This window comes from Arachis hypogaea, chromosome 7 (genome assembly GCF_003086295.3).
Source record: "Arachis hypogaea cultivar Tifrunner chromosome 7, arahy.Tifrunner.gnm2.J5K5, whole genome shotgun sequence".
Lineage (NCBI taxonomy): Eukaryota > Viridiplantae > Streptophyta > Magnoliopsida > Fabales > Fabaceae > Arachis > Arachis hypogaea.
In genome coordinates, this window is record NC_092042.1 from 75266894 (window position 1) to 75338982 (window position 72089).

General features: G+C 34.4%; 3 protein-coding genes across 8 annotated transcripts; all 3 read left to right on the forward strand.

The window, feature by feature from the left end:
• The first annotated feature begins 10055 nt into the window (after positions 1-10055).
• LOC112703479 (putative callose synthase 8) lies at positions 10056-25028 on the forward strand. 2 transcript variants are annotated; one of them, XM_025754940.3, is made up of 41 exons: positions 10056-10518; positions 12016-12116; positions 12396-12517; positions 12627-12714; positions 12865-12963; positions 13079-13198; positions 13348-13440; positions 13544-13635; positions 13783-13909; positions 14069-14206; positions 14290-14366; positions 14446-14590; positions 15131-15271; positions 15357-15474; positions 15761-16089; positions 16334-16386; positions 16490-16550; positions 16643-16724; positions 16802-16851; positions 17062-17148; positions 17234-17365; positions 17454-17545; positions 17632-17716; positions 17811-17971; positions 18137-18260; positions 18361-18452; positions 18538-18709; positions 18845-18996; positions 19126-19232; positions 19312-19419; positions 19502-19570; positions 19692-19860; positions 19948-20059; positions 20140-20259; positions 20361-20476; positions 20784-20867; positions 21155-21267; positions 21355-21584; positions 21862-22710; positions 23672-23857; positions 24439-25028. In XM_025754940.3, the coding sequence occupies exons 1-41, from the start codon at positions 10242-10244 to the stop codon at positions 24673-24675; spliced, it is 5910 nt and encodes a 1969-aa protein (XP_025610725.1). In that variant the 5' UTR covers positions 10056-10241; the 3' UTR covers positions 24676-25028. The 2 variants fall into 2 exon arrangements, with proteins under 2 accessions (XP_025610725.1, XP_029143882.1); XM_029288049.2 differs by having other exon boundaries at positions 10206-10518; positions 13548-13635.
• A 908-nt stretch (positions 25029-25936) lies between these two features.
• LOC112703480 (uncharacterized) lies at positions 25937-32679 on the forward strand. The gene is made up of 3 exons (XM_072199648.1): positions 25937-26444; positions 28886-31328; positions 32340-32679. Exon 2 carries the CDS (start codon positions 29212-29214, stop codon positions 30589-30591), a length of 1380 nt encoding a protein of 459 aa, XP_072055749.1. The 5' UTR covers positions 25937-26444; positions 28886-29211; the 3' UTR covers positions 30592-31328; positions 32340-32679.
• A 21756-nt stretch (positions 32680-54435) lies between these two features.
• On the forward strand, positions 54436-59942 carry LOC112703481 (persulfide dioxygenase ETHE1 homolog, mitochondrial). Of its 5 annotated transcripts, none has more exons than XR_011864151.1 (11): positions 54436-55074; positions 55324-55452; positions 55530-55637; positions 56503-56637; positions 56830-56871; positions 57007-57066; positions 57139-57352; positions 57470-57572; positions 57973-57997; positions 58214-58287; positions 58399-58600. XR_011864151.1 is itself a non-coding variant. In XM_025754944.3 (10 exons), the coding sequence occupies exons 1-10, from the start codon at positions 54820-54822 to the stop codon at positions 59831-59833; spliced, it is 900 nt and encodes a 299-aa protein (XP_025610729.1). In that variant the 5' UTR covers positions 54436-54819; the 3' UTR covers positions 59834-59942. The 5 variants fall into 5 exon arrangements, 3 of the variants coding, with proteins under 3 accessions (XP_025610729.1, XP_025610730.1, XP_025610728.1); XR_011864152.1 differs by having other exon boundaries at positions 58402-58600; XM_025754944.3 differs by lacking the exons at positions 57470-57572; positions 58399-58600 and adding an exon at positions 59816-59942 and having other exon boundaries at positions 57139-57192.
• Positions 59943-72089: the final 12147 nt, after the last annotated feature.

Sequence of the window (72089 nt, forward strand, 5' to 3'; positions counted from 1 at the left end):
ACTATCTAAGTGTGAGTTTTGGAAGAGTGAGGTGAAGTTTTTGGGCCATGTGGTGAGTAAGAAGGGAATAGCCGTAGATCCAACTAAGGTGGAGGCTGTGATGGATTGGAAGCAACCAACCACCGTAACAGAGATAAGGAGTTTTCTGGGTTTAGCTGGCTATTACCGAAGGTTTATCAAGGGCTTCTCACAGATAGCTTTGCCAATGACAAAGTTAACCCGCAAAGACACTCCGTTTGTTTGGACTCCTGAGTGCGAGGAGAGCTTTCAGACATTGAAGAAAAAGTTGACCACCGCACCTGTGTTAGTGTTACCTGAGCCGAACGAGCCATTTGAGGTGTATTGTGATGCCTCATTGAAGGGTTTAGGGTGCGTGCTGATGCAGCATCGTAATGTGGTGGCGTATGCCTCACGACAGTTGAGACCTCACGAAGTTAGTTACCCTACGCACGATTTGGAACTCGCTGCAGTTGTGTTTGCCTTGAAGGTGTGGAGGCATTACCTCTATGGGGTTAAGTTCCAAGTTTTCTCTGATCATAAGAGCTTGAAGTACCTCTTTGATCAGAAAGAGCTTAATATGAGGCAGAGAAGGTGGATGGAATTGTTGAAGGACTACGACTTCGAATTGCATTACCATCCGGGAAAGGCGAACGTAGTGGCGGATGCGTTAAGTCGAAAGTCGCTATATGCGGCTTGGATGATGCTTCAAGAGGAGAAGTTGCTCAAGGGATTTGAGAGTCTGAAAATTGGTGCTCGAGAAGTATCCGGAACCTTGTGTTTGAGCCGATTAGAGATCTCAAGTGATTTTAAGTCCGAACTCCTAAAGGCTCATCAAAATGATGAAGCGTTATGGAAGGTGTTACCGGCTATTGAGCAAGGAAAACAATGGAGAGTGTCGGAAGAAAAAGATGGGTTATGGAGATTCAAAGGTAGGATCATTGTGCCGGATGTTGGCACTTTGAGACAAGATATTTTAAAGGAGGCATACAAAAGCGGATTCTCCATTCACCCGGGAAGTACTAAGATGTACCATGATTTAAAGGCGATGTTTTGGTGGCCGGGTATGAAGAATGATGTGGTGGAATATGTTTCAAAGTGCTTAACTTGTCAAAAGGTAAAGATTGAACATCAAAGACCTTCCGGGATGTTGCAACCTTTAGAGATTCCACAATGGAAGTGGGAAAGTATTGCAATGGACTTTGTGTCTGGATTGCCAAGGACTAGGGCTGGTTTTGATGCTATTTGGGTGAGTGTGGACCGACTGACGAAGTCAGCTCACTTTTTGCCCATTCGGATGACTTACACCCTTGAGGAGCTAGCACGGTTATACATAAAGGAGATTGTGAGACTTCATGGTGTACCTGCTACTATAATCTCTGATAGAGATCCTCGTTTCACTTCAAGGTTTTGGGGTGCATTTCAGAAAGCTTTTGGAACCCGATTAAGCTTGAGCACGGCTTACCATCCTCAAACAGATGGTCAATCCGAGAGGACGATCCAAACACTAGAGGATATGTTGAGAGCGTGTGTTTTGGACCAACCGGCAAGTTGGGATCGGTATATGCCATTAGTGGAGTTTGCATACAATAATAGCTATCATGCGAGCATTGGAATGGCTCCGTATGAGGCCTTGTATGGGAGGAAATGTCAATCTCCACTATGTTGGTATGAAGCTGGAGAGAAAAGCTTGTTGGGGCCGGAAATGATAGCTGAGACTACTGAACAAGTCAAGAAAATCCGTGATAGGATGCTTACGGCGCAGAGTCGTCAAAAGAGTTACGCCGATCAGAGGCGAAAGCCCTTAGAATTTGAGGAAGGAGACCATGTTTTCCTTAAGGTTACCCCGACTACGGGAGTAGGTAGGGCAATTAAGGCAAAGAAGTTGAATCCTCGATACATTGGTCCATTTCAAATCCTGGAGAGGATTGGACCGGTGGCGTATCGGATGGCTCTACCACCTCATCTCTCGAACCTGCACGACGTGTTTCACGTGTCGCAGCTTCGGAAGTACACCCCTGATGCTAGCCATGTGTTAGAACCTGAGTCGGTTCAGTTAAGGGAAGATTTGACGCTTCCAGTGGCTCCAGTCAAAATTGATGATAATAGTATCAAACGGTTGCGTGGAAAAGAGGTTTCATTAGTCAAAGTGGCTTGGAGTCGAGGCGGTGTTGAGGAACACACTTGGGAACTTGAGTCGGAGATGCGAACGGATTACCCGCATTTATTCTCAAGTAATTGCATTTGAATTGTGTGGGCAAAATTCCCAATTAGGTGGGTAGAATGTAAAACCCGGTTAATTAACGGCTAATTAACCCATAAATGAGAATTTATTCTAGAAAGCCTAAAATGTGATTTTTATGGCTAAATGTGATAGAGGAGATTGAGACGAGAATTTCGGTACCAATTTTATAGAATTCGGACCAAGATTTGACCGAACGGGCCAAACCGGGCCAATTGGACCCAAAGTGGGCCCTTGGCCCAACATAACTTAACCAAAACCCTAGTTTTCAGCACTCTCTCTCCTCATTTGTTACACACACAAGCTGAAATTAGAGAGAAAGAGAGGAAGAACACTCTCTCAAGTTCTCTCCCTTGGTTGATCTTCAAACCACCATAACTTTTGATCTAGAGCTCCGATTGCCGCCCCGTTTGTGGCCACGCGTTCACCGCGGAGAGCTCTACAAAACCCATACAATTAATCTTGAGGTAAGCCACGTTTTGCTCTTCGAAATTCCAGCCTTGTTTTCGAGTTTTATGAGCAAAAATGTTGAGATTTTGGGTTCTTTGATGTTATAGGACCCAACTCTCTTGAAGGAGAAGGTTAATCTTGTCTCCTTGGACCTTGGGTGTGGTAAGATTCTCAACCCTAGTGTATTTTGTTGTTTTATGATGCTTGGGTTTTGAGATGTTGTGTATGGGTATGATGGTTGTGGCCTAGGTTGTGTATGTGTGGATATTGGAGCTTGATTGGTGATTTTGAAAAGCTTGGAAAGGGCTTGGTGGTGAAAAATCTGTTCTTGGAGGTATTGAGGCCTTGAGAGCTTGTGGATAAGTGGGTTGGAAGTGCTCCGGTGGAGCTTAGGAAAATCGGCTAAGGTATGGTTTCGGTTTCCCGTATCTAATATGTAATGTGGTAGGAAATACTTAGGCTAGAGGCCCTAAGATAGGCATTGAATGGTTGGTGTTATTGAATTGTTGATATATATGATGTGGTCATATATGTGATGATGATTAATGATGCCTTGATGGTTTGATGTATGAGAAATATGCATGTTGTGATATATGCTTGATGATTGGTTATGGTTGAATTGTGGGTTGGACCATGTTGATGGTGAGTATGATATTGATTGTGTACAATGATGATTTATTGGAATTGGTGTTGTTGAGAATTGGCATGAGTAAGAGCATATGATATGTCAATATATTTGAGTTTGAGCCACTTGGGTGAAGTGGGTTAGAATGATGAGATATTGATTTTGTATATTGTGGTAAAGTGTCAATGTGTGAGTTGAGGAGGCTTGATGTTGAAATTGATATATTTTGATTGATTTCAAAGAAAATGGATGAAAATGACAAGTTTTGATTGATTTTGAAAAGAGTTGAAAATGGCTTGTTTTGAAAATGGCATATTGTGGTTTTGTATGAAAATATGGTTTTTGGGCATACTTTAATTGGACATAACTTGGACTACGGATCTCTGTTTTGTGCCAAATCTGTTTAGAAATGAAATTGGATCCGGGATGTCCATGCCGTTCGAAGAACGGGTGAAAAACGATTTAAAATGAGAAAGTTATGTCCGTTGGAAGATTGGGGTTTAAATTGGTGAATTCTGCAGCTTTTAACTTAGAAAATTTTTAGCAGAATGACCCCTTGCGCGTGGGCGCACTTGGCGCGTGCGCGCCGTTCTTCCCGAAAATGCCATCCACGCGTGAGCGTGATGTGCGCGGGCGCGCCGATGGTGCTGCACCCAATGCCCAGCCATTTTCCAGAGAGTTATGCCAGAACTGTGCCAGTGTTGTGCCTGGGGCACGAGAACACCCACGCGTACGCGTGGTTGACGCTTGCGCGTCGATTGGCAAATGTTTAATCCACGCGTTAGCGTGCATGACGCTTGCGTGTCGATGAAGTTTTGAGGCCATTCACGCGTGCGCGTGGAGTGCGCGTACGCGTGGACCTGTTTTCATCCCAAAGTTGATTTTTGAGTTTTAAAAGCCAAATTTCATACTTCTAAGCCTCCGATCTCACCACTTATATCTTAAATCATTATGATATGTCTAGCTATGAGAGAAGGAGCTAGTGGATGTGGTAACTTGCGAGTGAAGCAAGGGAAATGAATAATCAATGAGGATCATTGATGATTATGTGAGATGTGGAGGATGGTGGTGGAAGTGCTTGTTATGCCATTGGCCGAAAGGCCGTAATTGTTTATGAATTGGCTGGTTCTGGATTGAACCGTGAGCCGGAATAGCTGTGTATGCTATGGATATTGGCTGGTTATGGATTTAACCGTGAGTCGGATGGCTGATATGGATGTTGATCCATGGATGAGAATTCATGCATGTTTATGCTAAATTATTGATAATTGTGATTTGCACTTCCACTATCGGAGATACGAGTTTCCCTGGGTAGTAGCAGTGGCTAGCCACCATGTGCTCCAGGTTGAGACTTGATACTCTTTTGACCCTATGTCATAAGTGTGGCCGGGCACTGTGAAAGACCCGGATGAGCTCGCCCCCGTAAATATTCACCAGTGAAGGTGATGGATATAGATCATGATTATGATCAAGTTTATGATGAGTATAACTCAAGTTGGGGATGCATGACAGAGGGACAGTCCAATGGTTAGCTACCAGGACTTGTCGGGTTGGCTCTATAACCGACAGATGATATCATCAGCCACTAGGGACAGGCATTCATCATATGCATATTATGTGAATTGTTTGAGATTGCCTATTTGACTGCATATTACTTGCTAATTGTCTAAATGCCTTACTTGTTCCTAATTGTATATCTCTTGCTTGATATAACTGTGTTTGCTACATTATACTCCTACTGGTGGTTGGGAGGTCTGAAGGAATTGGAAAGGGAAGTATTAGTTAGACTGAAGTATCTTTAGTCAGATGCCCTTTTATGGTTTAGCTTGTTTATAAGCTTGATATTATCTGGAGGAAGTTCTAGGATTGCCTTTGGCTTTCCTCCATTATTATGTATTATATATGTGGAAGCTGTTACCATGCTGGGGACCTCTGGTTCTCACCCATGCGGATTTTGTGGTTTTCAGATGCAGGACGTGATGTTTCCCGTTGAGGCATGCTGGAGACTTCTAGATTTGCGAAGATTCCTTGTTCTTGGGGTTTATGTTTTGGTTATATGTTTTTCTTAGATACTTTTATCTCCATTAAATAATACAAACTGTGATGACTCCTCTTATGGGAGATTTTGGAGAATAGGTTTTATGTATTTGTGTCCCTTTGGGTTTCCTTTGGGGTTTTCCTTATTTCTATCATATGTATATATTGTTATGCTCGGACCGGTTATCTTCGCAGCCGGATCTTGAGTCTTGATATTCCTGTTTTTGACACTCCTTTGTATATATATAATTCTCGCGTTGGTTATCCTTGCTCGTTACGTTATCGATCGGAGTGTTGCGCTTTCGAGTTGCGGTTTTTGTTTACCCCTTTTTCTACAAAGGCTCCTAGTTATAATCAATCATTCATACTACTATATGTACTAAACTTTTATTTTTGAGGTTGTAATACCTTGCCATCTTTGAATTATGACTTAAGCATAAGACTCTGTATGGTAGGGTGTTACATTGGTTATGAGTTGTAAATTGGGGTTTAGGAGGTAAGGAGGGAATATGTTGAATGACAAATAAAATAAAATAAAATAATAACAATAAAATCTCTTGGCAAGGTATAAGAAATTGGAAGTCCAGACCGAATTATCCTTATCAATGATAATAAAAATTGAATCTTAATTTCACTTAGTTAACCCTTACTTAAATCAGAGGAAGGTCAAGTGACTAATTAGTTTGATCTTCAAATCCGAGTTAATTCCTAAGAAAAGATTGGGATTATTGAAGTGCAATTCAATTAGAGGAGATAACAATTATCAATTATGCTGTTGAGTTGGATAACTTCTTGAGTTACTGATTTCTTAACCAAAACCAAAAGGAAAGGAAATTGAAGCTACTGGAATAAAAATGCCTTCAGATGGGAAGCAATAATCATGTAAATAAAAGAAAGAAATAATAACTGAAATATCTCAAATAATATTAATTCAAAGAAAATCATAACATGAAAGCCATAAGCCAATTGAGATGTAAATAAGAAATGGAGTAATAAAATAAAATAAATAAAAGTAGAAAATACTTTAAAGGAACATTGAACCTGGGATTTAGAGTCACTCCTAAAACTAAGAGAAGTCCTAAATCCTAATCCTAAGAGAGAGGAGAGAACCTCTCTCTCTAAAACTACATCTAAAACATGAAAAGTGAATTATGAATCGCTTTTCTGAAGTTCTGCAAGTTTCCTGACTTTAATCTGTGTTTCTGGGCCGAAAACTGGGTTAAAATGCGGCCCAGAATCTCTGCCAGTGACTTTTGTAATTCTGCAGATCGCGCACGTCACGCGATCGCGTCATCCATGCGGACGCGTCATTCGCGTTTTTCCCTGCCATGCGTTCGCGTCGTCCACGCTTCCGCGTCACTTGTGCTTTTCCAATCCGCGCGGTCGCGTGAGCCATGCGATCGCGTCACTCTGATTTCTTCTGTTTCACGCGGTCGCGTGAGCCATGCGACCGCGTGACTTTTCGCCGGTCATCTCCTCAATTCCTTGTATTCCTTCCATCTTTGCACACTTCTTCTTCATTCTCTAAGCCATTCCTGCCCTATGAAGCCTGAAACACTTAACACACAGATCAAGGCATCGAATGGTAATAAGAGAGGATTAAGATTAGCTAAATTAAGACCAAAGAAGCATATTTTCAATCAAAGCACATAATTAGGCAGGCAAATGTAAAACCATGCAAATAGTATGAATAAGTGGGTAAAGAGTTGATAAAATCCACTCAATTGAGCACAAGATAAACCATGAAATAGTGGTTTATCACCGTCATATCATCAGATACAATATCATTGAGATAAATTTTCTTAGAGATATGATTGAGATCTTTACCTCCACTCCTTCATTTGAAACTTATCATTGACTTTTCTGGCAAGTTGTTTCAGGCTTGGTTTTTTAGTCTCTTCTCTAGACTTAGTCATGGCACTATTATTTTTTTGGTCATTATTCAAGGGATAGGATAACTCTAATAAAGCATTATAAGAAGAATTAATAGTAGTAGTGTTATCATTGTCACTTGGTTCATCCTCCTTTTCAGTTCTAAAATCCGAATTGACAGCATTGTTATCTCTGTTCTGGTTTTTCTGGTAGTCTTGCATACTTAATTTTAAGAAGCTATCAAAAAGCCAGAAAGGTGGACATTTTTTCTTCGGTTGAACTAGAACAGAATCATCCAGTGGGTGATTAGAATTGAAGGGATCTCTCTTTTCAGTTAATCATCTTCCAATTTGATCTGCCTTATGCCATTCACCAACTCTATCTTCCTTGACATTGGTTTGCTCATAATCATCAACAAAAAATTGATAGTTCTTAGCTTCGTGCCCTAATTTCGCACAATAGGTACATAATACACCTATTCGTTCATAGCGAACTCCAATTTCTAGTATTTTTTTTGTTAGGATCAACCAACTTTAAGGTATCTTTCACCCTTTTATCACCGTTCATTTTCACTTTAGCCTTAAATATGCGTGGATCTTTGCCTCTAACTTCAAATAGAGCAACGTCTTCAATTTGTCCAAGTTTTTCACCTAATTTTCAACCAACTTTGATTGTTTTGTATTGTTCAAATAAGTCCTAAAATTGTGCCCATATAGGAAGGGAAGAGATGTAATTATCTTCCTTATTCACTGTCTGCTTCCATTTACGGACGTGAAGAACAAAACCCTTGAAAAATCGGGAAGAACTTCTCTCAATTTGAGTCACATTAGAGTCATTGTCAAAGAAAAGTTAAAACTGGTTTATTTCATATTGCATAGAGAGCTCCTTTCGATCCATAGTATCAATTGAAAAGATCCGATCTGAGAAGATCCTATCAAATAGGCTCTTTGTGCAAGCTCGGATTCCTTCAGTATATCTTCCTTGGCCAAGACAATCAAGTTATCTTCGTTATCGCTGTTATCTATATGGGAATTTTTATTCTTGGATTCACACTCATGATGCCGAGAAAATTTGAGGAGCAAAGAGAAAATTGAAAGTTGTATGAGAATTGAAAAAAGAAAAATGGAGAGTGATTGGAGAAAGGAAATTCAAAGACCAAGAGGAATTAAACAGTGGTGAAAAGGAAATTAAAACGAAGAAGACCAGAAGAAGGAAAGTGAGAAAATTTCATGTTGTAGAGGACATTTGAAGAATAAAGTGAGATTTGAAGATTGTATGAGAATTGAAAGAAAAAAGATAGTGAATAATTGGAGAAAGGGAATGAGAAGACTAAGAGAAATTAGAAGATGGTGAAAAGAAGGATAAAGGAAGAAAGACAGGAATGAAGAAAATGAAGAGACCCATAGTGGACGTTGTTCTAAAATCCTATCAGAGCAGAATTTTGGAACCCTAAGATAGCGTTTGGTGGAGAGACATAGACGGAAAGACTGAAACTGAGAGACAGAGATTGAAATAAATCTCAGTATTCTGTTTGGTGCAAAGTGGGAGACAGAAATTGAAATAAGAATGAAATTCTAATTTAATTTGTACAAAGGGTAAAATTAGAATTAATTAATTGAAATGAATGCATTTTAGGTATAAAATGTTATTAAAGTTTCAGTCTCTATCTCTAAAAATTTTAGTATTCTGTGTCCCTACTTTTTGGAAGTACTGAAATACTGAAATTTTAGGGACAGAGACAAAAATTTTAATACCAGTCTCTGAACCAACAAACATGATATTGAGTCACAGTCTCTGTGTTAATACCTCAAAACAAACGCTACCTAATGGACACTAATTTATTTATCCAAAATTTTTTCTTAAATTAAAAAAATGGCTTTTTGAGTTTAATCAGAATACAAAATTATTGGGGATGATTTGCAAAATAGTAAAATTGCTAGGGCAGTAGTATTTTTAAAAAATTTAAAAAGTAAAATCTCTTCGTGCGATTTGTGTCTTTTTATTAATAAAAAATTAGCTAAAGTAAATTTGCTGAACGGTTTTACATTACACCGTACATTTGTAAAACAGTTAAAACACATTATTTTCTAACTAAACACCTGATCTGTCATAAACTTATCATAAAAAGAAAATAATTTGCAGCGAAAATGTTACGCACAATTTTAAAATTGATTCAACATCTAAGAAATAAGAATCCACACAACGAAGATCCTAACCAAAGTTTGCTTCCGCTTACATGCATGATTAAGTGCCGAGAAAATTCTGGATCAAAATCCATCAAAACAATGCATAAAAGTTGAAAAGGGAAAACACAGTAACCAACAAAACAAAGGTATCAATAATTGGCTAATTGCATAACAAAAAAGCATTTAGTGAGTGGGGATTATTAACTAAAGAATGTTAAGAATATTGGACCTCCTTCCATCTTTCACATGCATTAAAAAAATAAAACAACAGAAAAGGTCTCACACGTATGTAAACACCATCATGCACCAAAATAATAATATTAAAAATAGAGTTATTTTGATATATCGATAGAATAAAATATTTTACAGTCGTCTAATTCTGTTTTTTCGAACGACTATTTACGCACCCAATATAAAAATAATTATTTTTACTGAAATAAAACTACTTCATTGAATACATTTATAAATTTTTTTTACATTAATAATATATTAAAATTAAATTCTTAAAAGTATACCAGATGAGATTATGCACTTTCACAACACACACTATCACTCACTTTAGCTTTCAGAGTCAGAGACGACACTCCCTTCTCTCTTTCTTTCTTTCCACAAACAAAAAAGAAAGCAAAACCAAATCAAAATCAAAGCCTCCAAAAAGCAAAAGCAAAAAAGCACACACACTACCCACTCCAAAGTGCAAGAAAGCTTTGCTTACCTCACTAAGCAAACGCAACATCAAAAACAAAAGAATGAAGAAGATCCATGATATATACCCTGCAAACGTGTCACACTCTTTCTCTTTGAGGTTTCCGAGGTTTATGAGCTCAGAGCAATGGCAGAGATTGTGCCTGCTGATCCTATTGATGATCACATTGGCATTCGTAGTAATTACGAGCATGGAGAGACGTCATCATCAGCTGCATACACATCAACCGCCACCGCAGAACCGTTCTTTCAACCACTGGCCATTACCAACGGAGGAAGTGGTGAGTATGTTCCGGGCCCCTTTGACAGCGAGAGGTTGCCGTCGGTTTTCGCCTCCGAGATTCAGAGGTTTCTTCGTGTTGCTAACATCATTGGAAAGGAAGAGCCTCGCGTTGCTTATCTTTGTGAGTCTTCTTTCTTTTTTTTTTTTTTTAACTTTTCAGCTTGAGTTTATATATATGAGAGCCAGAATAGTAAATTCACGTGACTTCTTGTTTTAATTTTTGCCATTGGTACCAGATTTGATGACTCAATAAATTTGCCTATCTTACTCCTGTATAAATATTAAATAAGTCTACTTAGCTTCTTTCGCTACAGTATTGTTACATGAACGTTCTTGTACGAGAAGCCATGCGCAGTATGCACAGTAACTCAGTAAGCTATGTCAAAAATACTATATACTATATATATACTAAAAATTAGTTATTTTATATTTATTTATAAATATATATGTAATTTAACTTATCAATATATATTTTAAATTTTAATATATATTTTACACTAATAACTAATTTTAATGTACATCTAATATAATTGAAATTAGATACCTTTGTATTAAACTAAAAGTATTCTTTGTTCTCAAATATTACACTTTAATTTTTTTCTTCTTAATGTTGATGAAGGATTACCAGACAAAAGGACATTATTGCAGATATGGTGTAAGGATTTTTTTTTTCCTAACTAAACCTCTTGGGTCATGAGTAATGCTAAATTATCTTAATTAACTTAATATTTATATCTTATAAAAAATTTAATATTTATAATTTAATATGTATAACGTATATAATTACATATTTATTATATCTAAAATTATTGGATTTATTTTAATAATAATTAAAAAAATACAAAATACAAAAACAAGTGCATTTAAAAAGAACAGAAAAAGCAAGTTATGACTCATTTTGGTTACGAAACTATGTTCCCCAAACATTTTCGCTGGTTCATATTATGAGAAACTTGACTGATTCAATTTGAATTGACTAAGGCTTCAAAGAGTCGGCGGAGGACTCTCGTTTTTTTTGTTCCTTCATTCATGAGCTTGGAACCTAAGACCTTTAGTTAAGTGAGCAAGGTACTTATCAAAATTCCAATTTGGCCATATTATGGAAGCAATCATTAGAAATTCTTAAGAGCTAAGAAAAAAGTGCCTGCAGTCTATTATTTTTCACTCATCAATTGCATTGAAAATATGTGTGGTTAAAGTAGAGAATAAAGCGTAAGGCTATAAAGCAGAGATGTTGAAGAGTTTATGGTACACAACAACACTCTTTTGTCATGTTTTTAAGTGGTTATAGTTTACAGTGAAAGGAGTAGTGTGCAAAATTGCATATTAAGTGCTTGAAATAAAGACAGGGCAAGTAAAATTGCATGAGTTATATGCAAACTAGGGAAATAGGTTTTAGTAGGTTCCAATTTTAAGATGTTAGTAACTTTGAAGTTTCTAATCCTTCCCCTTACTCTCAATCTTTAGGTTTGGCTTTTTACTTGTTGAAACAAATTACTATGGTGTATATGGATTTATAGAACGAGTGATTAAAAATATTTAAATATGTCAGCAATTGGATTCTTTGCTAATTAATATCACATGCTTTTCACATTGTAGAAGTTATTTTGATTTTCAGGTCGGTTTCATGCTTTTGAAATTTCGCACAACTTGGACAAAAGCTCCAGTGGAAGAGGCGTTAGACAATTCAAAACTGCACTTCTTCAACGACTTGAGCAGGTGAAAACAAGAATGTGGAAGCTTTTGTTGTTCAATTATCTATTTGTGATTTAAATTAAACAGGTGAAAGTGTGACTTAAATAAACATGAGAATCATATATTTAATTTCCTTTTGAAAAAATCCTACTTTAGAAAAATAACACTGTTTATTAGTCTGTTCAGTTTTGCATGTTCAGAAACAGCAACTGGATTAACACAGCAATTGTTGCTTAATACATTGGTTCGCTTCGGATTTGAATGCTGATAATTTGCTTTGTTATTGTGAATTGTGGCATGCAGGATGAGCATGTGACAATAAGAAAAAGGAAGGAAAAGAGTGACACTCGTGAGCTTAAGCGTGTTTACCATGCCTATAGGGATTATTTTATGAGACATGACAAAGCATTTGATCTGGAACAAAGGTATACTTTTATTTAGGCATGTTAATTCACCACCTTTTCATTTTTACATGAATTTCAAGAAACTTTAATGGCCTAACTAGATCAAATCTTGTATGTTCTATGTTAACAGTCACAGGGAAAAATTGATTAATGCACGAAACATTGCCTCTGTTCTTTTTGAGGTGTTAAAAACAGTTTCGAATGCAGCTGGTCCTCGGGTGATCCTTTTTATTCCTTCCTTTTCCATATATATATATATATATATTCAACTTCTATTTTTGTAACAACTTTTTCATAAAAATTAAAAATAAGAAAATTATCAATTTACCAAAGATTTCTTACAAATCTTCTGATTATGTCCAAAATAGGCATTTACCGATGGAAATGCAATCCCCAAGAAATCTGAATTCAATATTTTACCCCTTGATCAAGGAGGCATTCAACATGCAATTATGCAGCAGAGTGAGGTCTGATACAGCTATAAAGATTTCACAATTTTTCCTGTTATTGATTTTGTGTCTCGAGTCATATAAGACAATTCAATTTTTACGATAGACTGAGTGTACTAATACATTGATACAGATTAAGGCTGCAATCGCAGTTATGCGCAATGTTCGAGGTTTACCCCCTGCACAAGATTTCAAGAAAAATGGAGGCTTTGTAGATTTGTTTGATTTTCTTCAGCATTGTTTTGGATTCCAGGTCAGCTATCCTAGTTAAATTGGAATCAAACTTTCAGTTTAGTTATTTTGTACAACTATAGACTAAAGTCTGGTAATATTTTATCGAAAACAAACTCTGGTAATATTAATTTTCTAGAAATGATGAAGTAATAATTTGTCTAACTTCAGGAAGGCAATGTAGCCAACCAAAGGGAGCATCTGATTCTTCTCCTAGCCAACATGCATACTCGGCAAACACACAACCAGACATCGGTTTTAAAGGTGCATTTGACATTGAATTTGAATATGCATCCTTTGCCTTTACTTAATCACATTTGAAAATGTAAAATATGTAATTTTGTTTTTTTTTTTTTTGTTATGAAAGTTAGGAGAAGGAACTGTTGATGAATTGATGAAGAAGTTTTTCAAGAATTATACAAACTGGTGCAAGTTTTTGGGAAGAAAAAACAATATCCTGTATGACTTATCCAACTCTCTTACATCAGTTTATTCAATATCTTTTTCATTTTTCTGATACTGCTTTGTTTAATACATTGAAACTATAATGTACCTAGTTTTAACAATCTTTTTGTACTATGACATTGTGTTTAACTTGTATTGCAGGTTACCTTTCGTTAAACAAGAAGCACAGCAATATAAAATTCTATATATAGGGCTTTATCTTCTCATATGGGGAGAAGCAGCCAATCTGCGTTTCATGCCGGAGTGTCTCTGCTACATCTTTCACAATGTATATTGAACCTGATTAAATTCAGTTTCCTTTCTCCAAGTAAAAGAAGAAATATTAAACTTCTTGTGTTCTCCTGTTAGAACTTCTTCTAGTTAAATCACAGCTCTCCTAAAGTTAGTAAATAATAGTTTTTTAATTTTTTTAATTTTTTTTTTGAAGATGGCATATGAATTGCATGGGATTCTAACTGGTGCTATTAGCTTAACAACATGGGAAAAGGTCATGCCTGCTTATGGAGGAGAACCCGAGTCTTTCCTTAACAATGTTGTCACCCCCATATACAAAGTTATTAGTGAGGTACTATCTAATGTGATTTTTTTTTCCTCTTATTTTAAGGGTTTTCTTCTTCAAATATAACTAATTTTATTTTAAAACCAAAGGAAGTAGAGAAAAGCAAAGGCGGTACAGCAGAGCATTCGGTTTGGAGAAACTATGATGATTTGAATGAGTACTTCTGGTAAGCTATTTTCCATTTGTTTTCATGTGGCTTTCTTTTCATGTTTACATGTTCTCATTGCACTGTTCTATATATGCAGGTCTCCTGATTGTTTTGGAATTGGTTGGCCAATGCGTCTGGACCATGATTTTTTCGTTGTTGGACCAGAAAGTAAATCCACTGCCAACAATGCTATTGTTCTATCACCTGATAAATCGAAAGAAAAGAAAGATGAGGAAGCAGAGGTACTACTGAATTTATTACTTTATTTTGTGAGCTTTGTACTAAGAAATTGTATTTGTGATGTAAGAAACATATTAATAAAGCTAAATAAATTTCAAATTAAGTTTTTACTTATTTTATTCATCAATTTAACTCAGCCTGCTTATTAGATGACATCTCAAGATGATTTCCCTCTTCTGTGTTTATGATGAAGTTAAATTTGCTTCATAAACTGTTTTGCATGATAGTATCTAGAGGCAACTAACTGCTAGGTTTAGTCTTGAACCTTTGTGGTAGAAATCTATAAATCTCCTCTTGATGAAAGTCATCGTTGTTTTTGACATGTGTATAGAGGTTATTTCTCTATGGAAACATGCATGGATTCTCTATGGTTATTGATTGATTTAATATGTAAGTGTCACATTTGGCATATTCGTGAATGAAAGTGTTATTTTTAATTTGTATTATGTGTTTCAGTTGTCAGTAGGAAATGATGGGTTAGTTCTACTACCTGCAAATGATTACCATCTTGTTGCCCATTTTTTTTTCTTTTGCTTGTTCAGGATACAACAGAGGAACCCCCAGCAGAGGAAATCCATGAACCGCAATGGCCAGGAAAGACGAATTTTGTAGAAATTCGTTCATTTTGGCAAATTTTTAGAAGCTTTGATAGAATGTGGAGTTTCTTAATTCTATCCCTTCAGGTTTGCTCCGGTATAATTTCGATGATTTAAAAATATCTGCTTCTTGTAATGGATAGTCTAAAATTCAGTTATGTACTGGTTGCAGACCATCATAATCATTGCTTGCCATGACTTGGGATCCCCCCTTCAGTTATTTGATGCCATAGTATTTGAAGACATAATCAGCATCTTTATTACTTCTGCATTTCTTAAACTTATTCAAGGTATGTTGCTTATTGATGTCATTAATGTTAGTTTAATTGGATGTACCAAAAGAAGTTAATTTAGTTGGCTAATAACCAATGTTAGAGTTTCTCAAATTGGATTGCCTCTGGTATCCTGACACGTGGTTTTGACCAAAAATAACCAATGTTACAGTGACTTAATTTTAAGTTGACAAATTTTCAAGGAATATAGCTACGAGCTGATTTAGCTAGACATTATGACAGTATGCCCCTTCCCCATCCTCTCTCATATAGTCATAATAGAATAATTTTTCCTTTTCAACAGCAATTTTAGACATCACCTTTACATGGAAAGCCAGATATACAATGGAATATTCTCAAAAAGTGAAACTCTTGATGAAGCTGATCTTTGCTCTTATATGGACTATTGTTCTTCCTGTTTGCTATGCTAATTCAAGAAGAAAATATACTTGTTATTCTACTAAGTATGGAAGCTTGGTTGAGGAATGGTGCTTTACATCCTATATGGTTGCGGCAGCCATATACTTAACAAGTAATGCAGTTAATGTTGTGTTATATCTCGTCCCTGCCTTTTCCAAGTATATGGAGGTCTCTAATCACAAGATATGCAAAGTTTTATCTTGGTGGACTCAGGTATCAAGATTAGACTATTGCTTTAACTTGTTGATTACTTGAACATGTGCTATTATTGTTCTATGCCAATTCCAAGGCATAATCTTAGTGATATAACTGCTTTCTGTTTTATCCTGTGGGATTGGATCTGTTTGATGTTTTTCATTTTCCATAAATGTTTGATACATTGATTTATATTTGCATGTAATATTCATTGATGGTTTTAAATGTTTGAATCTGAGTGTCACATTTATTTATCATACAGCCTAGAGTCTACGTCGGGCGGGGGATGCAAGAAGACCAAGTTTCGGTTCTGAAGTATATCCTACATCCTTGATAGCTTCTTATTGATTCCAATTAATTAATCTTTTAATTACATCCATCACAATCTTTATAAATATTATGATTTCTTCGCATGTAGGTACACATTGTTTTGGATACTGGTGCTATGTAGCAAATTTATATTCAGCTACAGTTTTGAGGTAAACAATACAAAACGTTTATCATTATGTTGATTGGGTTTCATTAATTAGACAACTTACTTCAATAACCAATGTAATATTAATATGTGCAGATAAAGCCACTCATAGCACCAACTAGACAAATTATGAAAATTGGTGTTAGAAAGTATGACTGGCATGAACTTTTTCCAAGAGGTACAAAATTTCTTTGTCACATCTTAAAGGATTGCAATTTGCAGATAAGTTACTAACAATATTTTCTTGTGCCGCAGTCAAAAGTAATGCCGGTGCAATTGTTGCCGTCTGGACCCCTGTAGTAATTGTGAGTCCAATTGGAACAGAACTCTTATGTGATTAGGTGTAATTATATTTTATCTCAACAATCAGGTTCTATAAAACTGAAAGTATAAATTCTTTACTAAATGAAGTATGAATATTTGTTTGCAAATTGGCATATCTTTCTCCGTGTGTTCTTTAATTGAAAAAAAGAAAGATACCGATATATGTTCATTCTATTCTATGTTTACTACAGGTATATTTTATGGACATTCAAATTTGGTATTCTGTATTCTGTACAATATTTGGTGGACTTTATGGCATTCTAAATCACCTTGGTGAAGTAAGAAGCTATATTTTCTATTTGTTTCTTTCTTTCTTTTCCAACAGAAATGAAATGATTATCTTACCTCTCTTACTGAAAATAGATAAGGACACTGGGAATGCTGAGAAGTAGATTTGATTCCTTGCCTTCTGCATTTAATGTCTGTCTGATTCCACCGTCCTCCAAACGCGGTAAAAAGAAAAGAAAAGGCTTCCTCAGCAACATTTTTCAAAAGGTGATTTAAATTAGTAATAATGAGATAATACTTTTCTAATAAATATATATATGTGTCCTCATGTGCTGATCACTAATTGGTGTCACAGATGCCTGATGAAAAAGGTGCCATTGCCAAATTTGTCGTAGTATGGAATCAAATAATAAATCATCTTCGGCTTGAAGACTTGATCAGTAACAGGTGAAGTCAATGCTGTAACCTTCATGGATGGAAATCTTTTTCTTTTTTCTGTTCTTTTCAACAGCTGACCTTAATTATTTCAACAGAGAGATGGATTTGATGTTGATGCCAATGTCTTCAGAATTATTTTCACGTAAGGTTCGCTGGCCTGTTTTCCTGTTAGCAAATAAGGTAATGCTCCTAACTTAAATGTTATGATACTGATGCAGCAAATATCACCTTTACATCATTTTTCACTGAAAATTTTTCTTGCAACATATACTAGTTTTCTACAGCTTTGACCATTGCTAAAGATTTTGAGGGAAAGGACGAGATTCTTGCTAAAAAAATTACAAAAGACAAGTACATGTTTTATGCTGTACGAGAGTGCTACGAGTCATTGAAGTATGTTCTTGAGATTCTTGTTGTGGGAAATCTGGAGAAAAGGTAAAATATGGACTATCTTTCTGAGACAAGCTCCTAACTTCAAGCATTGTTATATGCAATCTTATCTTAGCACTTAGTGGATTTCCTTGTTTTTCTCTACTTCTAAGTTCTAACAAAAAAAAAATGATATGATTGTTGATGCAGTTGTTATTTATGTTTATTTAGGATTATATGTGATATACTTGGTGAAATTGAAAAAAGTATCCAAGAATCATGTCTTCTCAAGAAATTCAACTTGAAAGTTCTACCAGCTCTGCAAGCTAAGGTCATTGAGCTAGCGGAACTTCTGGTAATTGATTTCTTGACCTAATCACGCCAAGAAATTTATGTTAATGAATGCACATGATCAATAACTATGTTCTAATAACTTCTGTATGGAATTTGATAAGATGGACGGAGATAAAGACCATCAGTACAAAGTTGTGAAAGCTTTACAAGATATGTTTGAACTGATAACAAATGATATGATGGTTGACTCAAGGTAATTTTGCTTAAGAATTTGTTGATCTTTACAACATTGTTGTGCCTGTGCTTTAGTTTCTAATTTACTTTCTAAATTTGTTCAGAATATTGGATATGATACACATTCCACAAATAAATGAGGGCGAGTATGTGTATCTAACCAGAGATATTGACCAACTATTTGAGGGAGTGAATAGTGATATTGAAACACTATTATTTGCCAATGAGAATTCTATCCATTTTCCCTTGCCAGAAAATGACCCTGTGATTGAAAAGGTGATATTTTATTACCTATATCATCAAGGATAGTTACAATGTTCATAAATGAGTGCAGCCACATACTGAAATAGCATCTTATTATATGTGGACTCTGCTCTTGTTACACTGATAGAACCCTGATGTTCATGGCAGATCAAGCGCTTTCATTTGTTACTTACGGTGAAGGATACAGCAATGGACATGCCTGCTAACATAGATGCTCGTAGGCGCATATCATTCTTTGCTACTTCTTTATTTACAGATATGCCTGATGCTCCAAAAGTGCGAAATACGCTACCATTCAGGTAAGTTAATATAACACTTGAATTCAGTGTTCCATTTGTTTTAAGATAATTCACCTTTAAGTTGAAGTAACCAACGATGTAGTTCATCACAAAGCTATGTCTGATATATGTCACGGTTGGTAATGGTAGTGTTATTACTCCATATTATGTTGAGGACGTCAACTTTTCCCTAAAGGAGCTTGGTTCAGATAAAGAGGAGGACTCCATCATCTTTTACTTGCAAAAGATATTTCCAGGTAGCTATATGAATAAGAATAAGCATCTTAGACATTCTCTCTGAACTCATCTCATACTTTGCCACACCAATTTCAATAGATGAGTGGAAAAACTTTATGCAACGTATGGATTGTGAAAATCAGAAGAATTTAGAAGATGATCTTAGACAGTGGGCTTCATTCAGGGGCCAGACACTATGCAGAACAGGTTCAGTTTTTTATTCTAAAAAATGCATGTCAATACAAAATTTTAAGGCATTCTATGTTCATTTCAATCTTGTTTACTACAGTTAGAGGGATGATGTACTACAGAGAAGCCTTAAAGCTACAAGCATTTCTTGACATGGCTGAAGATGAAGGTTTGTAATTAAGTATAAGTAGCATTCATTATCTATTGGTACTTGGCTATGGTGCAATAAAAAGTAGCAAATAATGTTCAAGAAAACGAATTTCATCATGCAACTGATTTCGTGAATGCAGATATTCTGGAGGGTTATGAGACTGCTGAAAAAAGTAACCGTGCACTATTTGCTCATCTTGAAGCACTTGCAGACATGAAATACACGTATGTTGTTTCCTGTCAGTCATTTGCATCACAAAAGGCTAAAAATGATCCACATTATAGAGACATAATCGACTTGATGATACGGTAAGGCTTTACTAGGAAATAGAAAATTTTCTCATACCTTGAAATGGAATAAGTATAAAATAACTTTTGCAAGTGTGTTACCTGTAGATATCCGTCTCTCCGTGTCGCGTATGTTGAGGAAAAGGAGGAAATAATACAACGGAAACCTTACAAAGTGTACTCATCTAAACTGGTTAAAGTGGTCAATGGTTTTGAACAGGTATTTCTATTGCAACATGAGAAGACTTGTCTAAATGAATCTATTAATTTCTTCAAGAGGCTCTTGCTTTTCTTTTGTAGACAATATATCAGATAAAGCTTCCAGGTCCACCAGATATTGGGGAAGGAAAGCCTGAAAATCAGAATAGTTCAATAGTATTTACTCGTGGCGAAGCCCTCCAGACAATTGATATGAACCAAGTAGGCTTATTTTTCTTCTTTTTTTTTTTCTTAGTAAAGTAAATTCTTATATTCACGTTTATTCACGTCTATTATGTTCTTACGAGTATCTAATTTTACAGGATAATTACTTGGAAGAAGCTCTAAAAATGAGAAACCTTCTCCAAGAATTTCTTAAGTGCCAAGGGCGGCGTCCTCCTACTATACTTGGTTTAAGGGAACATATTTTCACAGGAAGGTTAGCCCTAAATTAAAATGACTTGATTGTGATGACAAACTGGAAACCAGCAAGATTATTTCTTCAATACATGAATATGGTTTTAAGCTGTTCAAGAAAGTATCACATACCATATGTTGATTCCTATCATGGAAGATGTAAATGAAATATGTCAAGATGATAAAAAAACATTTCCTCAAGACAATACTACCTCCGTTTCTTCGATTGTTTCCCTGTTCTATTTTAAATTCACATTAATTATTTCTTTTCTTGCTTGTCCCCATTACTCACTGTTTTCTTTCCTCACTTTCAATGACTTTTACTTCAGTGTGTCTTCTCTGGCATGGTTCATGTCATATCAAGAAACCAGCTTTGTCACTATTGGTCAAAGGCTTCTTGCCAATCCTCTCAGGTAACCATGCAAAACTTCACTATGGACATGTTCGGAAATAATAAGTACTTTCTTTTCTAACCATTTACTGGTAAAGAAAGCAAATGTGAATTGAGTTTTCCAAGTTTATTTGCAAAGCTTAATGTAATGCTAAAGTGGCATTTTTCATATGCTTGACTTTTACCTATTGTATAAACAAGCAGTGACATTTTTCATTCAAGCATATTATCTTCATTACCTATTCCTCTAGTGCTATCTTTCCAAACTCCAACAAATGCTTACCATTTTTTATGTATGCTTCCATTCAGGGTGCGGTTTCACTATGGACATCCAGATGTATTTGACAGGGTCTTTCACATCACCAGAGGAGGTGTAAGCAAAGCATCCAAAACAATTAACTTGAGTGAGGATGTTTTTGCTGGTAGGAATTGATGACTTTGACATCAAACTCTGACCATATATTCTTTATGATACAAGAGAAAAAGTGCTCATGTTTTTATTCATGCAGGATTTAATTCTATTCTAAGAAGAGGATGTATTTCCTACCATGAATACTTGCAATTTGGCAAAGGTCGTGATGTAGGCCTAAACCAGATCTCAAAATTTGAAGCCAAGGTGGCAAATGGAAATAGTGAGCAAACTATAAGCCGCGACATATTTCGCCTTGGCCGTCAATTCGATTTCTTCCGAATGCTATCTTTTTATTTCACCACCATTGGATTTTACTTCAGCAGCTTGGTAATATAATTGAACCATCACAGTGTTCTCTTTTTCTCTCTTTTAGTTGCAGCATTCTGTTATTTAATGGACATATACAGTTGATCAATTTGTCAAAGCATATTAGAAAATTTGTATCTATTATCAAATAGGGCTGAAAAGCAAAAACTTTTTACAATAGTCAACCCAATGCAAAAGCTTATGATCATAATAGCTTTCCTTGAATGATATATGTGTACATACATTACTGGTACTATCAGATTTGACTGATACAACTCCTAATTGGACTGCTTCACAGATATCTGTGATAGGAATATATGTATTTCTCTACGGGCAGCTATACCTGGTGCTTAGTGGGTTGGAAAGAGCACTTATAATTGAGGCCAGAATCAAGAATGTACAGTCCTTGGAAACAGCTCTTGCCTCACAATCATTCATACAGCTTGGCCTTCTCACAGGCTTGCCGATGGTGATGGAAATTGGCCTCGAGAAAGGATTCCTTACAGCCCTCAAAGATTTTGTCCTCATGCAACTGCAACTGGCTGCTGTTTTCTTCACATTCTCCCTTGGAACAAAAACACATTACTATGGCCGGACGATCCTGCACGGTGGCGCAAAGTATAGGCCGACCGGACGCAAAGTTGTTGTCTTCCATGCAAGCTTCACTGAGAATTATAGATTATATTCAAGAAGCCACTTTGTGAAGGGGTTTGAACTGATGCTGCTGTTAATTGTTTATAACATGTTCAGGAGATCATATCAGAGCAACGTGGCATACGTGCTGATAACATACGCCATTTGGTTCATGTCGCTAACCTGGTTGTGTGCACCTTTTCTTTTCAATCCTGCTGGATTCAGTTGGACCAAGACAGTAGATGATTGGAAAGAGTGGAACAAATGGATCAGGCAACAGGGTGGTATAGGAATTCAGCAGGATAAGAGCTGGCATTCTTGGTGGGATGATGAGCAAGCGCATCTTCGTCGATCTGGTCTCTTTTCAAGATTGGCCGAGATATTGCTTTCGCTTCGATTCTTCATCTATCAGTACGGTCTGGTCTATCACCTGGACATCTCCCAGCACAGCAAGAACTTTCTTGTTTATGTCCTTTCTTGGATTGTGATTGTTGCAGTTTTCCTCTTGGTGAAGGTAATTTCTTTCTTACTAAGTATGTAGACTTTGTTGAGTTGTTGTGTCGTGTGAGATACATTTAACACAAATTTTCTAACTTTTGAATTTTCACTTTGTGATTTTTCACCTTTGAATAATTTTTCTTTTCATTTTTTTTGGTCCCACTTATGAAATAAATTGTGAGATATCACACCTTATCATTTAAAGTGAAATTCAAAATTTAGAGGATCCGAAGATCCAAATCTATTTAACACTGGTCCGGCGCACTATTGTTCAAGACTTCAAGGGTTCTAATAAAAATATATAGAGTTTTTGGACATACTAATACCATCACATGTGGTGCTTAACTTTTTTCTTAGCCAATATTCTTAAAATAAGTTTTAAGATAATATATATTTTTATTTATTAATACCAAAAACTGTTTTAAATGTTTTATATAATTAAAAAGGCCTTAAAAATTTAATTTATACTTTAATATCAATAAAATATTAAAATATTATTATAATTTATCTCAAACATAATATATATATATATATATATATATATATATATATATATATATATATATATATATATATATATATATATATATCATGTTTCCATATCTCAAAAAAATTGAAATTAGTGTTTCCGAGCGATATCCGGCGTCATGTCATCCCCCCTATCTATGTTAGTATCCATGCTACGTAGCTTTCATAGAACTTATTCAACAATAGTACAGAACCAGATTTGGAAAAGATAGTAGAGCCTTAATTTCTTATATCAGGTGGTGGTTTAATTAGTCTATGGAGGTGCAAGCACCAGTAAACAGAATAAATCACTAAAAAGATTTAGATTTAATTTTGATGGTTTGTGAACTATGTAGTAGCTATTCAAGCTTATAAGCGAAATAATGTTTCTTCTATATAGTAGTGGGCTAGTGGCTAGTGTGCCATTGCTTGTTATTAACTCCATATTTTGATTTTAAACATCCATGCAGGCCGTGAACATGGGAAGGCAACTATTTAGTGCTAATTATCAGCTTGGATTCAGATTTTTCAAGGCATTCTTGTTTGTGGCAGTTATTGCCATCATCATCATTCTTTCGGTTATATGTGAACTCTCATTGATGGACATTTTTGTATGCTGTCTGGCATTCATGCCAACTGCATGGGGCTTGATACAGGTAACTTTTTGTTTGAGCAACATTTTGATTGTTTGCACTTGGATACATTTTCTTCCATAGATTAAAAACTTTGAAAACTTGATAAAATAGACGTTTTCTTCCATAATAAAAGCTGGTAAAAGCCCTTTTCCCCATAATTTAAGCTGTTTTTGTTTTGGTGAGAGGGGAAGAAAGAAGAAAGAAGCTTAAACTAAAACTTGGACATTCATTTCATTAAAGCTTTTTGTAACTTCAAATTTCATATATTATTTAGTGATTTACCATATGAAAATCAGTTTTATTATTTCTACAATCTAAACTAACAATTCTTCTGAGAACTTATTACCTCATGTGAGCCATGCCATTAGTAGTTGGAAGAGTTATTTGGGAGAGTTGTAAAAGTAGCATTAGTACATAAAAACTTGGAAGATCTCAAAAAGAAAATAAAATAAAATAAAATAAATTTAAAATCACTTTTCATGATTAACTATAAAAAAGAGCAATTATACATATAAGTACTTACTATTAAAATAAGTTCAATTTTTTCGGCTTTTCCAAATACACCATTAATCTAAGTGATATGACACTTCTTTCTATTACAGATTGCACAAGCTGTGAGGCCAAAGATAGAGCACACTGGGGTGTGGCATTTCACCCGTGCACTTGCTAGAGAATTTGATTATGGAATGGGGATTGTTCTATTTGGACCTATTGCTATTCTTGCTTGGCTACCAATCATCAAAGCCTTCCATGCTCGTATCCTCTTCAATGAGGCATTCAAAAGGCACTTGCAAATACAACCAATTCTTGCTGTGAAAAAGAAGAAGCATAGACCTTGATCCTCATTCTTGATTCTTTGTACTTGATTTTTGTATAGACAAGTCATATCATAAGATTCTATAGGATAAATATAGGAATTAGATATCGGTTATTATAGTATGTACAGCTGCATATTCATGTGATACAATTAGACAAATCAAATTCATAAATGTAGAAAGAGTTGTTTGATTCTCATCTTGTAATAGACTGGATAGGTTTCATGTAGGTAGAGTTAGAATATAGAATTAAGAATTTTATTGACAAGTATACAATGGGATATAAATGTACGAAGCAGCATTGAGTAGGCCTCCAACTGACTCCATTGTTATTTCTAATAACATCAAAAAAATAATCTATTACCTCTTTTATGAAATTATTTTACCATTAAAAATAATTTAATATTCGTGCTAGTCACAATTACTAAAATTACCAGGCTCAAGAATTTTTAATTAAAAAATATTAGTAGAGTATTATAACTGAAAATTATGTCCTTTATTTATAGTATATTTCTTACTGTAAAAATCTTATGACATAAAAGCAAAATTCTAAAAATTGGTTCAAATTGTTCGGTCGAATTGGTTGAACTGTGAACCGACAAAATTTGCAGTTTAATTAAAAATTGTTATGATAATAATGGATGTCTATTAATATGGGCGGCTGAGCTTTTCAAAATTTAATTTCTAAATACAAATCGAAAATTAATGAAGTTTGAATATTTGAATTTTTACATGTATAAATAGAGAACGAATCCTCAGGCAATATACAACAATAACAATAATAAATATATGGTGGAAATTCAGGTGCAGTCGACTTCACCTGAAGTTGATAACTGAGAGCGGTTAGATAATTTGACTGATTTGACTAAATTTTCATCTAACGGCTTTCAACTATCAACTTTACGTGACGTTGACTGCACATGAGTTTCCACCAACAAATATTCTCCTCTCTTTTCCTACCATATAAAACTCTCTCCCTTTCTTATTTTTTTCTTAGGTTTTAAGTGGCAATATACTAGTATATATATAAATTACTTCTATTATAGTTAAATAATTATATTAGTAAATATTAATAGTAGAATTTTCTATTTATACTTATTTATTTTATATTTATTATATCTTTCTTAATTATCTATTTCATAACAGAAATCATAACCACCAAATTTAGAAATTATTGTTGAACCGTTGAATCTGACAAAAATCGGTCGGTCAAATCGAACCGAAACTCGTTCGGTTTTCAAAAATTTCTCCAAACCGCGCCGTTTTGTTTCAAACTTCAAAGAAACTCTTGACAAAACTGCAGCACCTTCACGACCTCACTGACGTCACTCCTCCTTCCAGCCCCCTTCCTGAATCAAAAAGCAACCCTAGCCTCCAAACTCCAAAGACTCAAACGGCATTACGGCAACCCTAGCCTCCACTCACTCACTTACCCTCTCTGAACCCGTTAACCCTAAAGGCCACCCCAGTCCCGCGATTCATCAACTCATCAACACTCATCAGAGAGCCACCAAGCAGCAGGCAGCAGCTCCTACCATCGCCGAACTCCTCTCCTCGGCCAGAGCTCGCCGTCGCCGCCGGAATTGTGACTGATAGAGGGTGCCGTCGCCGAACACTCACCCTCTTCTCCTCGCGGTGGAATCTCTGCTTGGCTGTCGTCTCCTCGCCGTAACGAGCTCTGTTCCCGGCATCTCTCTCTTCAAGCTCTCTCTCTATCTCGACGAGGTCACTGTCAGCGCCGTGTCCCTCCGAGCTCACTCTGTCACCGCCGTTCCTCCCTCGGCGTCTCACCGGTAGGCCACTTCTTCAGTTTCATCTTTACTTTCTAGTTAATTTTTAAGATTCTGAGCCGAGTTTGTGTTCTAAAATTGGATTCTGAACTTATTGTTGTGATTCTGAAGTTATTGTTGGCATGAAGTTTTTTAGTTGTTGCAGTTGGTTCTGTTGCCGGATTTGTGTTGCTGCTTCATTGTAATTACTAATTTGCAATCATATAATTTCTGTTGTTACTGATTTTAGATCTGAAATTGTGGTTGATGATTGCTGAATTGTTGCTTGATTCTGGCAAGATTGAAAGCATATCTGGTTGTTAGCGATGATTGAACCATCGTAGAGCTTTTCCTTCCATAACTTGAATCATTGAATGATTAGCTATGCTCCAGTGCTGTTCACTACTCTATATTCTGTATTTTTTCTGTTGATTGAATCATTGAATGATTAGTTTGGGTTTTTTTTGGTTAATTTTTGGAAAAAGATTGTTAATCATTATTAAAATTGTGCTGAAATTTTGTTAAAATTGTGATCAGCTGAAAATCTTGTTAATCTTTATTAAAATTAGGCTGAAAATTTTGTTATAAGTTGTTCCGAGTTTCTATTTGTTCATTATGATCAATCTTTTGTTTTAGAAGAAATAAATTTGTCATCTTTGTTTTTAATGAAGAAATAGATGAATTGAATTAACTCAATTAACTAGATAAGGAGATGATCGAATATTTATTATTGATTTGGTTAATTCAATGAATATTATAACTTCTATACGTATATAAATTTTGACCTTTGATATTTGTTTTTTTATATTTGACTCATGTGTTGTATTTAAATGTGATTATGAGATTTTAATTGGAATTATACTTTTAATTTGTATATATTTAAGATTTATATCAGAATATATTTATATATTTATTTATAATTTGATATGTTATTTTATTATAATTTAGTTATTTCAGTTGAACCGATTAAACCTCTAAACCGATGAATCAGTAGCTCGAGCGGTATGATGACCAGTTTGGTTTTTAGAACCTTGCATAAAAGTCATATTATAAAAGATGTTTGCATTTTCACCCTAAATGATGATTTTTTTTATGGAGTAAAACGATTTTGTTAAGAAATTGGATTTTTCCATCATATAGTGAATGTTAAATTTTAAGAGTGGAGACAAAAAAAGGTAAGTATTACTTGCTTGAATAAAAATCGGTTTCCTGTTTTGCTTTTATTTTTTTCTTCTTTTAACATTTCTTCTGTTTTGTTTTATTGACTGGGTTCTTTGATTCTTGATTAAAGAAAAGTTAATTACCATCTAGCAAAACCTAAAAAGAATTATATGTGAACGTCTAATTTTGATTCTTGATCAAGGGGTTGTGTGGTTGTGGCGAATTGGAGGATGCCTTCAAGGTATTTGATGAATTTTCCCAACTAGGGTGTGAGCCCAATGTGAGGACTTTCGCTACTTTGATGCATGGATTGTGCGGAAAAGGGGATTTGGATGGTGCTTTTGAGTTGTTGGAGAGAATGGAAAATTGTGGGGTTGGTGCTGACATCATGGTTTTTAATGTGCTGATTTCGGGGTTGAGGAAGCAAGGGAGGGTTGACGAGGCAAAGGTGTTGGAGAGATTGATGATGGAAAAAGGATGTGATCCCAATGGAGGGTCTTATCAAGATGTGGCATATGGGTTGCTTGATAATGAGAGATTTGAGGAAGCCAAAGAGATCATGGAGAGAATGGTGTTGATGGGGTTTGGCCCTAGTTTCGTGTCTTATAAAGTTCTTGTGAAGGGTATGTGTGAGAGGGGTGTCATTGGGGAGGTCGATTGGGCTGTAAGGCAGATGATGAAGCAGGGTTTTGTGCCAAAGATGGGGATGTGGAAGCAGATCTCTTGTATTTTTTGTCTGGCTCTAAGATATTGATTTAAAAATCTTGTTAACATTTATATGCACTCTTTAGTTTATATACTTTGTTGATCAGGTAGACATCTAAAGTAGTTCAGTGGTATTCAATGTTAAAAGCAATAAAATAAAAATAACTTATTATGAGAAAAAAAATCATATATAATTATTTAAAAATATGACCGGCTTAACCAGTTATCTAATGGTAGAATCAGTAACCCATTAACCAAGTACTCTAACTGGATCGATTGTTGGTTTGGTTTTGATAATTATTTTTTTAATTGTGATTGTGTTAGTACGTTGTTATTTGTTAGTGACACTAATCAAAGCAAATCATGTTTTGTTGAATGTTAAAGTCTTCTATTAAACAGGGTCGAAGAAACACTATCAACGTTCTCTCATTTAACTTAACTTTTTTGGTTGCTGTTTTTCAATTATTTAATTTTAATTTGTGGTTTGATGTTTCAAATTATGCTGTTTTAATTTTAGTGTTCTAATTTTAATTTGTGCAGTTCTAATTTTAGTTTAGTGTTCTCTATTCTTATTGTATTTTTTTGTGATATTTCTGCAGTTTGATAATAGTAAAGTGACAGCATTGGTGAAACAGAAGGTGGAGTTGATGAAGGTCATGGTGAAAAACCGAAAAATTGAATCAAATCAATCAATTTCAATTCAGTTTGGTTGGCCTCGAAAAAAATCAAACCAAACCAAACCAATAATTTTTTTTTTACAATTGGATCGAATATTTTTTTCCTTAAAAACCAAACCAAACCGCGCTGCGAACACCCACAGTGTCCATATCTCCTCAACAGAAACAAAGGACACTAAGCACTAATATACGACACCCACAATTAGCATTGACTTGCCCTCGCCTGCTCACCTTCTTGAGCCACCACCATGACCTCACCGAGTCTGCACAGATCATTTCTCCGCTCCACCGAAACCCTAATCACCCTGTCTTTCCATCACATCATCTCCTTCAATTTCTCACAAAACCCCAACCAACAATCTTTCTATTCTTCTCGCTCCAATTCCCTAATTGGGTCTCCATCTAGAGTCCAGAAGCTCATAGCTTCCCAATCGGACCCTCTTCTCGCCAAAGAAATCTTCGAATGCGCCTCTCGCCATCCCAACTTTCGCCATTCTTACTCTACCTACCTCATTCTCATCCTCAAATTGGGCCGCACCAGGCAATTCTCCCTTGTCGATGACCTTGTTCGTCGCCTCAAATCTGAATCCTACCCAATCACTCCGACCCTGTTCTCCTACTTGATCAGAGTCTATGGCGAAGCTGATTTACCCGATAAGGTCCTCAAAACCTTCTACACTATGCTTCAATACGGTTTCAAGCCTTTGCCCAAACACCTCAACCGCATTCTTGAGATTCTTGTATCCCACCGCAACTTTGTTCGACCTGCATTCGATCTCTTCAGGGATGCTCATAGGCACGGTGTGTCACCCAATACTCAGTCCTACAATATTCTCATGCGGGCTTTTTGTTTGAATGGAGATATTAGCATTGCCTACCACCTGTTCAACAAAATGTTTAAGAGAGATATTGTTCCTGATATCAAGTCTTATCGGATTCTGATGCAGGCGATGTGTAGGAAGAGTCAAGTGAATGGAGCTGTGGATTTGTTGGAGGATATGTTGAACAAAGGGTTTGTTCCCGACTCTTTGACTTACACCACTTTGTTGAACAGTTTGTGTAGGAAGAAGAAGCTTAGAGAAGCTTACAAGCTTCTTTGTAGGATGAAGATCAAAGGGTGCAATCTTGACATAGTTCATTATAATACTGTTATATCGGGGTTCTGCAGGGAAGGGCGTGCCCATGATGCCTGTAAAGTTATTGCTGATATGCAGAACAATGGGTGCTTGCCTAATGTTGTGTCATATCGAACTTTGGTTGGTGGGTTATGTGACAAAGGAATGCTTGATGAGGCAAATAACTACATGAAGGAGATGCTGTCTAAAGGTTTTTCTCTGCATTTTGCTGTTATTCATGGCCTAGTAAAGGGTTTTTGCAATGTTGGTAAGATTGAGGAAGCTTGTGGAGTTCTGACCAAATCGCTTGAGCATGGGGAAGCTCCTCATATGGATACCTGGGCGATCATAATACCTTTAATATGTGAAGTGGACGATGGTGTGAGGAGCAGAGATGTTTTGGAGCAAGTTCTCAAGATTGAAATAACAGGTCATACTAGAATAGTGGATGCTGGCATTGGTTTGGAGAACTACTTAATTCGGAAGATACGAGCCAATCCAAGAGCATCTTAATGCAGGTTTTTGTCCCCCATGTTGGATCAGCTTCATTTTCAGTTGAAAATGGGTTTAAACTCTATCTGTGGAATGCAGACACGCTAATGATTTAATTGCAAAGATGCATGAACTCATTATAATGCAGAACAAAATGTAGTTAGATTGGTGGCCTTCAGATTAGCAAAGGCAATTTCAGAATCATGAGAGGGAGACATTTGGACGTCTTAGGACAGGCTGTCCTCAGTAAGGGTGCCCCAGCATGCAACATGAGGAGTGAGCACTTTGGAAAGGCCACAAGGTGCTGCAGAGGACAATGTGGCTCAAGGCAGATGTTCTTGTCTTCTTGACTAGCGTAATTTGATTGATGGGCCTACTTGCATCAGTGAAGGTGTTCCCATGGACACTGGACTACTGGAGTGGCTGAAATAGGCAGATTCTGCTCATGTGACATTGGTGTTTGCCGGAGCTAGAACTTGTAACAATGGACAGTTCTAAAAATGCCTTAACATGGAAGTTCCATGGAAATTGGAAATTGTTTTTGTTATGGAAAACAATTTATGGGCTCTTTGGAATTTGGATGTCACACCTCACGGCAACTTCAATTCCTTAGGAATGGAAGAACGGACCAGCATTTGGAATTCCAGGGATTCAGGTTGATCGAATACATGTTTTGAAGTTCAGGGAAGTCAGAAATGATGCATAAGAAAGAGCCAGAGGAGATGGACCAACTTTATAGACTTAACTACTTAGTAGAGGTCAGTAGTTATTCTTTTTCTTTTCCTCCCTCATTTATCACCAGTGTTTGTGGAAATAGTGTCAATAATGAAAAGATTACAAGAATCATATATATCCATGTGATATACTTACGATTACGAGGACAAAGTATTTGATGCATATTTTTATGAGAGTTACATTTGATGGAGCTGCCTTAAATATTTACAGAATTATCCTAATTTATTTTTGTATTTACCCATTAGAGACAAAACTTCATATATTCTATAAACAACCCCACACATGATTACAAAACCAGCAACACTTGTCTAAGCTAAGAACAAGAACAGAGACAATAAAATGAACTACCCTCGATCCCACCCGAAGACATGCATCTTCCCCTGACAGTGAGAGCACGCGGGCGGAACGGGGGATCGAACTTGGTAGTAGTGGTAGTACCTCTGTCGATCTCGATCCGTGGGCCGAGCATAGTCTCCGTTTTAAAGCTATTTTGGTTTTAGTTATTTATAAATTCTAGCACTTAAGATTACATGATGCAATTAATTAATATTTTCAAATTACTATTATTGTTTTCCTTTCTTAATGAATAAGAATAACTGCCTTTTGGAACAATATCTTCAATGTTCTTACTTATTATGAAATTTGAATCTATGTTCATATTCTTCTTGAGATTAGCCTAATTGATGTAGTATATGGGTTTTAATTTACGCTATTGTTTTCCTCCTGATTTTTCAATTTTGGATAAGCAAAACAGACGCACTTTGTAACAATAAGTTTTAAGCAATCTGCATAACACATTTTTATAGTCTTCATTTAGAATATTGATGAATAGTCTATTTGGTCAAAATTATTATTAAATCCTGTTGCTGGAGAGTAGTATTTGTTCTCTTGTTTTGCTGTGAATTTTCCTTCTCTAATAACATGTCTAATTAATTATGATGAACTTGTCTTTGAGGAGGATTTTTTAAGTCCTCCTATTAGTGAACTTGGTTGAGATAATCATTGTCTGATCAAAACTTCTTTCTTGATGGTAGGCATTGAAACAAAAATTCGAGAAGAGAGGATGGTCGGGTATATGCAAAAATCATATCATCAGTGGCAACAATAACTACTTGAGTTTGACTTTGAATAATTTTTTAAAGAACCAGACAAAATTAGATCTTTTACCAATGTCCATATGCGTTGATCCAAAAAGTTTATTGTAGGTTATTAATAGGTTAAACTTTTGAGACTGAAGTTGGCCTGACCTCATTAGCTCTCTTAGTCCGTTGTGTAATGTGTTATTCTTTAGTTCAAACCCTTTTATTCTTGTAATTTTATGATTCTGAGATTTGGGTAAATTTCTTGAACTGAATAAATTTTTTTATTCTGAGATTTGGATAAATTTCTTTGATGTGCCACATGCAATATACACGCGTCACAGTCCCCAAGTTAACACAGAGTCAACATCACATGCTTATTTTCATCATCCGCACTGAAAAATTTTCCATTTAACTATTATACTAATCAAATTAGTGGGCTTACAATTATAAGTAGATTTCTTTTCTTAATACAACTTTCAGCTTTGAATTCAGTATCTAGTCTCTACGGTAGCGTTTGATTAAAAAAACTTGAGATTGAGATTAGGGGATTAAGATTTAATATTGTGTTTGATGATCAAAAGCAACTAAAATTTCAATCTCTGTTTTTAATATTTCAGTCTCTTTAGTATCTCCAAAAAGTAGACATAAAAAATTAAAATTTTGGAGACAGATTGAAATTTTAATAATATTTTTTATCAAAAATATCTTTATTTAACTTTTCAATTACAATCTATCCATCAATTTTGATATTTATTTTAAATTAAACATAATAGTATAATACTGAGACATAACTTAGTTAAGTACATTTTACACTAAACATAATACAGAAATTTAATTTAGTCTTAGTCTCTGTCTCTCAATCTCAATCTTTCAGTCTCGGTCTTTCTTCTAAACACAACCTAAAAGTATGCTGAATACTCATTAGAAAATAATATATCAGTAGTTTAATTATTTATTAACTGATGGTAGTGCCATTTATTTAATATATTTTTAAAAAGGTAAATAATTGAATCAAATATGTTTTTGGATAAAATATATTTTTTTTACTAATATTTGTCAAAAATTTAAAAATTACTTTTAATATTTAATTTGTATCAATTTTATTATTTTTAAATATACTCCTGATACTGATGTCATTTATTTGTGTGTAATGTGGCTTTAAAGGCGCAAAATTGTGAAATTTTTAAAATGTCCTTCATTTAACTCTTAATCTTTTTTCTTCTGTATTTGAATTCATCCTTATTGCCTTACTTTTCAAAATAGAAGAAAACACAATTAGGCACAACTACACTAGAAAAATGACGTTCCAAAGAGAGAAGTAGTGAGTGACGAGTCTTAAGTACCAATTTAAGAAAAATCACAAATTTAAAACTTAAGATTCGGTGTAAGTCTAAATTAGAATTTAACATTCTTAAAATTTAGTAATAAATTAGAATTTAACATTTTTAAAATTTAGTAAAAAGTGTCACAAAGTTCAAAACAATAACCGAGAGTTTAATTTCGAATTATTTTTTCTTAAATTTATAATTGAGTGCATTATCATTCGCTATGAGAGATTGAGAATTTGTTCGCAATTAATGAAAATATAAATAGCAAGAAGGTAAAAACACAATTAAAAATTAAATGGCAAAGATTTTAAACTAAAATAGAATCAAGGCAATTAACTAGAGGAGAAGAAAGTAAATTCAAGTTTTAAAAGATCTTAGCAAGGGTTAAAGGTCTAAGATTATTATTCTTGTCACTAACAATAACATGATAATTACAAAGAGCAAATCCAAGTCATCAATTCCTACAAATTGAGAAGAATCAATTAGGTTTAATTAACTCTAATCCACAAATTTTAACCAACTTACTAATTGAATTAGTAAATGATTAGCGTTAGTAGAAACAAAGTTAATTAATATTTTTAAATTATCAATCAACTTGGGTATTAATGACTCAAAGTCATCCAATTTCTCAACTCAAGTTAAGAATGTAAAATCTACTTTATAACTAAGTGAGACATTTCATCAAACACTTAGTTTACATGTAAATAAAATTTCATAAATTGCAAGAATAGTAAAAATTATAACTACCAATGCAAGAAATTAATAACAACTCAAGTAAGTAAGAATAAAGTATAAAATATCAAATTCATTAAAGAAAATTGAGAATTCAACTAGGATTCATAAACTAAAATCGCAAACTAAAGGAAGTAAAAAAAACTCTAAAATACTAGAATAAAAAAACAAGAAATTATAAATAAAGAATTATAATTAAACAAACTAAAACATAAAAATAAGAGATAAATTCATAAAAAAACCTTTGAATTTTAAATAGAAAAGCTCTTTAGAATTCAAGGTCCAAACCCTAAAAAAAGAAAAAAAAACTAAATATGTGTATTATAGTATAGTCTCCTTTTCCAAATTTTGGCTTCAAAATATCGTCTCGCAGCTGTTGGGAGCCTTGGGAAGCCCAAATCGTAAATACACATGCTTCATTAATCAAGACACGTAATCTAACCTCGCACACGTGAGAAAAGCTCGCGAATACGAGATTGTCGTCGTGTGTCTGTAAATGTCATTTGCGCAAGAATCTCGTTTGCGTGAGCTGCCAGACAGCTTCTTTTTCAAATTGCTTCCTATAACGACCTAATTTCTAATATGACACGCTCGAGTTAATACTCAAATTGGCCCCTAAAATTTGACTCCCGACTCAATTTAGCTTTCAAGGTTTTAATTGACTCTAATTGTACTCTAAAATTTTGACTCGCGCCTCAAATTGGCCCTTATATAGTTTTTCGTCACCGGAGAGCTGACCTGGCAATTTTAAATGACACTTGGCAGTCTCAAAACGATGTCGTTTTATTGTTGGCACTGAAATATTTAGAAACGACGTCATTGACATGAGAAAGGGGTTAAATAAAAACCCAAACATTAACCACTTCAAAAGTGAAACCTAATTGACCCTTTCTCTTCCTCCTCTTTCCCTCGTATACGTTCCCGTCAAAGAAGCACCATGGGTGTCGCAGTGATGGAGGTTTGAAACTTTTCTTACTTGTTTCGCCCCCACCCCCCATTGTGAAGATTAATTACCTAGGAGCCATCATCTCTTGAAAAACAACTTAGTAACAAAATCGTTGCTCTCAACTACCATGCTCTTTTTTTCTCAAAATGTTGGTTGTGGGTTGTTTTTCAATTTTTTCACTCTACTTCATCAGTGAAACTTTGGGAGAATGTGGTTGATTATAGTTGTTGATGATGATAGAGTTTTTGTATGTTAAGGTTTAATTTTTTTGCATGTATGTGGCTGTGATAAACTGAATCGTTCAATTCTTTGTCCGTTTGAGCAGTCTTTGATTCTTCATATTCCATTTTAAAATAACAATTTTACTCCTTCATACTCCATTTTAATTTAATTGTTGACTGGATAATTTCTTGTAAAAATAAAGTATTTTCTGCGCTGAGCATTGTTTGCATCAATGACAACTATGAGTGTTTTATTATACATCTGAAATTAAGTGATAATCATGAACTGAACTACTTGATTTTTCTTAGACATTGACATTAGTATTATGGCTTGGAGGTGTTATAGATGATCTTATTCAATATTTTAGTGCATTTTGAGTATTGTGGTGTTATATCTAATCAGCGGGTGGCTAAAAAAATTGAAACCATGTCACACCATTTTGGCCTGGAAACAATTATATATGTATTCAGATACTTGTAACTGTTAGTTATGTAATTGATTGAGTGAAGATTTTAACTTCTTTGTTCTACTTTGGCAATCAGTTGTGAAAAATCTTTGCCCTTTTATTCTTTTTTCTTTTTTTTTAGATAGGATAATGACTTTCTCTTATTTGCTTTTCTACTTAAAGATTGAAAATAATGCTCATTGATTTTAACAATAATTAAAGCGCAGATCAAACTGGTATGTTTTAACAATAATTAGAGAAAGATGACGATATGGTTGTGGAGAATTATGATGAAGAAGTAGATTGGGTGTAAGTGCTGGGCAACAAAAAAATAACCAAAAATCTTATGATGCATATGATCTAATTCACGATGATTTTGATGGAAACGACTCTTACTGAAGAATTGAAAACCCCCCAAACTCAGATAAAGAGTGGAGTGATGATGATGATGCTGATGATGTGTATAACACCCCAATTTTTTAAAAATTAAATAATTAACTATTTATTACTTATTATATTATATTAAAATTTTGTTTTTAAAAAAATTATTTTTTATTAAAAATAATTAAATAAAACTTGTAATTATCGAAATTTAATTTAATTATGACTTATTCTATTAATTTAAATTATTTATTAAAAACTATTTTAAAAAACAAAAATTGAAATTAATTATTATTATAATTATTACTTAAGTTTCTATTAAGTCGAGGCCACTAGGAAACTAAAGGAAAAGAAATATATATATATATATATATATATATATATATATATATATATATATATATATATATATATATATATATATCTTACTGTGGATCACATTTTATTTGCATTAATTTAATCATAATCATTCATATATATGAATAACCATATGTGTATATATATGTGCATATATATGAACGTGGCATGAAGGAATATACACATGTGTATATATATATATATGAAAAACTAGGATACTTAATCTAATATCACATTTAATCATCATCATCCAGCTTCCTTTGCTTCCATTTTTACTTTCACTAACGGTGAGAGTGAGAGACCGAAGCTGCATGAAGAAAATCATAAACCTTACCGTGCTTCTAGCTTTAATTTCTTGAGATCTATAATTCTAATAAAAAATTTAATTCGATAAAAATATTCGTATCTTCTTTTCTTATATGTTTGCATTATTTTTGTTCGATTGAAACTGACGGTGACGTAGCTTTTCTGTTCCTTAGGTTTGGCCAACTGGAATTCAAGGAGGCACAAATGATTTTTGATGCTTTCCTCTTCAACAGCTCGGTCAAAAAGTTTTTCCAAAACTTTCGTTGATTTTCATTTCATACGGAGGTAGGGGATTTCATTTTTTAAATTATAAGTTTTTAATTTAAGAATGCCAAAAAGCTTATTGAGTAAGGTTAATTATTTGTATTTTATTTCATTACTCTTACGGCATTTCCATTTCCTACTGAGAATGCGTGGTTTGTTCTCACCCCAAAATCTTCCACTCTTACAGTGACACAGGTTCGAGGACTCAGTTTAAAGCTGCGGGGGATTATTAGCCTTATTTAAGTTAAGTTTATGTGTTGAGTCGCTTTTCTAGAATTCTCTCGCCTTTGTTAGTTAAGATTTTATTTTATACAGAGAGACAGGAATTGTTTCAGAGTTAAATTTGATTCCTTTATATTATGTTTATTATTATTAATAACTACGTGACTGGTATTGCTTGGGAATCTTTGATATATGATTTTAATTAATAAAAACTAAACTTTTCGACTTTTTCTTAAAAATTGAAACGCGAAGTCGAACTAAAGGCTCAGTATTAAATAATAAATACAGAGAACAGGTCAGTAACGCCTCATTTTTTGTACCATCACGACATGCTAAAAGTTAGGGTATTACGTTATGGTATCAGAGCAGTTCGTTCCTATTAGAGCATTAAGAATGGACTGACTATGCTTCACTGCATACTCTGAGTGTTTGTGTCAGATGTATGACTGTCTATTGATTATTGCTGTTAGTCGATCGTTGTATTTCTCATAGTATTATGTCTGGCCAACTTAATACTGAATATTGGTGTATACGAAAACACTAACAGATTGTCATAGGCAAATAAAGTTCATAGGTAATGCGAATCACGGGGTTTAGGAATGTTTCGACGTAAACTCTTTATTTGTGCTCTGTGACTTGATGTCATCTCTTCTTTTATTATTTTTATCAGAATCTTTGTTTCGGATTCCCTCCTTAAAATGCGATTAAATTATTCCCCGACCAAACTTTATTGTCTCTATATATCCCTATTTAGCTGTACTTCCCTTTGTGTGCCTTATTTTCTTTGATTTAAGTTTGAACTTATTTCAATATAACAATTTTGGAGGACGAAAATTTTTATAAGTAGGATAGGATATAACACCCCGAATTTTTAAAAATTAAATAATTAACTATTTATTAATTATTATACTATATTAAAATTTTGTTTTTAAAAAAAGTTATTTTTATAAAAAATAATTAAATAAAACTTATAATTATTGAAATTTAATTTAATTATGACTTATTCTATTAATTTAAATTATTTATTAAAAATTATTTTAAAAAACAAAATTTAAATTAATTATTATTATTATTATTATTACTTAAGTTTTTATTAGGCCGAACCACTAGGAAACTAAAGGAAAAGAAATGAAAACTTGATATATATATCTTACCGTGGATCACATTTTATTTGTATTAATTTAATCATAACCATTCATATATATATGAATAAGCATATGTGTATATATATGTGCATATACATGAACGAGGCATGAAGGAATATGTGAGAGACCGAAGATGCATGAAGAAAACCATAAACCTCACCGAGCTTCTAGCTTTAATTTCTTAAGATCTGTAACTCTAATAAAAAATCTAATTCGATAAAAGTGTTTGTATCTTCCTCTTCTATATATTGACATTATATTTGTCTGGTTGAAATTGACAGTGACGTAGCTCCACTGTCCCTTAGATTTGGCCAACGGAGTTCAAGGAGGCACAGATGATTTTTGATGCTTTCTTTTTCAACAGCTCGATCAAAAAGTTTTTTCGAAAATTTCAATGATTTTGATTTCATACGGAGGTAGAAGATTTCATTTTTTAAATTATAAGTTTTTAATTTAAGAATACCAAAAAACTTATTGAGTAAAGTTAATTATTTGCATTTTATTTCATTACTCTTACGGCATTTTCATTCTCCACTGAGAACGCGTGGTTTGTTCTCACCCCAAAATCTTTCACCCTTACAGTGACACAGGTTCGAGGACTCATTTTGAAGCTGCGGGCGATTATTAGCCTTATTTGAGTTAAGTTTATGTGTTGAGTTGCTTTTCTAGAATTCTCTCGCCTTTGTTAGTTAAGATTTTATTTTATACAGAGGGACATGAGTTATATCTGAGTTAAAATTGATTCCTTTGTATTATGTTTATTATTATTAATAAATACGTGTCAGATATTGCTTGGGGATCTTTGATATATGATTTTAATTAATAAAAACTAAACTTTTCGACTTTTTCTTAAAAATTGAAATGCGAAGTCGAACTAAAGGCTCAGTATTAAATAGTAAATACGGAGAACAGGTCAGTAACGCCTCACTTTTGATACAATCATGACGTGCTAAAAGTTAGGGTATTACATTATGGTATCAGAGCAGTTCGTTCCTGTTAGAGCCTTAGGGATGGACTGACTATGCTTCACTGCATACTCTGAGTGTCTGTGCCAGATGCATGACTGTCTATTGATTATTGGTGTTAATCGATCGTTGCATTTCTCATAGTATTAGGTCTGGCCAACTTAATACTGATAATTGGTGTATACGAAAATACTAACGGATTGACATAGGCAAATAAAGTTCATAGGTAATGCAAATCACGGGATTTGGGAATGTTTCGACGTAAACTCTTTATTTGTGCTCTGTGACTTGATGTCATCTCTTCTTTCATTATTTTCATTGAAATTTTTTGTTTCGGATTCCCTCCTTAAAATGCGATTGAATTATTCCCCGACCAAACCTTATTGTCCCTATATACCTCTGTTTAGCTGTATTTCCCTTCGTGTGCCCTATTTTCTTCGATTTAAGTTTGAACTTATTTCAATATAACAATTTTTGAGGACGAAAATTTTTATAAGTAAGGTAAGATGTAAGACCTCAAATTTTTGAAAATTAAATAATTAACTATTTATTAATTATTATATTATATTAAAATTTTGTTTTAAAAAATGTTATTTTTATTAAAAATAATTAAATAAAACTTATAATTATCAAAATTTAATTTAATTTTAACTTATTCTATTAATTTAAATTATTTATTAAAAACAATTTTAAAAAACAAAAATTTAAATAAATTATTATTATTATTATTACTTAAGTTTCTATTGGGCCGAAGCCACTAGGAAACTAAAGGAAAAGAAATGAAAACTTGATATATATATATATATATATATATATATATATATATATATATATATATATATATATATATATATATATCTTACCGTGGATCACATTTTATTTGCATTAATTTAATCATAATCATTCATATATGAATAACCATATGTGTATATATATTTCTAATATATGAACGTGGCATGAACGAATATACACATATGTATATATATATATATATATATATATATATATGAAAAACTAAGACATCTAATCTAATATCACATTTAATCATCATCACCCAGCTTCCTTTGCTTCCATTTTTACTTTCACTAACGGTGAGAGTGAGAGACCGAAGCTGCATGAAGAAAACCATAAACTTCACCGAGCTTCTAGCTTTAATTTCTTGAGATCTGTAACTCTAATAAAAAAATTTAATTCGGTAAAAATATTCGTATCTTCCTCTTCTACATGTTGGCGTTATTTTTGTCCAGTTGAAACTGACGGTGACGTAGCTTTCCTGTTTCTTGGGTTTGGCCAACTGGAATTCAAGGAGGCACAGATGATTTTTGATGCTTTCCTCTTCAACAGCTCGATCAGAAAATTTTTCCGAAACTTTAGTTGATTTTGATTTCAAACGGAGGTAGGGGATTTTGTTTTTTAAATTATAAGTTTTTAATTTAAGAATGCCAAAAAGCTTATTGAGTAAAGTTAATTATTTGCATTTTATTTCATTACTCTTACGGCATTTTTATTCCCTACTGAGAACGCGTGGTTTGTTCTCACCCCAAAATCTTCCACCCTTATAGTGACACAGGTTTGAGGACTCAGTTTGAAGCTGCGGGCGATTATTAGCCTTATTTGAGTTAAGTTTATGTGTTGAGTCGCTTTTCTAGAATTCTCCCACCTTTGTTAGTTAAGATTTTATTTTATACAGAGGGACATGAGTTGTATGAGTTAAATTTGATTCCTTTGTATTATGTTTATTATTATTAATAATTACGTGACTGGTATTGCTTGGGGATCTTTGATATATGATTTTAATTAATAAAAATAAATTTTTCGAATTTTTTTTAAAAGTTGAAACGCGAAGTCGAACTAAAGGCTCAGTATTAAATAGCAAATACGGAGAACAGGTCAGTAACGCCTCATTTTGGTACGATCATGAGGTGCTAAAAGCTAAGGTATTACATTATGGTATCAGAGTAGTTCGTTCCTGTTAGAGCCTTAGTGATGGACTGACTATGCTTCACTGCATACTCTGAGTGTCTGTGTCAGGTGCATGACTATCTATTGATTATTGCTGTTAGTCGATCGTTGCATTTCTCATAGTATTAGGTCTGGCCAACTTAATACTAATTATTAGTGTATACGAAAACACTAACGGATTGTCATAGGCAAATAAAGTTCACAAGTAATGCGAATCACGGGATTTGGGAATGTTTCGACGTAAACTCTTTATTTGTGCTCTGTGACTTGATGTCATCTCTTCTTTCATTATTTTCATTGGAATCCTTTGTTTCAGATTCCCTCCTTAAGATGCGATTGAATTATTCCCCGACCAAATCTTATTGTCCCTATGTACCTCTGTTTAGCTGTACTTCCTTTCGTGTGCTCTATTTTCTTTGATTTAAGTTTGAACATATTTTAATATAACAATTTTCGAAGACGAAAATTTTTATAAGTAGAGTAAAATATAACATCCCGAATTTTTGAAAATTAAATAATTAACTATTTATTAATTATTATATTATATTAAAATTTTGTTTTAAAAAAATGTTATTTTTATTAAAAATAATTAAACAAAACTTGTAATTATCGAAATTTAATTTAATTATGACTTATTCTATTAATTTAAATTATTTATTAAAATCTATTTTAAAAAACAAAAATTTAAATTTATTATTATTATTATTATTATTACTTAAGTTTCTATTGGGCCGAAATCACTAGAAAACTAAAGAATATATATATATATATATATATATATATATATATATATATATATATATATATATATCTTACCGTGGATCACAGTTTATTTGCATTAATTTAATCATAATCATTCATATATATGAATAACCATATGTGTATATATATGTGCATATATATGAACGTGGCATGAAGGAATATACACGAGTATACATATATAAAAAACTAAGACACCTAATCTAATCTCACAATTAATCATCATCACCTAGCTTCCTTTGCTTCCATTTTTACTTTCACCAACGGTGAGAGTGAGAGATCGAAGCTGCATGAAGAAAACCATAAACCTCACCGAGCTTCTAGCTTTAATTTCTTAAGATCTATAACTCTAATAAAAAATCTAATTCGCTAAAAGTGTTCATATCTTTTTCTTCTACATGTTGGCGTTATTTTTGTCCGGTTGAAACTGATGGTGACGTAACTCCCCTGTCCCTTGGATTTGGCCAACTGGAGTTCAAGAAGGCACAGATGATTTTTGATGCTTTCCTCTTCAACAGCTCGGTCAGAAAGTTCTTTCGAAACTTTCGTTGATTTTGATTTCATATGGAGGTAGAGGATTTCGTTTTTTAAATTATAAGTTTTTAATTTAAGAATACCAAAAAGTTTATTGAGTAAAGTTAATTATTTGCATTTTATTTCATTACTCTTACAGCATTTCCATTCCATACTGAGAACGCGTGGTTTATTCTCACTCCAAAATCTTTCACCCTTACCGTGACACAGGTTCAATGACTCAGTTTGAAGCTGCGGGTGATTATTAGCCTTATTTGAGTGAATTTTATGTGTTGAGTCGCTTTTCTAGAATTCTCTCGCCTTTGTTAGTTAAGATTTTATTTTATACAGAGGGACAGGAGTTGTATCTGAGTTAAATTTGATTCCTTTGTACATGTTTATTATTATTAATAACTACGTGACTGGTATTCCTTGGGGATATCAAATGATTTTAATTAATAAAAACTAAACTTTTCGACTTTTTCTTAAAAATTGAAATGCGAAGTCGAACTAAAGGCTCAGTATTAAATAGTAAATACGGAGAACAGGTCAATAATGCCTCACTTTTGGTACCATCATGACGTGCTAAAGGTTAGGGTATTACATTATGGTATCAGAGTAGTTCGTTCCTGTTAGAGCCTTAGGGATAGACTGACTATGCTTCACTGCGTACTCTGAGTGTCTCTGTCAGTTGCATGACTGTCTATTGATTATTGCTGTTAGTCGATCGTTGCATTTCTTATAGTATTAGATCTGGCCAACTTAATACTGATTAATGGTGTATACGAAAACACTAACGGATTGTCATAGGCAAATAAAGTTCATAGGTAATGCGAATCACGGGGTTTGGAAATGTTTCGATATAAACTCTTTATTTGTGCTCTGTGACTTAATGTCATCTCTTCTTTCATTATTTTCATTGGAATCCTTTGTTTCGGATTCCCTCCTTAAATGAAATTTGAATTATTCCCCGACCAAACCTTATTGTCCCAATGTACCTCTGTTTAGTTGTACTTCCCTTCGTGTGTCCTATTTTTTTTATTTAAGTTTGAACTTATTTCAATATAACAATTTTCGAAGACAAAAATTTTTATAAGTAGGGTAAGATATAATACTCCAAATTTTTGAAAATTAAATAATTAACTATTTATTAATTATTATATTATATTAAAATTTTATTTTATAAAAATGTTATTTTTATTAAAAATAATTAAATAAAATTTGTAATTATCGAAATTTAATTTAATTATGACTTATTCTATTAATTTAAATTATTTATTAAAAACTTTTTTGAAAAACAAAAATTTAAATTTATTATTATTATTATTATTATTATTATTATTATTATTATTATTATTATTATTATTATATCGTGGATCACATTTTATTTGCATTAATTTAATCATAATCATTCATATATATGAATAACCATATATGTGTATATATGTGCATATATATGAACGTGGCATGAAGGAATATACACATATGTATATATATATGAAAAACTAAGACACCTAATTTAATATCACATTTAATCATCATCACCTAGCTTCCTTTGCTTCCATTTTTACTTTCACTAACGGTGAGAGTAAGAGACCGATGCTGCATGAAAAAAACCATAAACCTCACCGAGCTTTTAGCTTTAATTTCTTGAGATCTGTAACTCTAATAAAAAAATCTAATTCGATAAAAATATTCGTATCTTCTTTTTCTATATGTTGGCGTTATTTTTGTCCGGTTGAAACTGACGATGACGTAATTTCCCTGTTCCTTGAATTTGGCCAACTGGAGTTCAAGGAGGCACAGATGATTTTTGATACTTTCCTCTTCAATAGCTCGATCAGAAAATTTTTTCGAAACTTTTGTTGATTTTGATTTCATACGGAGGTAGGGGATTTTATTTTTTAAATTATAAGTTTTTAATTAAAAAATGCCAAAAAGCTTATTGAGTAAAGTTAATTATTTGCATTTTATTTCATTACTCTTACGGCATTCCCATTCCCTACTGAGAACGCGTGGTTTGTTCTCACCCCAAAATCTTTCACCCTTACAGTGACACAAGTTCGAGGACTCAGTTTGAAGCGGCAGGCATTTATTAGCCTTATTTGAGTTATATTTATGTGTTGAGTCGCTTTTCTAGATTTCTCTCGCCTTTGTTAGTTAAGATTTTATTTTATAAAGAAGGACATGAGTTATATCTGAGTTAAATTTGATTCCTTTGTATTATGTTTATTATTATTAATAACTATGTGACTGGTATTCCTTGGGGATCTTTGATATATGATTTCAATTAGTAAAAACTAAACTTTTCGACTTTTTCTTAAAAATTGAAACGCGAAGTCGAACTAAAGACTCAGTATTAAATAGTAAATACGGAGAACAGGTCAGTAATGCCTCACTTTTGATATCATCATGACGTGCTAAAAGTTAGGGTATTACATTATGGTATCAGAGCAGTTCGTTCCTGTTAGAGCCTTAGGGATGGACTGACTATGCTTCACTGCATACTCTGAGTGTCTGTGTCAAATGCATGACTGTCTATTGATTATTGCTGTTAGTCGATCGTTGCATTTCTCATAGTATTAGGTCTGGCCAACTTAATACTGATTATTGGTGTATACGAAAATACTAATGGATTGTCATAGGCAAATAAAGTTTATAGGTAAATGATAAACCACTATTTTGTGGTTTACAATGTGTTTAATTGTGTGGTTTTATCATGATCCTTACCCACTTATTCATTAATTTAGCATGCATTTATATTTCCTTCCTGAAATTATTACATGATTGAAAACTGCTTCCTAGAGACTTTTAATTATGCATTTTAATTCTCCTTTATTCTATTCGATGCCGTAATCTGTGTGTTAAGTGTTTCAGGCTTTATAGGTCATGAATGAGTTAGAGATTGGAAAGGAAGCTAGCAAAAATGGAAGGAACACGAGAAATTGAGGAGATAACCAGCGAGAAGTGACGCGGCCTCATGGCTCACGCGTTCGCGTGAGAGAGGAGAAATCGCAATGACGCGGCCGCATGGCTCACGCGACCGCGCGGATTGGAAAAGCACAAGTGATGCGGAAGCGTGGACGACGCGAACGCGTGGCAGGGAAAAACGCGAATGACGCGTCCGCATGGATGACGCGATCGCGTGACATGCGCGATCTGCTGAATTACAAAAGTCGCTGGCAGAGATTCTGGGCCGCATTTCAACCCAGTTTTCGGCCCAGAAACACAGATTAAAGTCAGGGAACTTGCAGAGACTCAGGAGGCTCTCATAATTCACTTTTCATAGTTTAGATGTAGTTTTTAGAGAGAGAGAGGTTCTCTCCTCTCTCTTAGGATTTAGGATTAGAATTCCTCTTAAAGGATTTAGGATTTATTATTATTTCAACTTATAATTCTTCTTAGCTCCAGGTTTAATATTCCTTTATTTTGACTTCTCTTATTTTTAATTATATTTGTTGCCAATTTGGCTTAATGATATTCATGTTATGATTTTCTTAATAACTATTATTTGAGGTATTTTCAGATCTATGATTTGTTTCTCTTATTTATGATATAAATAATTTAGATTTTTCTACCTTTTGGCTCTGGTTGATTAATTGGTGACTCTTGAGTTATCAAATTCATTGTTGACCGAAAATTAGAATTCTTCAAGAATTAATTCGAGATCCAATAACTCTAAATTTTTCCAAGGAAAGACTGGGACTTAAGGATTCGAATTAATTCATTCACTTGACTTACCTTCATAGTTAGAGGTTAACAAAGTGGGAGAAAAATCCAATTCTCATCACAATTGATAAGGATAACTAGAATAGGACTTCCAGTTCTCATACCTTGTCAAGAGTTTATTTTACAATCATTTATTTAGTTTACTTGTCATTTATCATATCTGCTCCTCATTCTCAAAACCCCCGATTTACAAAACTCATAATCAATAATAAGAACATACCTCCCTGCAATTCCTTGAGAAGACGACCCGAGATTTAAATACTTCGGTTATCAATTTATTTAGGGGTTTGTTACTTGTGACAACCAAAACGTTTGCACGAAGGAATTTCTGTCGGTTTAGAATCTATATCTACAACGCGACTATTTTTATAAAATTCTTTACTAGCAAAAATCCTAACGTCAAAATGGTGCCGTTGCCGGAGAATTGCAAACGTGTGCCTTATTATTGGTTATTGTAAATATTTTTCAAAAAAAAATATTTTTCTTTTACTTGTTTATTTGTTTCTCATTTTTCCTCCTTATTTCTGATAACTACTATGAATTCTCACCCCTCTCGCTTTGAGTTTGGTTCTAACTTTGTTGAAGGAAATAGAAACCACAGCAGGAATATGCATCAAGGTCAGACCAATCAAGGATGGATGGAGCCAAGATGATCTAATCAACCCTTTAGGCAACAACACCCTCCAAGATATCATGGACAACGACCATTCTACAATGCATACCCAGCTGAAAGATTTGGTGGACCACCTAGTAGCTACCAACAAGCCCCACCATGTGCTCAGAGACCATCCTCTCGACATAACTTCGAACCACCACACTCACAAGCTTCTTTTCACCATTCACTACCACATGATCCTTATTCACCCCAACGCCAATCTAATTACTCCTAAGAACCACCACTCCCTTATGCACCATGTCCATATCCATCAAGTCAAGAATCACAGGTTCGCTTCAAGGAATCAGTAAACCAGTTCAATGCAACCCTTCATCAACTGGAGCAAGCAATAAATCAATTATCTTCCAGACATTTAGACACTCAACAGACTCCCATGGCTTCATGTGGAGAATCTAATGAAGAATGTATTGTGAAGAAGACATAAGAAACTCCAGTGGACAGCATAGAGCATAACTTCGTACTAGAACAAATAGAGGAAGCTGTCATTGTCGAAGAAGAAGAGTTGGTTGAAGATTTAGGAGATGCCGAACCACCACCTGAATCCAGAGTTGTGGAGAATTCCGTCAAGAATGTTACAATTGATGCTCAAGAGGATGTTGCGCAGCCTCCAATGCAGATATCTTATGAAGAACTGGACAGAGTAACTCAAGACACATGTTTCCTTGATGATGATAGTCACCAGTCAAGTCCCCCTAGTGTTGAACTTGCACCCGCAAGTGAATTCTTTGAGACAGAAGAATCTTCCCCAAGTAAATACGAAGATGATGCAGAGGTCGACTTTTCTCAACCTCCTAATTATGACTCAAGTGATGAGGAAGATATGGAAGACTTTGACCAGGACATGGCTGGAATGAAAAAGGTTTGCATGGAAGTGGAGGAATTCACTGAAGAACACAAGGGAGTAGAGCTTGCAGAACCACTAAAAACATTGATCCCAAGGCCACTACCAACCAACACAGACTTCAAGTGGGTAAAATCTTTGACTCTTATCTTTATTTTTCCACTTGAATACGGTTTACTTGAAACAGATGGCCAGCTTAGAGCTCTCTGCGGCTTTAAGAGTAAAAGGGAAATGGCTCGCACTCAGAGCTGGTATACAAGGTTCAATAAGGTTCCACGCTTCAACTCGAAGTGCGCGGATTGGTATCATGTTCAATCGAATGGATCTCAGAAAATGTTTGGTCATCTTGGTGAGAATCTAATTTCCAAACCGCCCGGATGGAAAAGTATAGATCAAAACGAAAGCGAATTTGGAACTAAAGTTTGGGATCCTGGAATATATTCTGATATTTATCACCCCAAGAGCCTGAAAATCTGTTTGAAGCTGCTCAGAAGCTTCACATGCCTAGTTTGGGACCCCGGAGGCTACTGGAACTCCAAACATTAGTGGAGATTTCTGGATGAGTTCAAGCACAAGCCGCCATAACAGGAAGCTCCTCAATTGTCCAACTTAAGGACTTTAACTAAAAGTGCTAGGTGGGAGATAACCCACCATGGTATGATCATTTCTTTTTCATTTTTATTTAGTTTTATTTGTTTTCAAGTTTTTCATTGAACCTGGAATTACTCATAACATTCATATCATTTTGCATTCTACATACTGCATATTAAAAAAAAATGCCACGCGATGCGACCGCATCAGCGACGCGTCCGCGTCGAAAGGAGAGGTGAGAAAATAAAAACGAACAGAGAGTCACGCTGGAGTGTGGCTGGAGGCTTGCCAGTGACCCAAATCGTCCCACGCAACCGCGTCGCTGACGTGTCCGCGTCACATGGGAATAATGGCCTCCCACGCGACCGCGTGCCCTGATTTTCGACGTAAAAAGGGTGCACAACGAATTATTGTGCGAGAGTGGTGCTGGACGCACAATTTCTATCACGCGACCGCGTCGCCGACGCGTCCGCGTCATTCCTTTTGGAAGCCCACTCACGCGATCGCATGCCCCACGCGATCGCGTCACCCAAAATTTGGCAAAATAAGATTTTGAACAGAGAGTTGTGCGAGCGCGAGGCTGCCCTCGCGCCAGTAGCATAACCTAAGTCACGCGTCCGCGTGACCGACGCAACCGCGTCGATTAATTTAAGCGCAAGTCGCGCGACCGCGTCCCCCACGCGTCCGCGTCGCTTGCGCCGCACAACTTTTCCAACGCAGCTAAATATCTTATTTTCTCTTCCCTATATCTAATTCTTTTCTTCCTTTCTTATTTCTTTTCTTCTTTGTTCTTCCTTTTCTTACTTTCTTCTTCTCATCCCTCTTCTCTTCTATTTAATTTATTTTCATAGTTTCATTCATTGCATTATTTTCATTAGTGTTAGAAATTTATTTATTTTGCTTGTGGGTTATTCAAAGAATTGTTTGACAATTATATATTATTTTTATAGGATTTCTTGCATGTTCTAATTAATATTTTCAATAACATATTCACCATGCATGCTAAGTGTTTGTGAAAAAGCCCGTATGGCATTGTGCATTATTTTAAATTATTCTCTTCTACTATTCAATGCTTGCTTTTCACAAATTTTCTTTACTATTTTATTAATTAAATATAATTGTCAATACAAACATTATTGTTAGTTTTTCACGACTAACAATACATTAAAGCTTTTGATGCTTGATCTATGCTACTCATGCCCTTGCCGACATGCTAATAAACATCTTGCATCCAATACTCCCCATGCCTTGCTATATTTCCATTGATGAACTGATCACATGGAATCGCGACCATATCTTTCATTCACTATTTTCCTTACTTGGCATGATTATCACTCGTACCGCCCTCTTCTTTGCTCTATCCCTTTGACTTCATGTCCCTTTCTCTTCTCCCTTTTTCAGGCTGGCCACCGGGAAGAGTAAAGAGAAAGACTCTACAACGAGCATCGGCTGAGGAACCACAACACCTGCCCACCTGTACATCTCAGCATGCACCGAGGACGGTGCAATCTTTAAGTGTGGGGAGGTCGATACCGATCTCCACGGGTCAGTTAGTCCCTTCTTAACACCAATTTTTGTTTTTCATTGTTGCATTATAGTTTAATTTTATGCATATTTTACCACTTGGTTAAAGTAATATTTTCTTTTTCAAGAAATTTTTATAGTATTTCACTAATTTGAATAAAACTTTTTGAAAAACTTGTTTGAAGAAATATTATTTTGGAACATAGTTTAGAGCTCGAACACACAAAACCAGTGAGATTTTGAGCCTATTTGATTGGTTGCATTTTATCAACCAATATTTTATTTTTGGTGTGTGTTTCTCTCTCTAAAATTGTGATCTTTGTCTTGCTTAATTCTATATTTCCATTATTTGATGTATGTATGCACTTATATGATTGAGGCCTTGTTTCACTGAGCTTACATACCCTTATGGCCTTACCTTTTATTATCCTTTGCAAACCCAAGTTGAGCCTATTTTACCCCTTGTTCTTTACTTTAGCTCATCACTAACTCTAAGCGGAAAACAATAATGTCCCTACTTTGAATCCTTGATTAGCTTAGACTAGTGAGAATGCTCATGAATTAAGTGTGGGGAAAAGTGGGTTTGGAAACGTTTGGTTTGGGAATTGAGTATGTTAGACTTTGTGTGAAAATATGAAAAATGTTAAGAACATGTTTATGCATTCAAAACCTTAATCATATGGATTGAGAAGAATAAAAAAAAAGCAAGTAATAAAAGGGGACAAAATGCCCCAAAGTAAGTGTTAGTATCAATGCATATGTACTAAACTCAATTTTAGGATGCATGAACATGTGGAAAGCACAGTTAATAGAAAGTTAGATTTTGTATTTTAATTAAATGAATTGTCTTGAGTTAGGTGGAAAGTTTATATTAATTAAGGATTCAAATTTTAGTCTACTTGGCCAAATACAATCCTACCTTGATCCTAACCCCATTACAACCCTTAAAAGACCTCTTGATTTGTGTATTGGTGCATTAAATTTTTGTCGATTGTTAGATGAAGAGCAAGCTATAGAAAGCAAGATTAGTAGAGAATTGAGAGAATTGACCCTAGACACTTGAGAGTTAGAGTGATATACACTACCAGTAAGGGTTCAGTGCTTAATTCTATGTTCCCTGCTCTCATGAGCCATCTTCTTCTTGCAAGTTACTTATATTGTATTTTGTGATTTGAATTAGTGAAATCCAGTTCATATCTATTCTTGAAGGATTTATTTACTTTTCACCAAGTAGGTAGAATCATTTTAGCATGTAGTTGCATTCACATTCATAGGTTGCATTGCATGAGTCTTGCCTTTTCCTACTCATTTATTTGGTCTCCTTGAGTTTAGCATGAGGACATGCTAATGTTTAAGTGTGGGAAGGTTGATAAACCACTATTTTATGGTTTACAATGTGTTTAATTGTGTGGTTTTATCATGATCCTTACCCACTTATTCATTTATTTAACATACATTTATATTTCCTTCCTGAAATTATTACATGATTGAAAACTACTTCCTAGAGACTTTTAATTATGCATTTTAATTCTCCTTTATTCCATTCGATGCCGTAATCTGTGTGTTAAGTGTTTCAGGCTTTATAGGGCATGAATGAGTTGAAGATCGGAAAGGAAGCTAGCAAAAATAGAAGGAACACGAGAAATTGAGGAGATAACCAGCGAGAAGTGACGCGGCCACATGACTCACGCGACCGCGCGGATTGGAAAAGCACAAGTGACGCGGAAGCGTGGACGACACGAACGCGTGGTACGAAAAAGCGCGAATGACGCGTCCGCATGGATGACGCGATCGCGTGACGTGTGCGATCTGCAGAATTACAAAAGTCGCTGGCAGAGATTTTGGGCCGCATTTCAACCCAGTTTTCGGTCCAGAAACACAGATTAAAGTCAGGGAACTTGCAGAGACTCAGGAGGCTCTCATAATTCACTTTTCATAGTTTAGATGTAGTTTTTAGAGAGAGAGGTTCTCTCCTCTCTCTTAGGATTTAGGATTAGAATTCTTCTTAAAGGATTTAGGATTTATTATTATTTCAACTTATAATTCTTCTTAGCTCCAGGTTTAATATTCCTTTATTTTGACTTCTCTTATTTTTAATTATATATGTTGCCAATTTGGCTTAATGACATTCATATTATGATTTTCTTAATAAATATTATTTGAGGTATTTTCAGATCTATGATTTGTTTCTCTTATTTATGATATAAATAATTTAGATTTTTCTACCTTTTGGCTCTGGTTGATTAATTGGTGACTTTTGAGTTATCAAACTCATTGTTGACCGAAAATTGGAATTCTTCAAGAATTAATTCGAGATCCAATAACTCTAACTTTTTCCAAGAAAAGACTGGGACTTGAGGATTCGAATTAATTCATTCACTTGACTTACCTTCATAGTTAGAGGTTAACAAAGTGGGAGAAAAATCCAATTCTCATCACAATTGATAAGGATAACTAGGATAAGACTTCCAGTTCTCATACCTTGCCAATAGTTTATTTTACAGTCATTTATTTAGTTTACTTGTCATTTATCATATCTGCTCCTCATTCTCAAAATCCCCGATTTACAAAACTCATAACCAATAATAAGAACATACCTCCCTGCAATTCCTTGAGAAGACGACCCGAGGTTTAAATACTTCGGTTATCAATTTATTTAGGGGTTTGTTACTTGTGACAACTAAAACGTTTGCACGAAGGGATTTCTGTCGGTTTAGAATCTATATCTACAACGCGACTATTTTTATAAAATTATTTACTAGCAAAAATCCTAACGTCAGTAATGCGAATCACGGTGTTTGGGAATGTTTCGATGTAAACTCTTTATTTGTGCTCTGTGACTTGATGTCATATCTTCTTTCATTATTTTCATTGGAATCCTTTGTTTCGGATTTCCTCCTTAAAATGAAATTTGAATTATTTCCCGACCAAACCTTATTGTCCCTATGTACCTCTGTTTAGCTGTACTTTTCTTCGTGTGTCCTATTTTCTTTGATTTAAGTTTGAACTTATTTCAATATAACAATTTTCAAGGACGAAAATTTTTATAAGTAGGGTAAGATATAACACCCCAAATTTTTTAAAATTTAATAATTAACTGTTTATTAATTATTATATTATATTGAAATTTTGTTTAAAAAAATGTTATTTTTATTAGAAAACATGCATCAACTTTCTGGTGATGGATAACGACGGAAGGGCCAAATTGAAGCATGAGCCAAAATTTCAGGGTACAATTAGAGCCAATTGAAACCTTGAGTACTAAATTGAGTCAGGGGACAAATTTCAGGGGCCAATTTGAGTATTAACTCGACACGCTCATACCGAAACATTGAATGTTACCAACTTAAAGTTACACTAACACTATTCTTAATAATATCAAGCTTGTAATTGGATTAACGAAACTCTATTTTTAATCGAAAATTACAAACGAGCATAAACGCAAGATTACGTAAACAATAAATATATATATATATATATATTGTTTTTCTTGTTTTTGTAATCTACGTTTTTTATCATTATCGTTTTACGAGAGTGACAAAAATTCTATGCTTATATCTATCTTATCTTTTAAGTTTCCTAGTTAAATTATCCTTTAAATATATATATATATACGTATGTTGTTTTTACACGTTGTAACGTCTTACTACCTCTGATTTATAAATTAAGCGTAAAATTCTATGTTACCACAACCTCAAGGTGTCACAACCTTAAGGTCATCAGGGTAGAGTTCAAGAGATAATAAAAATATTTGGATAATAATTGATATGAAAGTTTGGAATATGAGAAAGAAGAGAGGAAATAGAAGTGAATTTAAAGATAAATGGTGGGATAATTTAAAAATTTTATTAAAAAGTCATACAAAATTAGAGTTTAGATACCTTATCGTATGAAATTCATCGTTGAAGGGAGAAAGTCTAGGGAATCTGCATTTTTATTAAAATTTGGACAGCACTTAATCGGTAAAAAAGAGGTAAATAATTTCTCATCATTAGATGAAATCTCATATCATTAAAATACTAATAATAATTAATTGATAACTACAAATCACAAAATTTGCTAGTTCTTTAACCCTCCTCGTTAATAGGATTTTTTTTTCAATTATAGGAGTTCCTACTTCCTAAAAGGGTACCATAAATTGCTTGCACAGACGGAGTGGTCCACTGTATCTTCATCTGACACCTCGACCTGCCACCCCAGAAACAAAATACAAAAACAATACTACAATAGTGACAAACCTTCGTCGTCCTTCGGCAATTCCTTACACTCCCATTTGCGACCTTTCCTATGCCAAATTGATCGAAAATCGAAACCATCGTCCTCAATAATTCCTTTATTATTTTCTTATTATTAAATTATTAATTTTATTTTTATCATTCACAACGCCAACAACTACTTTAGCATTATCAATTTATCATCATCCAACAACAATATCATCATATTCATTCTCCATTGTTTCCTCTCTCTCTCTCTCTCTCTCCTCGTCATTCGTCAACACTTGCCAACTATTTAAGTTACCCAAAGATGCTTCGTTTTCATCATATCGTTAGAGTTTCTCTATTTGCATCCAAAGCTTCAACCTTTCCTCTTACCTCTGTTTCTCTTTCAACATCAATTCCCAAAAGAACTACCTTTGCACTTCGATCACAAATGACTTCTTTCTCTTCTTCTTCTTCCTCTTCCTCCTCAAAGCTCTTGTTTCGCCAGCTTTTCGAGAAGGAATCGTCTACATACACGTACCTTCTTGCTGATGCATCACACCCCGATAAACCAGCGCTTGTAAGTTTCCAACTTTTTGTTTTCTTTTTTTTTTTTTTTTTACTGCTGGAATTGTCTGAGAGATTCTATGAAGGTCAAGCTTTTCAAGAAAAAAGTGGGGTCTCCTTATTCTGAATAAAAAATTGATTTTGAAAGTGGGGTCTCTTTCGATATGCGTGCCAAGTGTTTGAGGGATTGCATAATGGTTTATTCTGTTATCTTGAATTGGTCAATGATGAATTCTCTTTTTTTTTTTAAAAACAAATTTAGTTGATAGACCCTGTAGATAGAACAGTGGATAGAGACTTATCCCTTATTCAAGAGCTGGGATTGAAGCTTGTGTATGCCATGAACACTCATGTACATGCTGATCATGTCACTGGGACTGGCCTTATCAAGGTGAGCAGCTGTTGAATTATTGTTATGTTCATTTAATTTGTTTTATATGTGTTTTGTTGTGTACTTATTTTGAATAGAGCAAAGTTCCGGGTGTAAAATCTATTATTTCGAAAGCAAGTGGTGCAACGGCTGATCTTTTTGTGGAACCAGGTGATAAAGTCCATTTTGGTGATCTTTTTTTGGAGGTGAGTCCATAGTGACCTTGATTCTCTTTTTCTACCTTTGTATTGCATACTCTCTGCTGGATTATCTCTAAGGGAATACTTTTAAATTATAATTAATCATAAAAAGTAGCAAGTTATGTGATGCAATGAGCTGCATACTTGTTCCTGGACCAGGATTTCGGTAACTATAGGTAAGGCTGCAGCTGCAGGGCTAGTTTGATGTTGCAGCTATTTTGTTCTGCAATGCCCAGTATTTAGAGTGCTATAAATTGAGTTTTGTGTCTCGGGTTTCCTAATGACAAGGAATTATCAATAATACATTACATTTCATTAGGTTTGAGATTGCTTTTGTAGTCTTTGATAAATTTGAAAATTGGATCCATAAAATATTTGGAAGTGTTAAAAGAGAATTAGATGCAGCCCCTAGTTATTAAAACAACATCAGTGAAAATACGGCTACCTTAAGAACTAGTTAGGCGTATTGATAAATGATAGATATGTCATTAGACATTAGTTGCAGGTCTTTTTTTTTGAAAGACATGATATATACTAAATTATGATCGCTTTGAAAAGATGGCATTTAAGGCTGTAAACTTTTGTTGAGAAGCAAAGGAGGCCAATCCATAATGACTCAATGTTATTTTTATCAAGGATGAAATGAAGAATTCTCTTACTAGTTTTGCCTCCTTGTACACTTGGGATAAAAAAAGAGGTCAAGCCATAACTCACTTTTCTTTTGTTGACTGTCGGCTATTCTTTTCCTTTTCATTTTTTTTGTCAAGTGGATTTATTTTTCTTTTTTTGCAAGGGTGTTGATATCGTACTTATGTTATGATTTATTGTATGAGCTACTCTGTAATACATTTTATGGCATTGCTCTCTGTAGGTTCGAGCTACTCCTGGTCATACCTTGGGTTGCGTTACCTATGTTACAGGAGATGCTTCTGATCAACCTCAACCTAGGATGGCATTCACTGGAGATGCCCTATTAATACGTGGATGTGGAAGGACCGACTTTCAGGTATATAATACTGTATTTCCATTTCCTTTTGTTTCTGCTTCTCAAAGGCCTTCAGAGTTATATGAACGAAGAACAATGGATAAGTTTGCATTTTCCTATAGACTGATACAGGGCTGGTGATTCTTACCATATTATCTTGAAGCAATGAACTATATGTAGTCAATTGTATCTGATTCTGTAATTGTTATGCAGGGTGGGAGTTCGGAGCAGCTTTACAAATCAGTACATTCACAGGCATGACTTTAAGATGATTATGCATTATGTTAAGCATAAACTCAGACAAGTAGACCAAGAACTAAGAGAGATAATATATTTCTTGTTCCAAAAGTTGGGTATAATTATGACTCACTCGCATATTTTTGGAAACAGATTTTTACACTGCCCAAGGATACATTTATCTACCCAGCTCATGACTACAAAGGATTCAGTGTATGGAAAGTTTTTAGGTTTTTGCTTGCCAAACCTATCATTAGAGAGTTGCTTACAAGTTACTGATTTCAGGTAAGCACTGTTGGAGAGGAGATGCAGTACAATCCACGGCTAACAAAGGATGAGGTAATGCTTGAAAATGTCCATATTTTATAATCTCAATCCACTAACCGAACATATAGTTGTGAATTGTGTGAAGACACTCTTTTAGAGACTCTAATAAGAGATTTACATGTGATTGTGATTTGAGCAAAAGAGAGATCCTCAAAGCATGGAAATATGGAAAGTAAGAATCACCATTGGATTATAAATTTAAATCATGTGTGAGTCAGTGAGTCCCAATACCCTGATTCAAGGGTAATTGGAACTTCAGTTTCTAACTTTACCAATCTCCTCATTTTAGGGTCGGATCTACTATTTGAATGCTTCAACTGACATCCAATTTACAGCAAAGCTAATATTCTGTGATAAATAACTTTTGTCAGGGAAGCTGAGCTCTTGAAAATGTAATCGAGGATTCTTTGAAACATGGTCTATATTCATGAACACGTTTGTTTATAAAATATATAGTTTACATTTTTTCAAATATAATATAAAGAACATTAAATTACTTCTTCTCTGATTAGTAGATAAGAGAGTAATGGTCTTATATTATCGTGTTTGCTTACCATTCATTGAACTATCTACTACGAGATGCTGCTTTGTTGATCATGAAACATGAGCAAATCCTTTTGTTTTGATCTAGGATCAAGAAAAATATAATTTTCATATTGTGATGACAGAATTTTGTTTTATAACTAACTAAAAAGGTTATCAACTTGCGGAAATTTCATTTATAATAATACTGCTGGTTAGCCCCAAGATATGTAGTACTTACTATTGACATTGTGGATGCCTCTTTTCCAGGAAACTTTCAAGAACATCATGGCAAGTAAGTGCTAACTAAACTCTTAAAGTCTTATCATAATAATAAATTGCTGTAGTAGGTCTTGATTAATTCTTTTTCAAGATAAGCATCTGATTAAAAATTTTTTAAACTATAGAAATATAATTGAAAATTAGGTCACCTCAAACTATAAGGTTCTACTTATTATAAATAAAACATCAAAGTTAACTTTTACATGGTTATATTTGATTCGTGCAACAGATCTTAACCTTTCATATCCAAAAATGATCGATGTTGCTGTCCCAGCTAATTTGGTTTGTGGAGTTCAATCCAAGGTATGAACTTCTTTTAAGTAAGAAATATTTTTGTGTACTCATTTTGACTCGTTTATCAAGCTAAGTAAATGATTATGTCAACTGAGTCCTATATTATGTCTCATTCAATAGTAGAGGGGTGTCTGTGTGAGCAAGAAGCAAGAATGAGTACGAATAACACACTCCAGCAACCAGTTAGTAATGTAATTTACCACGAAAAAGAAGTGTTAATTGGAATTTGAGTTGAACAGAAAATGAAGAATGTAAACTAATAGTAAAATAATGATTGTGGGCCTCAATCTAATATAAATATATACTTCAGTGATTATGCTTATTGTTCTCTTCTTTTTGATTATCTTCTATGTTAAGGCATGTTACACGTTGAAGACTAAGCTACAGAGCTCTTCGCTTTTTTCTTTTTTCTTTTTCTTTTGGTTGTTGGTACTGAATTTTCATAATTAAGTAACTAACCAATTGGATTAGGGTGAAGAAACATAATTTATTTGAAAATTCAGGGTTTATCTGATCTTAGGACAAACCTAGATAGAAATAACTATAAATTTTTAATGGACTATGGGCTCGAATGAACAACTTTGAGAACAAGGTGCTATCTGACTCTCCAAAAGTAGAGATGTCTTTTATATTTACCTGAAAAAACAAAATAGAAAAGGAGAGATATCTTATATGTGTAATATAATGCATATTACTTAAAATTTTAAACCAACTTGGGTTGGTCGAGTAGTCAGTTCACTCGTCCACTTAAACAAGTGTCGGGAGTTTGAATTCCGCCTTGTACATGGCCTGTCGGGTTGGGGATACCGTGGGCAATCCAACAAAAAAAAAAATTATATAATATAAATATCAATGACTATGATATTTATTTGAAGCTTGAAAGTATACTCCATTTCCAAAGTCAAAGATGACATATATCTATTCTTCTCCAACGCCTCTAGGTTAGAATTTCGTTTGTTAAATATAATAACATATGATAAGATATTTATATAAAATGTTTTGTATGAATTAATAGTAAAATTAATCCTTAAAAAATCACACCATGTCAATTTAAAAAATTGGTCTCTGAAAATTTCTATTAGCTAGACAATGATATATGATATAAATTATTTTTTGATAGTCATCTTCTAATTAATGGAATGACAAATTTGATTTACTATTGTATTTACATAGATTAATTTAAAGAATGTATTTTTAAAAAAATTAATGTACACATAAGTTTTTATAATCATTTTGACAATTAACCCATATATTTACCTACAAATTCCAGTTAATATTATAATGCATCTAATATTTCTTACACTACGGATTTGTCTATCCATTGCATATGAGGTAGAGCTAAATTTTACATATTGAGACAAATAAACTAAGAATTTTATAATGGGATAAAATTTACGCACAATATGTTTGCTGATCGAAATTTTTATCCTGTGTTTGCTACCTACCTAATCATATCATATCGAAGAAGGATAAAAGGGTCGTTATCAAAATGTGCCACTCGGGGCTATAAAAATTTAAATAAGACAGCAATTTGCAGGTAATCATGAATTCGTGAAATGACACCGAGAACTGCAACTTGCAAGCACGTGGAATTGCGATTTCAGAGCAAACAAAGGATTGTACGTGTGATTGTGTGAATTGTAAGACAAAGCCTATCAGTGCTAGCTGTATTCCTGAATGAATCTCATAAATATCTTTAATTTAGTATTTTGAAGTTTGAAGTGATTATATAGGCTAATTTTTTTATACGAAAAAAATATTGATTTTTTTATTTGGTTAAAAATGATATTATTTAGTATAATTATATGTGAATAGATTTTGTATGTAGAGAGTTAATATGTAGGATGTGTGTTGTAACATGTAGGATGTGTATTGGACACATTATTATTCTGACAACATATAGGGTACATATTAGACACTTGTCATCATTTTGATAACACCTAAAATGTATGTTAGACACATTTTTTTTACTTTCACAATATTGTAATATATTTCAAATATTAATATTTAATCAAAACAATATCTTCATCTTTATATTAAAAATAATCTCTGGTTATATGCATAGTTAATTAACGTACAATTAACGTAAAACTAAGAGTGGTTGAGTAATCATATGAAACTTAATTCCTCTCCTATCTTCTTCAGTTACACCAACAATCCCTCAGACTAAGGGTGGTTGAGTAACCAGTCTTAGTTTGGAGCAAAATCAAATGAAAGCATCATGAGAAATGTAAAACCTGGATAAATAATAATATAAATAATTAAGGGTAAAGTATTAAATTAGTCCTTTATATTTGGACGTAATTCTGGATAAATCTCAAATGTAGGAGACTAATTTAATACTTTATCGAATAATTAATTAATAAATTAAAAGTAAGCAAAAAGGGGTTAAAAGATTTAAAATTTATAATTTAAAAAATTACTGGTGAAAATTTAACTTAGAAAATAAATTTGAGTGCGAAAATATAATTAATTGCAAAAAAATGCATATTGGCGTTATAATTAACTGTACGTGCTTAAGTCTGCTTGGTACTGTGTATGAGAAAAAATAAAACTGTAAAAATAACTATAAAATATTTAAAATAAAAACGAAAAACTTATCTTAAAAATTTTTGGCTCTAGGTGGGGCTGATGAGTTTGGAAAACTCTAATTTAGTTTTGATGATGAACAAACATTATTAAAATATTTAATTACAAAATTATTAATTTGATTTTCATTTAACATATGTTAATTAATAATTTTGTGATGCAGATTTTGTTTGGGCCGAAAATAAAAGAATTGTTGCAAGTCCAAAATCAAAACTTGCAATCAGCCTTGCTTAATGTTTCCTATATTATATGGCTGAATGGTTGTGATATTAATTGGGCCAGAATGAATCTCATTGCTCCAAAGCCCAACTATGATCCATGCTAAGTGATCCAATGCTTGATCCAAAAACCCATCAGAAAAGCAAATGTTACCATTTGCCTTATGCTCTCCAACATATTCCCTTTCTCATTAAGGATGGATTTTAAATTTTAATTTGGTAGCATTGGAAACATAAATGAGAGAGAGAATATGAGTGACATGATTGATGTGTTTAAGCTACACGCCACTCTAAGAGAAGTAAAAGCAACTTTTCAATTATATTAATTAACTCATTTAATTGCTTTCCTTCCAAGTTGTTTATTCTCTATCATCTCTTTCCTTCTCTGTTTCGGTCATTACCCAAGAAACCATGGAAGTAAAAATGAGCTACCGAAGTGAAGGAAGAACACGCTACAAGACCATCATGATGATGGCAAGAAAACATAACAAAATAAAAGTATGCTGTGGCTGAGATTTTTACCAAAAATGGTAAGATTTGGTGAGGTAATCTCGAGCTCCTCATACTCAAAAAGAAAAGAAGGAGATTCGGCCAGCAAGGAAGAGATTTTTGGAGGCATGGCTTGTCTCTGATTCTGCTCAACCACTACAGGAAGTAGCTAGAGTGGCGAAGTGATGGAAAAGGCAGAGATTGAAACAGATGAAGCCATCATCATCATGAAGTATCAAGGGCTAGAAATCCATCTTGAAGAGCAAGCAAAGGATAGAGCACTCGGATTGATGAAAGAGTGATGACCAAAGAAGAACTACAGGTATTTGCATGTTGGGTTTGCATGAGTTACCTCTTCTCTCTCTGTGGCCGAACCGGTTCTGTTTTGAAGGAAAAGAAGTTAAGCTTGGTTTTGTTTCAACTGTGAAGGCTTCTCTTCTCTATAAAAGGGGTGAACAGTCACGGTTTGATAAGAGGAGAAAGTTTGAGAGTGCAAGGCACAGAAGTCTCATAGCTACCTAAGCTTACAGAATTTCTTCTCTTTTAATGTATTCTGTTTTGTAACTTTTCTGTTTAATTTTGTCATGTCTTGAGTCTCATGGAAAAAGGCAAACAAGTGAGGTTTGTATGAAAAAGTCATAGAGCGAAAAAAGGCAGAGAGTGCAAAATTAAAAGAAAAGCCATAGATGTCCTTAGAGTTCCTTTGTACGTCTATGTTGTGTTTCATGATTCTGTGGGAATCTCCTTGTAAGTTGGGTTAGCACTTTACAGTTTGTAATCAGGTTGATTATAGTAAAATTTCATCATTGTTGTGATGGAGACTGGATGTAGGCTGCATTGCACTTAGCAGCTGAACCAGTATCTGGGTGTAATTCTTTTTCTCTCCTACTCCATTTCTGTTTCTACTGTCCAGGAGCAAAAACCAAAAATATCTCGTGCCAAGTGACGAGACAAAAATAAAAGTCTCGTGGCTAGGGACGAGACAAAAACAAAAAAGTCTCCTCAAGGACCAGAAAGTGAAATCATAGTAAAAAAGATGGCTAAGATTCAACCCCCCTTCTCTTAGCCACTGAAACCATCAATTGGTATCAGAGCTTGGTCTCAAAGAGATCAAGCTTTGCAGCTTGGAGAAAAGATCCTCATGGCAAAAAGTAGTGGCTCAAATCTGGTGTCCTATAACCTTACAGAAGGACAGTCAAGCAACAGACCGCCTCTTTTCAATGAAAAAAACTACACCTATTGGAAGGAGAGAATGAAGATCTTTGTGCAAGCAGTAGACTACAGACTATGGAAGATCATCCTAGAGAGTCCTCAATTTCCGATCAACACAAGTGCTGAAGAAGTTGTCACTCTTAAACCGGAAGCAAGCTGGATCGAAGAAGATAGAAAGAAATTAGAGCTAAATGCCAAGGCTGTAAATCTACTCAACTGTGCTATCAGCTTCGAGGAGTACCGACAGGTATCACGATGCACAACGGCAAAGGAAATCTGGGATAAATTGCAAATCACTCATGAAGGAACCACCATTGTAAAGAAGACTCGGATAGACATGTTAAACAGGGAGTATGAAATGTTTACAATGAAGGAAGGAGAATCCATTGATGAACTGTTCGAACGGTTCAACACCATCATTGTTGGCTTGGATGCTATGGGAATAACATATTCCGATTCTGTGCTTGTGAGAAGAGTGCTGAGATGTCTCGCTAAAGAGTGGGAAACAAAAGCTTTAATTATTTTTGAGAGCAGTAACCTTGATTCCATGACACTTGATGATTTGAGAGGAAACCTTCTTGCTTTTGAAAACACTTATTTGAAAAAAGAGTAAAAAAGAAAGGAATTACTTTTTCTTCTGTAACTAACCCCCTGGATGATGAATCCAGTGATAACTCCTTTGAAAATGAATGTGTTGTTTGCCAAAAAATTCAGGAAAATGGTGAAGTTCAAAGGCAAAGGCAGCAGCTCAAGGAAAATGAAGAAAGACCTTAGAAAAGTAACTTGTTACAACTGCAAGGAAATGGGACATTTCAAATCTGATTGTCTCAAGTTGAAGAAAGAGGAGAAGAAAAAAGGAGGGAAGAAGAAGGGTCTAATGGCATCATGGGAAGACTTGGAAAATGACTCAAACAGTGATGAAGAATCTGAGACCAAGTCACAACCTTGTCTCATGGCAAATCATGTAGATCAGGTATTCTTTCAAAACCCTGACATTGAAGACCTTCATTTTATGATAGATCACCTTTCTGAAAAAATAAGATATTTTCGGCTTGAAAATCAAGATCTTGAACAACAAATTATCATTCTTAAAGCTGAAAATAGTTTTCTTAAAGAAAAAGTGAGGGAAGCCGAAACTGCTTGTGATCTTGTAGAAGAAAATAAACAGTTGAAAGCTCAACTTAGAAGTTATGAAAGTGATCACTCGGTAGTTGCATATGTAAACTGTTTTAAGGAAAATGAAGAGTTGCTGAAAAAGGTTAAGAGTCTTGAAAATGATTTAGCTAAATTTACTCAAAGTTCTGAAAATCTAAATCAAATATTGGCTAGTCAAAAACCACTCTTTGATAAAGCTGGTTTGGGGTTTTATAAATCTGATAAGAAACCTTCTTTTAAAGATAGAGCTTCTTCATCCAATGATGCAAGGTTTCAAGATCCCACCCACTTTAACAAAACAACAACTCCAAGGTTTTGTAGGTTATGCAACTGAAGCGGTCATTTTCCCGTTCAGTGTTTCTTTGGTGAAAGAATGATTGGTGATAAAGTTTACAAAGTTATTTTTTATTACAATGATTTGGGACATAGGAGATGGTTTAACGTAAAAGGATCCAAGAAAATTTGGATACCTAAGGTCACTTGAGCTTATTTTGTAGGTGTGCCTAGCATCCAAGAGGAAGGAAAATATGTGGTACATGGACAGCGGATGCTCTAGGCATATGACCGGAAAGACAACCTTCTTCATAAAGCTTGATGAATATGATGGAGGACTTGTCACTTTCGGTGATGATGGAAAAGGAAAGACAGTGGCCATTGGAAAAGTTGGTAAAAGCTTTTCATCTTGTATAAATGATGTTCTTCTTGTAAATGGTTTGAAACATAATTTACTTAGTGTAAGTCAATTGTGTGATTTAGGATTTGAAGTAATTTTTAGAAAATTTGTGTGCTTGCTTGTTTGTGAAAAAACTGGGGATATTCTTTTTGAAGTTAAGAGATGCAACAATGCGTATGGATTAACTCTTGAGGACTTGAAAGAACAAAATGTAACATGTTTTACATCTCTTGAATCTGAAAAATGGCTATGGCATAGAAAGTTGGGTTATGCTAGCATGTACCAAATTTCTAAGCTAGTGAAGAAAAATCTGGTTAGAGGAATTCCTAAAAATCAAATTCGATAAGGATCTTACTTGTGATGCTTGTCAATTAGACAAACAAGTTAAATCCTCTTTTAAACCAAAAGATGGAATTTCAACCAAGAGGCTATTAGAGATGTTACACATTGATCTTTTTGGTCCAACAAGAACACAAAGTCTAGGAGGTAAACACTATGGTTTGGTAGTGGTAGATGATTACTCTAGATTTGGTTGGGTACTTTTTCTTGCTCATAAAAATGATGCTTTCCATGCTTTCTCAACCCTTTGCAAGAAAATTCAAAATGAAAAAGATTTAAAAGTGGCTCATTTGAGAAGTGATCACGGAAAAGAATTTGAAAACCAAGACTTTGAAAAATTCTGTGATGACTTTGGAATTACTCATAATTTTTCATGCCCTAGAACACCTCAACAAAATGGGGTTGTTGAAAGAAGGAATAGAAGCCTTTAAGAAATGACTAGGGCTATGTTATGTGAGAATGAGGTTCCTAAATTTTTATGGGCTGAAGTCGTAAATACGACATGCTATATTTTGAATAGGACAATAATTAGAAAAGGGTTAAAAAGAACTCCTTAAAGGAAAAGAACCCCTCCAAATCTTAAGTACTTTCATGTTTTTGGATGCAAATGTTTTGTGCTTAACAACAAAGAAAATCTCGGTAAGTTTGATCCAAAATCTTATGAAGGAATGTTTGTTGGATACTCTACCACTAGCAAGGCCTATAGGATTTATCTCAAAGAACATAGAACCATAGAGGAATCCATACATGTCACTTTTTGTGATTCTAACTTAATTCCCAGTACTGTGATAGATAATGATTCAGACTGTGAAGAAGCTGGAACAAGTAAAGAAAATCCCAAGTCTACCCAAATTGAAGAATCTGCTAGTCTAGATTTGTCTCGTCAGATTTGAGGAGACATTTCCATTTTGTCTCCTGAGCAAGTACGAGAAACTGAAACAGTGAAACCAACAGAAACTCATCAAAGCTCAACACCACAAAAGAAGCCTAGAGAATGGAAGTCTATGAGGGGTTATCCTCATGACTTCATCATTGGTGATCCCTCCCAAAGAGTGACAACAAGATCCTCAACCAAAAGACAATCCGAACCAAGCAACTTTGCACTCTTGTCACAAATGGAGCCCAACAATGTTAAAGAAGCTCTTGAAGATCCATCAGGGGTCAAAGCCATGCAAGAGAAGCTTGCTCAATTCGACAAGAATGAGGTTTGGACACTAGTACCTCATTCGGATGGTAAGAAAGTTATGGGTACTAAGTGGGTATTTAAAAATAAACTTGGTGAGGATGGACAAGTTGTTCGTAACAAGGCTAGATTAGTGGCCCAATGTTACGATCAAGAAGAGGGTATAGATTTTGATGAGTCTTTTGCTCCGGTAGCTAGAATGGAAGCAATTAGATTGCTTCTTGCCTATGCTGCCCATAAGGGTTTCAAAATGTTTCAAATGGATGTTAAATGTGCTTTTTTTAATGGCTTTATTGATAGAGAAGTGTATGTTGCACAACCCCCCGGTTTTGAACATAAAGATTTTTCAAATCATGTTTTCAAACTAACTAAGGCTCTTTATGGTCTTAGACAAGCTCCAAGAGCTTGGTATGAAAGGCTTAGTGCCTTCTTATTGGAAAATCAATTTCAAAGGGATACCACGGACACAACTTTATTCATTAAAGCATCTAATGATGATATTCTTCTAGTTCAAGTTTATGTGGATGATATTGTGTTTGGATCGGCCAATGAGTCCTTGTGTGAAGAGTTTGAAAAACTCATGACTAGTGAGTTTGAGATGAGTTTAATAGGAGAGCTAACCTTCTTTCTTGGCATCCAAATTAAACAAACTCCTAGTGGTACTTTTATTCACCAAGGAAATTATGCAAAAGAGCTTATCAAAAAGTTTGGCCTAGAAAATTCTAAACCAATGGGAACACCAATGCATCCAAACACTAAACTTGAAAAAGATGATGATGTGAAAGATGTGGATGAAACACGGTATAGAGGAATGATTGGTTCACTAATGTATCTTACATCCTCTAGACCGGATATTGTTCAAAGTGTGGGTGTATGTTCAAGATTTCAATCTCACCCAAAAGAATCCCATCTTTCGGCTGTTAAGCGAATCATTAGATACATTAAGGGAACAAGTGATTATGGCTTGTGGTATCCAAAATCTGATGACTTTTGTGCAGTAGGGTTTTGTGATGCAGATTATGCGGGAGATAGAGTGGATAGAAGGAGCACCTCCGGCATGTGTTGCTTCCTTGGAAGCTCACTCAACATGTGGTCAAGCAAAAAACAAGCCACAGTAGCTCTATCCACAGCTGAAGCTGAATATATATCCACATCTGCTTGTTGTCCACAATTAATTTGGTTAAAAACGCAGTTGGAAGATTACAAATTAAAGATCAATAGTATACCATTATTTTGTGATAACATGAGCACTATAAATATTTCAAAAAATCCTGTTTTGCACTCAAGAACAAAGCACATTGAGATCAAATATCACTTTATTAGAGAACATGTGCAAAAGGGTACTATTGATATTCAATTTGTAAAATCTGAAGATCAACTTGCTGACATTTTTACAAAACTTCTCTGTGAAGACAGATTCTGTTCATTAAGAAAAAGCTTGGGAATGATTGATCTTGTTTCTGTTGAAAATTTGTGAAATTTTGATTCTGCTCAGTTTTGTCTCGTAGGAATGGACGAGATAAAAATAAAAGCATGTTGGAGAGGCTGTGATCAAGGGGGAGGCTGCGCAGAATTTATTTTTCATGGGCCCTACAGAATCTCTTTGACTCCATCATGACCGTTTTGTTAGTTTCCCATTTTGTTGAAAATCAAAATCTTTTTGTGGTTTTATCAAATCTAGTTGAAAGAGGCATAGTGTCAAATCAAATCTTTCCTTTCAACTAATCCCTTGATTTAAGGAAACCACTTTTTCAAATTCTTGGAAACCTCCTGGTTAATAACTGTGCTCATGATGATCATTAACTTCCCCCACTTCCTCTCTCCAATCAGCATTTAATGCCTCTCTAACCTCCCTCCACTCACCTCACTCTTCGGCCTTCCCTTCAACCTCCATCCCCATTCATCTTCTTCACATAATGAAAAAGAAAACCGCACCAAGGAAGAGTGAAAGAATTCGGCTCTCTCAAAAACCCTCCACTCCCCAAACTCACACTCACATCCATATTCACTCCACTTCTTCATCTTCTCCCTCACCTCCCACCAAGCAACCCAAATCCATGAGGCGCAAGGTCATAGCACCAAAATCCTCTGGAAGGAGGAAAAGTGAAAGGAATAAAGAACCCAGCGTTGAACAAGAAGAATAATCGCACACCTCACCGATTCTATCACCGCCACCTTCTCCACCAAAGATAGCCACTCCCGGAAAGAGCTCTCAGAAGACCAAAAGTTTCGTGTTGCATGAGACAAGGGAACCGGCAAACCTTAAATCATTAGAATTCAAGAACAAATTTCACAAGCCACATTCTCATTATGATCCATCAAGATTCACTACATGTGCATTCTATGAATTCCACCAAGAATTCTTGGAAAAGAGGAATTTGTGTCTCTCATACTTGGTGAACCTTGATTCTCTGGCTGCCAAAGGGATCAACCTGCATCCTCTGTTTGAAAATCTCAAATGGTCCTCATTTCTCCTCATTCACAAAATGGTTTATCTAGGGTTGGTAAGGCAGTTTTATGCTAATCTGCGTCTGATTGATGGTAGTCTTCACTCATATGTGAAGCGTGTGCACATCACCCTGAACGCTGAGACCATCGGCGCTGCACTTGGTTACACAGATGAAGGACCGAAAGTTTACATGTCTGACAAATGGGACTCACATGTTGGGTTCACATACAAGCAGGTTCTTCCTCATATCTGTGCAAATATGTCTGGACTAGACGGAACTGTTCCTACTCACAAAGCCCTTGGACCAACCAACTCACTACTGCACCGAATCATAACTCATATCTTGACCCTATAGAGTGGTTCTCACAATAGGGTAACAGTATTTGATTCTATCATCTTATTTGCTCTTGTTACTTCATCTCCCATTTCATTTGCCTACCTTATGATTAGACATATGTGGGAATCTGTAAAAAGTACCAAGAAGGCTAATTTACCTTATGAAATGTTTCTCACGTGTATTTTTGAGTACTTTAAGGTAGATTTCACAAATGAGGATGTAGAGAACAAAGTCTCTATTATCAAAGGAGGCAGAGCTGCTAAAAGAACCAGGGTAAGAAATCAATGCCAACGGATAACGACTTTGAAAGTCAGTCTGAATCCTCCAAAGCAACCGAATCAATGAGAGAAATTCTCACTGAATTCTCCAATATGTCTGAGCTAATGGTGCAATCTCATAGGGCGGCTCGCAAGCTAGCCTATGAGAATGAAAGGGCTTGGGGGAGATGTAAAGATAGAGTGGGTCTAATGCTGGAAAACTTGGAGAAGGATCTGGGCATAGATAGCGAAGAAGGGGCTGAAGACTCTGATTTTAATCTCTCTGATGATTAATTACTATTTTTCTTTGATATTGGCACTTTTAGGCTCAATTTGATACTCTATTTTGTTAGGTTTGATACTATTAGTACCAAAACCTTGTGATACTTTGAATCTTTTGGGGTAATATTTTGCATATTCTGTTTCTTTTGTCAAGATCTGTTTTGCAGGTGCCCCTTTGATGACAAAAGGGGGAGAATAAATTTCTGAAAATTAAAACTGGAAAACAGAGGATGAAACTCTCTTTGAGAGTTCATGATTGACGTTAGGATTTTTGCTAGTAAAGAATTTTATAAAAATATAGTCGCGTTGTAAGTATAGATTCTGAACCAACAGAAAATCCCTTCGTATAAACGTTTTAGTTGTCACAAGTAACAAACCCCTAAATAAATTGATGACCGAAGTATTCAAACCTTGGGTCGTCTTCTCAAGGAATTGCAGGGAGGTATGATCTTATTATTGGTTATGAGTATTGTAAATTGGGAGTTTTGAAAGTAAGAAAGAAGTATGTTAAATGATAAAAAAATTAAAATAGTAATAATAAAATAAACTTTTGGCAAGGTATTAGAACTGAAAGTCCTATCCTTATCAATTGTGATGAGAATTGGATTTTAATCCCACTTAGTTAACCTTTACTAAAGCAAAGGAAAATCAAGTGGAATAATTAGTTTGATCCTCAAGTCCTAGTCAATCCCTGTGGGAAGACTAGTTTTAAAGCGATCTGCCAATTTCAACCACTGCTTTATTTGATAACTCAAGCGTCACCAATTACTTAACCAAAGCCAATAGTAAATAATCTAAATAAAAATCATATATCTGAAATACCTCAAATTATATTTAATAAAAGAAATCAAATCTAACATAGAAAAGTTCATAAACAAATAAAAGAGAAAATAAATAAAAAAGGAATATTGAACCTGTGATGGAGAAGAAAAATTGGAAGTTGAAATAATAATAAATCCTAAATCCTTTAAGAGGAATCCTAATCCTAAATCCTAAGAGAGAGGAGAGGCTCTCCTCTCTCTCTCTCTAAAACTACATCTAAATTATGAAAAGTGAATTATGAGTGTATTTCCGAATTGTCCCTTTCATTTTTCCACTTTGCAGCCTTTAATCTGTGTTTTCTGGGCTTGAAACTGGGCCGGAAATAGCCCAGAATTCGCTGGTTATGAAATCTGTCACGCTGATTTTTGTAGATGCAACGCGTCCGCATGAAGCGCGCGTTCGCGTCGCCTATCTCTACGGCCATTATAGCAAATTATATATCAAATCGAAGCCCCGGACGTTAGCTTTCCAACACAACTGGAACCTCATCATTTGGACCTCTGTAGCTCAAGTTATGACCGTTTGAGTGCAAAGAGGTCAGGCTAGACAGCTTAGCAATTTCTTAAACTTCTTGTATTCCTTCCACTTTTGCATGCTTCCTTTCCATCCTCTTAGCCATTCCTGCCCTATGATCTCTGAAAACACTTAACACACATATCAAGGCATCGAATGATAATAAGAGAGGATTTAAATAAAAGAAAATAAAAAGCCAAAAAAACATGTTTTCAATCATAGCACAGAATCAGGAAGGAGAATGTAAACCCATGCATTTAGTATGAATAAATGTATAAAAGATTGATAAAATTCACTCAATTAAGCACAAGATAAACGATAAAATAGTGGTTTATCAATGATCACCTCTGTTAATGATTGATAATGCATGCTAATAATGCATTTGGTTTATGATGTCTGATAATGCATTTGGTTTATGATGTTTAACAATGCATTCAGGTTTATCTTGATGGCTGCCATTATTTGATGTTTATCTTGGTAAAATGTGTGTTTTCTGTGTTTATAATACATTTGACTTACCTTGATAAAATGATTTATGTTGGATTTATCTTTGGCAGTTCCTTTAAGTTCTTAATGATGAAAGTTGCTGTGTTTGAAAATATTATATCATGCTTGAAAAATATTTTTCCTACCGAGATTGCTCTTATTTACTGGAAAATATTTTTTACTTAATTTGAACAGAAAGTCTTTTGTCAAAAACAGATTTTGATTGATTATGGTATGATTGAGCAGAAAATTAAATTTGTGATAGCAAAAAAGTTTTGTATATCATTCAAATCTGCTCATAAATCAAGCATTTAGCATCATGAAATGAATATGCTAAATAACATTGTTACTTGAAGCTTGATTAAAATGTTACAGGTTAGTGCTTCCCTTGGTAAAATAAGCATACATTAAGGGGGAGCCATGTGACATTTAGAAAGGGGGAGAAATTCAAATTCAAAGGGAATATTCTTTACTCAATCTTTAAATTTCTTTCCATTTCAATTTTAATAATGTTTATTATCAAGGGGGAGATTGATGAGTTTGGAAAACTCTAATTTAATTTTGATGATGAACAAACATTATTAAAATATTTAATTATAAAATTATTAATTTGATTTTCATTTAACATATGTTAATTAATAATTTTGTGATGCAGATTTTGTTTGGGCCGAAATAAAAGAATTGTTGCAAGCCCAAAATCAAAACTTGCAATCAGCCTTGCTTAATGTTTCCTATATTATATGGCTGAATGGTTGTGATATTAATTGGGCCAGAATGAATCTCATTGCTCCAAAGCGCAACTATGAT

Excerpts from the sequence above, each read along its gene's own strand:
- LOC112703479 (XM_025754940.3), top strand. The coding sequence starts at position 10,242 with ATGGCAGAGATTGTGCCTGCTGATCCTATTGATGATCACATTGGCATT. Across the intron at positions 13,199-13,347 it reads AGCATTGTTTTGGATTCCAG|GAAGGCAATGTAGCCAACCA; the intron begins GTCAGCTATCCT and ends GTCTAACTTCAG. Across the intron at positions 16,551-16,642 it reads TATTCAGCTACAGTTTTGAG|ATAAAGCCACTCATAGCACC; the intron begins GTAAACAATACA and ends TAATATGTGCAG.
- LOC112703480 (XM_072199648.1), top strand. The coding sequence starts at position 29,212 with ATGACCTCACCGAGTCTGCACAGATCATTTCTCCGCTCCACCGAAACC.
- LOC112703481 (XM_025754943.3), top strand. The coding sequence starts at position 54,820 with ATGCTTCGTTTTCATCATATCGTTAGAGTTTCTCTATTTGCATCCAAA. Across the intron at positions 57,067-57,138 it reads ATGACTACAAAGGATTCAGT|GTAAGCACTGTTGGAGAGGA; the intron begins GTATGGAAAGTT and ends TACTGATTTCAG. Across the intron at positions 57,193-57,972 it reads CACGGCTAACAAAGGATGAG|GAAACTTTCAAGAACATCAT; the intron begins GTAATGCTTGAA and ends CCTCTTTTCCAG.